General features: G+C 36.3%; 1 pseudogene; it reads left to right on the top strand.

Moving 5' to 3' along the window:
- Window positions 1–643: 643 nt before the first annotated feature.
- On the top strand, window positions 644–38,336 carry LOC127078878 (uncharacterized; annotated as a pseudogene).
- Window positions 38,337–72,089: the final 33,753 nt, after the last annotated feature.

Here is a 72,089-nt window from a genome sequence, read left to right on the forward strand (position 1 = left end):
GTACTTTCGGAAAACAAAAAATTACCGAATAAAATCATAATATAACACCGAACTTTAATTATTTTTTCATACTCGGTAGATTCTTCGGTCAATGTTATACTCGCATAATATTGTTTGAGATATCTTAAGTTAATACCTTGACCCCTAGCTTGACCAGAAGTCTCTCCCGTAACTTGGTCGTCACACAAAGAGGCATCCAACAATTCGTTGAAAATAGAGTTATCCTGGTTAACTCTACCATTTACGGCCTTGCCATCGATACATAGACCCAACAACATGTAGGCGTCCTCAAGTGTGACGGTACACTCACCGAAAGGAAGGTGAAATGTGTGGGCCTTGGGTCTCCATCTCTCCAACAAAACAAGAATAAATTTGTCGTCAATCGAGTATGAGACTATGTTGAGGAGATTACTAAAACCGCATCCTCGAATATATGGTTCTATCAAAGGAACGTGGGGTACATGTACACGACATCAAAGTCGTTTTGGGTCCTAATAAAACATAAGTTAGAAATAAAGTAAGAAAAAGTAATAAACAATAAAAACATAATTAAAAAATATGTAAGAAGAAGTAATAACATACAGATGTCGTGATATTGTCGATTGTTCCTCGGTGTTCATCACTCATAGTCAATAGAGACATAATGTTGCAGAGGTTGAGTAATGCAGAGGTTGGGTGTCGTAAAGGTGAAGTGTTGCAGAGGTTGATTGTTACTGTTGTAAATGTTGAGTGTTGTAAGTTGCTTCTCTATTTATAGATTAGTGTTGCACCATGTGAAGCATGGGATAGGGAGCATGCATGTGATATAGGTGTAGGCACCTAAGGCTAGGGCTCATGCCTTGTTTTATGACATGCATGGTCACATGCGTCAAGGCTAGTGGCACATGCATGCCTTTTTATGCATGCAAGGAAGAGGCGCCTAAGGCTTGGGCGCAGGCCTTGCTTTATGCCCCATTGGAAAGGGAGTCTGCCTTGGATTATTAGGGCATAGATTCCTTGTATGTAGGCGCATGCTTGTAGTGTTGGGAAAAAAATTCTTGTAGGCGCATGCTTTGTATTATATTTTCTTTGCATGGATTTTTTGCATTACAGTGTCTTGTCTTTGCAGATTAATTGTGTGATCAGTACATACATTGTGTCCCCTATTTAACTGCATGTGAATAACATATCAATGCATTCACCATCAGTAGCCATAAAGATCAATAGAAACACTAAACTTACATTTAAAATAATGTATTCCTCACCATATTACATGATCAGTGCTCATACCGAAGGTGAAATATTTGAGCATCAATTATTCGGTTTTTGTTTTCACAACACAAAAGTAACTCGGTTTACAATAAATCGACAATCAAATTTTTCACATTTAAAACAAAGAATAGAAAAGAAATTGCAGTGTAGTCAGGTGGACCAAATCATCTATAAAAATTTGGTGTGGTTTACAGACAACCAGGTAAAGTTTTATCAATTGAAAATTTGAGATGATGACGATGTTCATCATATGTTTGTCAGTCATGAACAATCTGGGTACAACGATATAAAGTTATATATATTACCACAACAACAACAAGTGTCTCAGTTCATTGATCAATCACAAGTGTTTTGTGAAACTGATGACAACGAACAAGCTAAAGTCAATGTTGTTGATGATGAAGAAGAAGAATCAGAGTTATTGGTGGATTCAATGGTGAATGCCGAAGAATAAGAGGAGCCATTACCAGCTAATCATGTATATTGTCCACCTCAACACATGATAAGCTTGAATTTGGGTGTCGATGAACCTTCAGCAGATATATTTTACAATCCTAATGTGCAAATTCAAGGATCATTGAAAGAAAGAGATACATTTCGAACAAAAGAAGATTGTGTAAAAGTCATTAAAAAGTATCACATGGATCTATCAGCCGATTACAGAGTTGATCGAACTAATGCAATGAGGTACAAGATTTATTGTCGAAATGAGCCCTTCCTTTTCCGGTTGTCAGCTTCTTACCGGAAGAGGAGTGATTCTTAGGAGATTTGATCCATGGGTCCATTTCACACATGCATGCTCACGAACCTAATGCAAGACCATTGGAAACTTAGCTCTCAGTTAATATGCGGTGAAATTTTGTCTGTCATTAGCGAAAATCCATCGTAAAAGGTGAGTACAATAATCTCGTATATTGTAAAACAATACAACTATACTTCATCATACAGGAAGGCTTGGATAGCTAGGACAAATGTGATTGAAAAGTGTATGGCAATTGGGAGGAGTCTTACAAACAACTTTCAAAATACTTGGTGGCTCTTAAATAGTATGCTCCAGGGACTATTGTCAAGTTGGAAACGTTGTCGGCGTATACCCAAGACGGGACTTGTGCTATTGGAAATGGAATATTCCACCGTCTCTTCTGGGCGTATCAACCATGCATCAAAGGGTTTGCTTTCTGTAAACCTATTATACAAATTGATGATACATGGTTGTATGGGAAATATAAAGGAACATTACTGATGGCAGTGGCACAAGATGACAACAACAACATTTTTCCAATGGTCTTTGCCCTAGTTGAAGGGGAGACTGCTGAGGGATGGAGTTTTTTCTTAAAAAATATCTGATTGCACATTGCTCCTCAACCTAACTTATGTTTGATCTCTGACCGACACCCTTCAATAGCGAGTGCATAAAAAAACATTGATAATGGCTGGCAGGATCCTCCGTCGACGCATGTCTACTGCATTAGACATATCGCTCAAAATTTTATGCAGGAGATCAAAGACAACACGTTGCGGAAGAAGGTTGTCAACGCATGATACTCATTAACAGAACCTTCTTTCAAACACTACCGCGAAGACATCATATTGTCAAATGCAGATACAGTATGGTGGATCAACAATATTCCATTGGAGAAATGGACTAGGGCATACGACAACGGTCAACGTTGGGTCCACATGACAACAAATCTTATGGAATCAATGAACTCTGTCTTCAAAGGCATTTGAAACCTGCATATAACCGCTTTAGTGCAAGCAACATATTTCAGGCTAGGGACGTTGTTTGAGACCAGACGTTCCAAATGGAGTTCAGTGTCGCAATCTGGGCAGTTGTTTAGTGATGCATCAATGAAATTTATTATACATGAAGATGCCAAAGCTAACACACACATGGTCATGATGTTTGATCGTACTAAAGGTTGGTACAGTGTTGCTGAGTCCATGGATCACAATGAAGGCATGCCGATGGGACAACACAGAGTGGAACTAGATAGAGGTTGATGCAACTGCGGAAAGTTCCAAGCCTTTTGTATGCCCTGCTCCCATGTCATTGCGGGATGTTCAAAGGTTCGAAGGGATCCATCATACTTACTATCTGACGTTTACAAAGTCATAAGTTTATCCAATGTTTAAAAATTAGTTTTTCAGTTGTTGCAAAAGAGGATTACTGGCCTGAATATCAAGGGGACATTCTCTGGCACAATGAAATTATGCGAAGAAAGAAAAAGGGGCGCCTAAACAGCACCCATATTCGGACCGAAATGGATACGACTAATAAAATGGCTCGATTATGTAGTTCATGTCGTCAGCCCATTCACAATAGTACTAACTGTTCTAGTGTTGGAACAAGCACAACAAGATAATTTTACATGTACCTCTTTTGCTTTAAATTAAAAACAATATTTATTTCATATGATAACTTTGTGAGGAAATATCATCACAAATAAATACAACACATTCAACACACAAGCAACACATAAACAACAACACAACAGACTACAACAAATAAAATACCATTACTATAACTAAGCGATTACAACCATCAAAACAATTTTGAACATATTATACACCATCCTATGAACGTCTCTGCCAGTCTTAATATCCACCCATTTACGTACTTCTCCATTTTGGTTGAACGTGGACTTAAGGCATTGAATTCTTCTAATCCTTTCACATTCTGCAACTTCTCTATCTAACCAACGGTTCAACATCCGATTAAGACTTTCAAACGAATTTATATTCCAAAGTCAAATCTTTAACGGATGTGCGACTGCTAAAAATATTAAATCGATATTTCTCTTGTGAATGTATTCAGATTAAAGAAAACAAAATTGAAGGAGATTGAAGAAATTGAAGAAAAATAGAAGGATGGTAAGAAATTGTGTGAAATAATATGGGAGATGTGCAGTGTGGTATTTATAGAAGAACGAAAGTATGCATGCGCCAATGCACTGGGCTTCACACACATAACACACAACACATGCATGCGCCAATGCATGTGGCGCATACACACATGCACGCATGCATGCGTCAATACATGTGGCGCCTACATGCATTGGTTATGATGCATGCGCCAAGGCTCTGGGTGCTTCATTTGATGTTTAGTTGGATGCGGCAGTTCAACTGGCACATAACTAGAAAAAAGTGATTATTTTAATTTTTTTTTTTGAAAAACAGGTTATTTAAGGATTTAAATTTAAAATACTGATTATTTTGAAAAAAAATCTCTTTTCTCCCTTAATCTAAGTATTTATTTTACAACCCTCTTTCCATCCATTAGTATTTAATTAAATTATTTAAATATATTTTAAGCTCTATTTTTTGAAATTTTTATTCTTTCACTTTAAAATTGAAAATTTGAACTTAGTCTTAACCTTGTTTTAACTTTTTAAAAAAATCTTTTTTTTGAAAATGATTCGTAACGTTTTTCAAAATATTACAAGTTTTTTAAATTTATTTTTTATAAATTAAAAGATTAATTTTGACATTCTATCACATAAACATATATTATTGAAGATCAAAATATAATTAAAATCACAATTTTTTTAAAAAAGTTGTATCTAAAAAAGAATTTTTTATGAAAAGATATTTGACATAGTTTCAAAATTAAATAATTTATTTTAAATTTTGATAATTAAAAAAAGTTTCAATAAATAATTAAAATAACATTCTCAAACTAAATTTTCATTTAAACTTTAATAAAAAAATAAAAAATATTTAAAAAAAGAATTTAATTGATATATACCGAAAGTGTAAAGATTTTTTACACTATCAGTTAATCACAACCATTGATTTATTTAAAATATTTGATTTTTATTTTAATCACTTGAAAAATAATACAAACGGATGATTGTCAGGCATTCACAGTGTAAAATACTTAAATTCTCGATGATGTGTTGTTGTAATAAAATACTTAAATTTAAGTATAATTTTTCACGTATTTAAGTAACCAACTGTATCTCCAAAGACTTTAATATCTCCAAAGACATTGATATGCAAAGACTTAAATTTAAGTATAATTTTTCACGTATTTAACTTGTGTTTATTTCGAGGTTTAAAAATATATTATTAAGAATATAGTCATGGAGATAGAATATTCTAATGTTTGATTCTATTTTTATAAAATAATTTAAAGATATCTTTTATTTAAAAAAATCTTATTTGCATATAACTTTTTTATTTTTATTTCAATGTTTAAAGAATGAAAATATAACATTTTCATAAAAATAAATTTAATTAATTATAACTTTTCACCTCCACTTATATTTATTATTATTTTTATTACTTTTATAATTTTAAATTAAACAAATTTTATAATTATTCTTAAGAATCTAAATTTTTAGTGAACACTTAAGTTGAAATGATGTTTTCGAAAATAATAATCTTAAAAATATGATTCAATTAATATAATTTTAATCATTAAACAAACACATTTTAAGTGGATAAATCTAGTTAGCAATGTTCTTGTTACAAACATTAAAATGTTGATTTCCTTATTATTAGTTTGGGAGAGTCTTAAACGATTCGTTATAGTGTCTGTAATGGGTATAAGATCCATGGCCGCCATTGTTGGTGGTTCAAGGATTCTGGTAGGTTCTTTCCTATGTCTGTTATCCATGGTGTTGGTGCCCCTTTTTTTGTTGGCCTCAAGAGCTTTTAATATTGTCAGCCCCCTTTTCCTACTAAATAGTCACGGTAAATAGGTTTTATGGCTATAATAAATGTAACCGCTTATTTAACTATTTGTAGAAGACTTAATAAGTACCTGTAATAGTTTATGGCTATTAGTGATATGTAACCGATTTATTATTCATTATGTAACGGTTTCTGACTCTTAGTCTGCCTCTTAACTATTAAGGAACCCGACCGTCCGACATCAGGGATCGACCTATGTGTGTCGGTCTAAGGCTTATACATGATCATCTCGACCAACATTAAAAATAGATATCTTGGTTAAGTTAGAAAATTTGATTTCATACCTCGGTCGGCCAAATAATTTTCGGGGTGTATATAAGCCCCCGGGACATGAATTCTGAAAGGGTGAAATGTCCGGACAAAAGAAGCCTGTAACATTATTCTTTATTGAAGATGAGGTACAACTCAGCCTACTATTACTTGTAGGCACTTTGTTAGGGACCAATTAGTACTACTTTTTATACCATTTTATTGGTCCCTTTTACCAAGTTTTGATGTAATTACACACTTTTATCCTCACTATTTTGTATAAATGCAATTAGGTTTAATTTATTTTTGTTTTGAATAGTTATTTCACATTTTTTGTTAGTTGTGTAGAATTGTGGATAAGAAAGACCTTGGATTGCAACACTACATTTTGGAGGAAGCTTGCCAAACAAGGAAGCTGGAGAAGCAACAGTTCGCGCCGCGAACTTCCTTCGCGCCGCGAAGGCTGCGAATCCAGCAAGCTGACTGAGGGTCAAAAGTGCTGTTGTGCAGGAAAAGTTAATTGCCCTTTTGATGTCTGCCTGGGAATTGCTTTTCTGCTTTAGATGACAATGTCCAATTAGGGAAATTTCAACCTTTTTTGTTAGAGACAAAATACATTAACCTAGGGCATTGAAACATATTATTCATTATCATTAAAACATTGTTCTTGAGAGCTTTTGTAAGAGAGAAAAACAGAGTTTTTCTTCTTGAATATTCTGCTTTGTAACAATGGTGATGAGGAACTAAACTCCCTTTTGTCAAGATTGGAGGTAGTAGCTATTCTCATATGTTTATGTATTCACTTTGATTTATATATATGATAAAGATTGTTGATGTATTGAATACTGTTTTTGCTCTAAGTTGAAAACCAGATTTGAGTAGTTGTCGAGAGAGATTACTTGAGTTTAGACATAAAACAGACTTTCAAGTAGTGAATAAGTTGTAGAGATAGATTTATTCATTACTCTTCTTTGGTATTAAACATTAAAGATTGCTATATTGATAGTTAGGTGGAGAGATCGTCTAAGGATCAATATAGTGATTATCACGATATCATTTAGACATAAATGACTTTGAGAGGATACTTGAACATCATCAATAATCTTGAATCTATATATTTATTATAAGGAATCATAAACATTTGAAATAGTGAACTCCAATCTTGCCAAGCTTTTATTTTTGACTAAAACCATTTCATAGTTTTTGTTAACATTTACTCACAAGATATTTTTCCAAACAAAACAACCCTGTTACTTTCTAAACTTATAACATTCGGATTATAGAACGGCGGTAATATCAACCAATCTCTGTGGATACGATATAAAAATATTTGCCGAAGATATACTTTTCAACAAATTGGCGCCGTTGCCGGGGATTGGTGTCGATATTACAAGCATTGCAATAATTCTTTGTTTTAAGTTGTGTTACTTTTATTGTTATCCCTCTTTTGTTTCACTTGGTTTGTTAGTTTTGTAGATTCTAGTGCATGCGAGGAAAAGCAACCGAGGAGCAACTTCAATTCGATCCTGAAATTGAAAGAACACTTCGGAAGCTCAATAGCAAAACACGAAGAAGAAGGAAACTAGCCGAAGAGAGGAACCGGAGAGAAGAAGCATCTACTTCCGCACTTGTTCCAATCGAAGAAGTGGTTGTAGAGGCTTGTGACGGAAACATGGCGGATGACAATCGTACCGAAATGTCCGCTAATAGTCCAAGAAGAAATGCTCAATTTGCCCGTGGAGGAAGAAATACGGAGATGAAGACCGGAATCCTCCAACTTCTCTATGCAAATCCATTCACCGGAATGGACCATGAAGATCCGTATACCCATCTCATCAAATTCTATGAGATTGCGGGTTCTACGGGGATAGACGAGGCGGGTGAAGAAGCATTATTCAAGAGGATGTTCCCACACTCCTTAGTGGGAAAGGCAAAAGAGTGGTACCTTGATCAAGCAGCAAGAGTGATGACGGATTGGAATTTGTTAGAAGAAAAGTTCTTAGAAAGATATTTCCCTCAATCCCGATTCATGGAAGCCAAAACGGCTATTGCGGTATTCACTCAAGGAAGCAACGAGTCTTTAAATGAGGCTTGGGAAAGATTCAAGTCAATGTTGAGAAAATGCAAGGGTCATGGTTTTGATGAGCTCACTCAAATCCATATTTTTCTAAATGGGGTCCAATCAACTCACAGAACACTTTTGGATGCTACCGCGGGTGGCTCTCTTATGTCAAAGAATGTGGAAGAAGCTAAAGTCATTATTGACCGGATGGCACTCAATGATCGTCAAAGTCAACATGACCGTAGTCCTTCACAACGTAAACCGGGAGTTCTTGAGTTAAATACCAATGACGCCATTCTTGCTCAAAATAAGCTACTCTCTCAACAAGTGGAGTTGCTTACTCAACAAATGGCCAAGCTTCCACAACAAATGAAGGAAATTCAAGGTTCTCAAGTTCGACATCAAGTAGCATGTTGCGAATTATGTCAAGGAGATCATCCTACTGGTTTCTGCCCTCCACTAGAAGAAGTGAGTTATGTGAACAATCAAAATCAAGGCTATCAAAGTAAAACACTCAAGGTTATCAACCATCAAGGTTCAACAACCAGAATTTTCAGCAGCAAAGTCCTTATCAACACCCAAATTCTCAAGGACAACAATCGCAAGGAGGAAATTTAACGCTAGAAGACACTCTCCAACAATTCATGCAAACCTCCATGGCAAATCAGAAGAGCACCGAGGCAGCAATCAAGAATTTGGAGAATCAAGTAGGTCAGCTTGCAAAACAATTGTCGGAACAAACTGCAGGATCCTCTTTCTCCGCTAACACTCAACCCAATCCAAAGGAGCATTGTAAAGCAATTTTTACTAGAAGCGGTAGAGAGTTGACAAGTAAAGAAAGTGAGGAGATTACAATTGAGAATGATATGGATGTTATGCTGGAAAATGAGTATGTGGCTTGTGGAAGGAAGAAAGTGGCAGAAACTGCTCAGTTGGCGCCGCGATTGTAACACCCCGATAATAATAAAATAATTATTTAAATTGAGTTAATAATATATTTATTAATTTAATTAAATAATTGGAATTATTATTATTATTATTTTTGGGAATTATTGAATTATTATTATTGGGATAATAATATAAATTGGAAAATATATAAGTGTGAAATAAGGAAAAAGAGTCTCATTTGGAAAAGAAAGTTTTCACGTGAAACAGAGAAGCGACTGAGAAAGTGGAGAAAGGGCAAAGAGGCAGAGCAAGAGGAAGAAGATTGGAGAGGAGAAAAGCTTGGAGCTTAAAGATTCGCCGGATTAACTCAGGTAAGGGGGGTTTATCGTCGTTTAATGGGTATTATGTGTTAGCATGTAATGGGTAGTGATAAACCATGGAATTGACCCTAATTGGGATTATGAATGCTGGAAAATTATGTTGGATAAACTGTGATTAGGCTGTAATTGAATCTGTGTTTGGATTAGTTGTGATTTTCCGAAAACGTAGCTTTTTACGGAATTGAAATCGGAGGTCCGGAAGTCCTCCAACGGCGGAAAATGCGGAGAATTTTGCATTCTGCTTTGTGTTAGCGCAGGAACAGCTTTCTGTCTTGCGTTAACCGGTTAACCCAGGGTGTTAACCGGTTAACACTGTTGTGATTTATGAAAAATTGCTGTTTTGTCTGCGTTAACCGGTTAACCCAGGGTGTTAACCGGTTAACACTGTTATGATTGCTGAGATATTGCTGTTTGTGCTGCGTTAACGGTTAACCCAGGGCGTTAACCGGTTAACACTGTTGCGTTTTGCCAGAAAGTGTGTTTGTGCTGCGTTAACCGGTTAACCCAGGGCGTTAACCGGTTAACACTGTTGCAGAGTGGAAAATTGGTGTTTTAAATGTTGTGTGCCTATTTGAGGGTTGGCCTATGTTGGCATATGATGTAATAGGGATAAATTCCCGCTGTTTTGAGCAGTGTAGGTATTAGTAGAGTGTGCTAATACTGTGATTGATTAATTGACATGATATGATGTTTTGATGAATGTGTTGATGATGTATGATGGTATGCATAATGCTATGAGTGTATATCTTATGCATGTGTTGGTGAATGGACTGTTTTATGGCTTAGAGTGTGAGCATAAGTCCATTGTGGATCATTGTTGATGATTTTGCATTGCTAGGTGATTTAGCATGCATATTGTAGTCCTTGGTGGTAGTTAATTCCCGTGGTGAGGAGTTAGTGAGTTGGTGGTAGCTAATTCCCGTGGTGAGGAATTAGTGAGTCGGTGGTGGCTAATTCCCGTGGTGAGGAATTAGTGAGTGAGTCACTAGGTCTCAATTGAGTGGGACTAGTGGACTTGGTAGCCGTATCTGGGTTTGATCGGTGAGGTGAACTATATGTTCACGAATAGTCGGTACCGCATGTGTGGAGTCTCATTGCATAATGTATGTTTGGCGTATAATATGAATGGAGGTATTCCAGTATTATACGTGTGTTGTGTGTTGTGTGTCTGTTGAGTATGATTGGGTTGATATTGCCGTTGCTGAATGTGTAATCTGATTTGGGTGATGAAATGTGCTAAATTACTTAACATGACATGATAATTTATAATGCTTATTATATCGATTGAGGAACTCACCCTTACAACTATTTTTCAGGTAACGAGCAATGAGTTGAGTAGAAGCTAATGCTTGGAGTCTAGTGTAGTCTCCTTAGTGGGTCATGCTCTGATAGATGTAACATCGGGATGGGATGTTTTTACTTTGTTGAATAATTTACATGTAATATGTTACATGTTTGAATGATCGATTTGATCTCTATCCGCTGCGTATTATGCAATACTCTATGTTTTGAGTTAAATAATGAGCATGACTAAATATTTATTGTGAAATATTGTGTGACACCCTTGATTGCATATTACTCTGATTGATGTGTTGTTATATTTTAATTAAATATTTGGGGTATTTTAGAAGGGTGTTACATTAGTGGTATCAGAGCATAGTCGGTCGAGTCGAGTCGTAGTTATTCTGTTTCCCCTGTACGGGATAGGTGTTGTGTAACCCTATCAGTACTTATTGTTTTAGCTTGTTGGGTTTTCAGAATAGAGATGGCTGGAAGAGGTAGAGACGATGCTGCGATTGCTGAGGCTCTGGGTATGCTAGCTGGAGTGCTTGGAGGGAATCCAAATGTTGTGGGAATGGGAGCTGCTCGTCAACTGAGTGAGTTCCAGAAGAACAATCCTCTAATGTTCAAGGGAGCATACGATCCAGATGGCGCTCAGAAGTGGTTGAAGGAGATCGAGAGAATCTTCCGAGTGACTGAGTGTGCCGATAACCAGAAGGCCAGGTTCGGTACGCATATGCTGTCAGAGGAAGCAGACGATTGGTGGGTTGCTACCCGCACTGAGTTGGAAACTGCTGGGAATGCTGAGATCACGTGGGCGGTGTTCAGAGAGAGATTCCTGAGAAAGTACTTTCCAGAGGATGTCAGAGGAAAAAAAGAGATAGAGTTCTTGGAATTGAAGCAGGGCAATCGGTCTGTTACTGAGTATGCTGCTAAGTTCACAGAGTTGTCGAAGTATTACACTCCCTATGATGAGGCTAATGGGGAATTTTCAAAATGTGTGAAGTTTGAGAACGGGTTGCGTCCCGAGATCAAGCAGGCTATTGGGTATCAGCGGATTAGAGTGTTTTCTGATTTGGTTGACTGTTGCAGGATTTTTGAACAGGATTCCAAGGCTAGAGCAGAGAGCTATCAGCAAAGGGTTGATAGAAAAGGGAAGAATCAGGATGATCGTGGGAAACCGTATGCAGCTGGCAAAGGTTTCCAGAGACAGAGTGGGATGAAGAGGTCTAGTGGGGGATGTTGATTCCTTAGGATTGGCATTAATTTTAGAAAACAAATAATGTAATCATCTCTGTTGTTTTAATATGTTGGGTTGAAGAAATTCAACATCTGGACCAACATGTCATGTACGATGTCAAGACATCAGGTCTGTGACATCGCACATGTGTAGGAAACTGAATTAATTAATTCAGTATATGTCATGGGATCAGCAAGGATATCTGGTGAATATCCTAACTCCCATGTGGAGGTCTTGAAGACTAAATCAGAATATATATAGGCTCTAAACATGGAGATATATATGGAGAGAGTTTAGGAACTTGAAGACCTTGTTTGTAGCAGAATTTTTCTGCTGAAGTTGCAAACTGCAAAGAACAAGTCTGCTGCAACTTTCTGAAGGCCCAAATCCAGTTGGGTGATTAGGTTATAAATAGCTGATTGTAATCTAGTTTTTGCAAGCCTCTTAGAATGAATTTTTAGGGGTGTGTGTAAGGTAAACCTCCCAATCTGTGGGAAGGTTACCATGTGTTTCTCAGTGGTAAACCTGAGAGTATTTGTCACTCAAAGCCTGTAGGCAAGAGTGATTATGTTCTTGAATGAAGCTGTGAAGCAAGTTCAAGGTGTTTGCACATTACATTGTATTTGTAGTGATAGGAATGGAAACTGGAGGTTTCTATCTAGGAGTTCCTAGGTATAGATTGCATTGGTAGGGATTAAGTGAGGAGTTGTAAACGGGGGAGTTTAACTCTGAATTGATACTACTAATAGTGGATCTTCTTCCTGGCTTGGTAGCCCCAGATGTAGGTCATGTTGGACTGAACTGGGTTAACAATTTCCTGTGTTTGTTTACCTCTGCATGTTATAATCATGTCTGCCATAATTCAGGTTGTGTTACAGTCTGCCAATCAAGTTAATAACAAACCTGATACATAGCCTTCTGTCGGAATGTCAATCAGAATGTTTTGACATTCATCAACAACAGCACATACTGTTTAATAAGCTGATGAATTCAGTTCAGTATGTAGTGAAGTCTGGTTTTCAAAAGCATATCAGACAAGGCCAAAAGAGCTGTGGGAAACTGTCAAACTGGATGTCTTGACAGTTCTTCCAGTAAGCTGATACTGAAGTAGAGACTGGTTGGTCTTTTACAGTACAGCAAATTTAGCAGTCTGTGTTCAGGAACTAAACAGACTGAGCATATGGTTCTGGGCTTGGATGTCAGACGGAATGTTGTGACATTCATTCCTGACAGCATATGCTATATTGTTGGATGGTTAGTTTATCTGTTTCAGGATTTTTCTCAGGCTATTCTTCAGGAATCCACCAGCTGTTCTAAAATCTAGGAAACTAACAACTAAGCTACAATTAATGAACCTAACAAATAATCTATTTGTTAGCTCCTTAATAAGTGGAGATTAGTTTAACTTGTTACAACCTTTAATCTAGGAAATACAAGTACATGACCAACAAACTAGAACAATGTAACAGATGATGTTCAAAACAGGATTGAGACATCATGATGGCAACTGTGCAGGAAAACAACAGTGGTGAATGTTATGGTGCCCATAACAAATTGTTCCTCCTCTATAGGATGACATAGAAGGAGAGGTTGTGACACTGTGAAAAGGTGCACAATAGTACAGAGTGTAATAACTGTCTTGCTGTAATAAGTACAATGTTAGATCAGATGTCATGACTTGAAGTAGAACATCTGAATACTGACTACACCAGAATTTCAGGGGAGACTCCAGTGCCCCTGCTAAGTGTTACGGATGTGGTCAGGCTGGACATCGTGTCCATGAGTGTACCAGTGCTGTGAGGAAGTGTTTCAAGTGTGGAAAAGGTGGTCATTTGGCTGCAGAGTGCCGGTCGAAGACTGTGACTTGTTTCAACTGTGGAGAGTTGGGTCATATCAGTCCACAGTGTCCTAAGCCAAAGAAGGAGAATCAGTCGGGAGGCAAGGTTTTTGCTTTATCGGGTTCTGAGACTTTTGCAGATGATCGTTTGATCCGAGGTACGTGTTATATTAATGGCTTTCCTCTTGTAGCTATTATTGACACAGGTGCTACTCATTCCTTTATATCTTTGGATTGTGCTGTGAAACTTAAGTTAGAGATATCTGAGATGCATGGTAGTATGGTGATTGATACTCCTGCGAAGGGTTCAGTGACTACCACTTCAGTTTGTTTAAATTGTCCTTTGAGTATTTTTGGTAGAGACTTTGGGATAGACCTTGTGTGTCTTCCATTAGTGCAGATTGATGTTATCTTGGGTATGAACTGGTTGGTGTTTAACCGAGTTTCTATCAATTGTTTTGATAAGACTGTGATCCTTCCTGAGATTGAAGAAGGAAAGAGTTTGTTTCTATCAGCGAGGCAAGTGAATGAGGCAGTAACAGATGGGGCAGAGTTGTTTATGCTGTTAGCGACTTTGGAGGCTAAAGATAAACTGGTGATTGGCGATCTAGCCGTGGTGTGTGATTTTCCTGATGTGTTTCCAGAAGAAGTGAATGAATTACCGCCAGAGCGTGAAGTTGAGTTCTCGATTGATTTGGTACCTGGTACTAGACCAATATCGATGGCTCCGTACCGTATGTCTGCTGTTGAGTTAGCTGAATTGAAGAATCAGTTGGAAGATCTGTTGGATAAGAAATTTATTCGCCCGAGTGTGTCACCGTGGGGTGCACCAGTGTTATTGGTTAAGAAGAAAGAAGGTACTATGAGGTTGTGTGTGGACTACAGGCAACTGAATAAAGTGACGATCAAGAATCGGTATCCTTTGCCGAGGATTGATGATTTGATGGATCAGTTGGTTGGTGCGAGTGTGTTCAGCAAGATAGATTTGAGATCTGGGTATCATCAGATACGTGTGAAAACTGAGGATATTCAGAAGACTGCTTTCAGAACAAGGTAGGGACATTATGAGTATTCTGTAATGCCTTTTGGTGTGACTAATACGCCAGGAGTATTTATGGAGTATATGAATAGGATTTTCCATCCGTACCTAGATAAGTTTGTTGTAGTGTTTATTGATGATATTTTGGTGTATTCGAAATCTGAAGAAGAGCATGCTGAACATTTGAGAGTGGTTTTAGGAGTTCTACGAGAAAAGAAGTTATTTGCTAAACTCTCTAAGTGTGAATTTTGGTTAGGAGAGGTTAGTTTTCTTGGGCATGTGATTTCAAGAGGTGGTGTTGCTGTTGATCCTTCTAAGATAGAAGCAGTATCTAAGTGGGAAGCTCCTAAGTCTGTTGCGGAGATTCGAAGTTTCCTTGGTTTGGCTGGTTATTATAGGAAGTTCATTGAAGGATTTTCTAAGTTGGCGTTACCGTTGACAATGTTGACTAGAAAAGGGCAAGCGTTTGTTTGGGACTCAAAATGTGAAGAAGGTTTCCAAGAGTTAAAGAGAAGGTTAACTACTGCTCCTATTCTGATATTACCGAGTTCGTCGGAACCATTTGAGGTTTACTGTGATGCTTCATTGTTGGGTTTGGGTGGTGTGTTGATGCAGAATAAGCAGGTTATAGCTTATGCTTCGAGACAACTGAGGGTTCATGAGAGGAACTATCCGACGCACGATTTAGAGTTGGCAGCTGTGGTATTTGTTCTGAAGTTATGGAGACATTATTTGTACGGGTCAAGATTTGAAGTTTTCAGTGACCATAAAAGTTTAAAGTATTTGTTCAATCAGAAAGAGCTGAATATGAGACAGAGGAGATGGTTAGAATTTCTGAAGGATTATGATTTTGGTTTGAATTACCATCCGGGTAAAGCAAATGTAGTAGCTGATGCATTGAGTCGGAAATCGTTACACATGTCTATGTTAATGGTTAAGGAATTGGATTTGATTGAGCAGTTTAGAGACTTGAGTTTGGTGTGTGAGAGTACTCACAATAGTGTTAAATTGGGAATGTTGAAGTTAACGAGTGGTATTCTGGACGAGATTAGAGAGGGTCAGAAATCCGATGTGCTTTTGGTTGATAAGTTGACTTTAGTGAATCAAGGTCAAGGTGGTGAATTCAGAGTTGATGAGAATGGTATTTTGAAATTTGGTAATCGGGTGTGTATTCCGGATGTTACCGAACTTAAGAAGAGTATTCTGGAGGAAGGACATCGTAGTGGTCTGAGTATTCATCCTGGAGCTACGAAGATGTATCATGATTTGAAGAAGTTATTTTGGTGGCCGGGAATGAAAAGAGAAATTGCGAGTTTTGTTTATTCTTGTTTGACTTGTCAGAAGTCGAAGATTGAGCATCAGAAGCCGTCTGGGCTAATGCAACCGTTGGATATTCCAGAGTGGAAGTGGGATAGTATCAGTATGGATTTTGTTTCTGGTTTACCGAGGACAAGTAAGAATTTTGAAGCTATTTGGGTGATTGTGGATAGATTGACGAAGTCGGCTCATTTCACTCCGATCAGAATGGATTATCCGTTAGAGAGATTGGCTGAGTTGTATATTGAGAAGATTGTAAGTTTGCATGGTATTCCGTCTAGTATTGTTTCGGACAAGATCCTAGATTTACATCGAAGTTCTGGGAAGGCTTGCTGAGGGCTTTTGGAACCAAGCTGAGATTGAGTTCTGCATATCATCCGCAGACTGATGGTCAAACTGAGAGGATGATTCAGTCATTAGAGGATCTTTTGAGGGCTTGTGTTTTGGAAAAAGGAGGTGCTTGGGATTGTTATTTACCTTTGATTGAGTTACCTACAACAATAGTTTTCATTCGAGCATTGGTATGGCACCGTTTGAAGCTTTGTATGGTAGGAGATGTCAGACACCTTTATGTTGGTATGAGTCCGGTGAGAGTGCTGTGGTTGGACCGGAGATTGTTCAACAAACTACGGAAAAGATTAAGATGATTCAGGAGAAGATGAGAATTGCTCAGAGTCGTCAGAAGAGTTATCACGACAAGAGGAAGAAGTCACTTGAGTTTCAAGAGGGAGATCATGTGTTTCTTCGTGTTACTCCGATAACTGGTGTTGGTCGAGCTTTAAAGTCGAAGAAGTTGACACCTCGATTTATTGGTCCTTATCAGATTTTGGAGAGGATAGGGGAGGTAGCCTATCGTATCGCTTTACCGCCGTCGCTTGCGAATTTGCATGAGGTTTTTCATGTGTCTCAGTTGAGGAGGTACATTCATGATCCGTCGCATGTAGTCCAAGTAGATGATGTACAGGTGAGAGATAACCTGACTGTTGAAACATCACCTATGAGGATCGAGGATCGAGAGTTGAAGCAGTTGCGGGGTAAAGAGATTGCCTTGGTGAAGGTAGCTTGGGGAGGACCAGCAGGTGGCAATGTGACATGGGAACTGGAGAGTCAGATGAAAGAGTCTTATCCGGAGTTATTCGCTTGAGGTATGTTTTCGAGGACGAAAACTCTTTTAGTGGGGGAGAGTTGTAACACCCCGATAATAATAAAATAATTATTTAAATTGAGTTAATAATATATTTATTAATTTAATTAAATAATTGGAATTATTATTATTATTATTTTTGGGAATTATTGAATTATTATTATTGGGATAATAATATAAATTGGAAAATATATAAGTGTGAAATAAGGAAAAAGAGTCTCATTTGGAAAAGAAAGTTTTCACGTGAAACAGAGAAGCGACTGAGAAAGTGGAGAAAGGGCAAAGAGGCAGAGCAAGAGGAAGAAGATTGGAGAGGAGAAAAGCTTGGAGCTTAAAGATTCGCCAGATTAACTCAGGTAAGGGGGTTTATCGTCGTTTAATGGGTATTATGTGTTAGCATGTAATGGGTAGTGATAAACCATGGAATTGACCCTAATTGGGATTATGAATGCTGGAAAATTATGTTGGATAAACTGTGATTAGGCTGTAATTGAATCTGTGTTTGGATTAGTTGTGATTTTCCGAAAACGTAGCTTTTTACGGAATTGAAATCGGAGGTCCGGAAGTCCTCCAACGGCGGAAAATGCGGAGAATTCTGCATTCTGCTTTGTGTTAGCGCAGGAACAACTTTCTGTCTTGCGTTAACCGGTTAACCCAGGGTGTTAACCGGTTAACACTGTTGTGATTTGTGAAAAATTGCTGTTTTGTCTGCGTTAACCGGTTAACCCAGGGTGTTAACCGGTTAACACTGTTATGATTGCTGAGATATTGCTGTTTGTGCTGCGTTAACCGGTTAACCCAGGGCGTTAACCGATTAACACTGTTGCGTTTTGCCAGAAAGTGTGTTTGTGCTGCGTTAACCGGTTAACCCAGGGCGTTAACCGGTTAACACTGTTGCAGAGTGGAAAATTGGTGTTTTAAATGTTGTGTGCCTATTTGAGGGTTGGCCTATGTTGGCATATGATGTAATAGGGATAAATTCCCGCTGTTTTGAGCAGTGTAGGTATTAGTAGAGTGTGCTAATACTGTGATTGATTAATTGACATGATATGATGTTTTGATGAATGTGTTGATGATGTATGATGGTATGCATAATGCTATGAGTGTATATCTTATGCATGTGTTGGTGAATGGACTGTTTTATGGCTTAGAGTGTGAGCATAAGTCCATTGTGGATCATTGTTGATGATTTTGCATTGCTAGGTGATTTAGCATGCATATTGTAGTCCTTGGTGGTAGCTAATTCCCGTGGTGAGGAGTTAGTGAGTTGGTGGTAGCTAATTCCCGTGGTGAGGAATTAGTGAGTCGGTGGTAGCTAATTCCCGTGGTGAGGAATTAGTGAGTGAGTCACTAGGTCTCAATTGAGTGGGACTAGTGGACTTGGTAGCCGTATCTGGGTTTGATCGGTGAGGTGAACTATATGTTCACGAATAGTCGGTACCGCATGTGTGGAGTCTCATTGCATAATGTATGTTTGGCGTATAATATGAATGGAGGTATTCCAGTATTATACGTGTGTTGTGTGTTGTGTGTCTGTTGAGTATGATTGGGTTGATATTGCCGTTGCTGAATGTGTAATCTGATTTGGGTGATGAAATGTGCTAAATTACTTAACATGACATGATAATTTATAATGCTTATTATATCGATTGAGGAACTCACCCTTACAACTATTTTTCAGGTAACGAGCAATGAGTTGAGTAGAAGCTAATGCTTGGAGTCTAGTGTAGTCTCCTTAGTGGGTCATGCTCTGATAGATGTAACATCGGGATGGGATGTTTTTACTTTGTTGAATAATTTACATGTAATATGTTACATGTTTGAATGATCGATTTGATCTCTATCCGCTGCGTATTGTGCAATACTCTATGTTTTGAGTTAAATAATGAGCATGACTAAATATTTATTGTGAAATATTGTGTGACACCCTTGATTGCATATTACTCTGATTGATGTGTTGTTATATTTTAATTAAATATTTGGGGTATTTTAGAAGGGTGTTACAGCGATCTCCCTTTGCGCCGCGAAAACAGCAGAACCAGCAATTGATGGAAGAGCAGCAGTGTGAAGCGGAAATGAATAAGGAAATCGAACCAAGGAAGAAGAAGAAAGGAGAGAAAGAAGTGAAGGTCAGTCCAGTTCAACATTTACCATATCCGCACGCACCATCAAAGAAGGATAATGCTAGGCATTATGCACGGTTCATGGACATCTTCAAGCAACTCCAAATCAACATTCCATTTGCTGATGCATTAGAACAAATGCCGCGGTATGCTAAATTCATGAAGGACATTCTTACCAAGAAAAGGCGACACGTGGAAGATGAGACCATATTGCTTGATGCACGGTGTAGCGCCATCATCCAAAAGACTCTCCCAAGGAAGGAGTCTGATCCGGGCCGGGTTGTTCTACCGGTAACCATTGGAAGCACATACGTTGGAAATGGTTTGATTGACTTGGGCTCTAGTATAAATTTAATCCCCCTCTCCATTGTAAAAAGATTGGGGAATGTTGAGATTAAATCGACGAGAATGACTCTACAACTAGCCGACAAGTCTACCACCTCACCATACGGAATCGCTCAAGACATACTTGTGAAAGTGGACAAATTTTTGTTTCCGGTGGATTTTGTAATAGTAGAGATGGATGAGGACCGTGATGTGCCCCTAATTCTTGGAAGACCTTTTATGAAAACAACCCGGATGATGATTGACGTAGATGATGGACTGATGAAGGTGAGAGTGCAAGACGAAGAGGTGACCTTTAATCTTTTTGAAGCTATGAAGCATCCAAATGACAAGCATGATTCTCTCCGAAATGATGCAATTGAAGAGAAATTCCATGATGGAAAGGGTCGTAACAAGGAGTTTCATGTCGGACAAATGGTATTGCTTTTCAAATCAAGGTTGAAGTTATTCCCTGGTAAGTTGAAGTCAAAATGGTCAGGACCGTTCGTTGTCAAAGAGGTGCACAATTATGGAGTCATTGTGATCGAGGATCTAAAGTCACAAGAAAGCTGGACTGTTAATGGTAAAAGACTCAAAGTCTACCATAGTGGCGACGTAAATCGTGATGTGGGTGTCGTGTCTCTATTTAAACCGGGTTAATCAGTGGACCGTCGAGCTCTAAACGACGTTAAACAAAGCGCTTGTTGGGAGGCAACCCAACGTTGTAAGTCTACATTTTCATTTTTTTCCTGCTGTGTGAGTTTCTGCTGTGTTAAATTTTGAAAAAAATTGGGTTCTGTTTTTTACCGTTCGCCTCGCGAACACAGTTCGCCCCGCGAACTGAATTCACAGCTTCAGTTCGCGCCGCGAACAAAGTTCGCCCCGCGAACAGTGAATGGCAGAACTAATTTTTTTTTGAAATTTCCTTCAGTTCGCCCCGCGAACTGAAAAAAAAAAAAACTTTTGTTTTATATCATTTTCGTTTCATTCCTATTTTCACAAACTTAAGAGATTCTTTCAACAATCTCGTTGCTCCACTTCCAAACCTCTAAATTTCAAAACTTCTCCTCTCCATTCCCTTCCTAGGAGGATTTTGTTAATTATGATAAGTGGCCTGAGGGCAGGCCAAAATTTTGGGGGGTGCAGGAGGTGGTGTAACCCATGGCGATGAGTTGAAGGAAGATTGAGGAGTTTGTTGAACTTTAGAGTTTGTCTTGATAATTGCATGAATACTTTTTGAGATTTAAGTGTGTTTTAATCAAATTTTGGTTTACCAACATTTTTGTTTAATTGTTCTTATTCTTAAGTCAAGCTTTAAGCAACTGAGAAATGATCGCAAAGAAAGGAGCATAGGACACTTCAAGTGGTGATGATAAGAATTAGTGTCAGCATTTCAAGGTACACTTTATCGCTTTCTAGACTTAACATGAGTAGTTTGATGGTGTGTGCAAATTCCATTTCATAAATTCATTGAAGTATATGTCAGCTTTGAATCAAAATAGGACTTAACCAATTGTGAGGAAACTTTCCATTGTACACTAAAAAGCGGGAAACCGAGCATTATTTTAACTCATTCTTATCATGCTAAATCATGCATCAATCTATTTTTGTGTGAAATTTTGAAAATGATAGAGGCATTGTTTGTGAGAAAAACCACTTGACCAAAAAGTTTGAATCAACTAACCTTGTGAGGAATAATCCTTAGTTAAACCCCTTTGAGCTTATTTTAGGATTCATTTGATTGATCATTGTAAAATCAATTGAAAATTGTGGAATAAATGAATCCTAATTTCTTTCGTGTCAATTGAAACCTTAAATCGAGTTGTTGAAAATTCTGCCTTTTGCTTATGTTTAAGTAGGGAGCATTATTGAACAAATTTGGTTTTGGAATCTAAAGTTGGGGAGAGTAAAGTGAAAAGTTGATTAGAAACTTGGAAAAGTGAATTGTTATGAAAGGGTGAAAATTTGAAAAGAAACAAGAAAAAGAAAATACCCTTGAAGCCATAGAGCAAAGAAAAAAGTAAAGAAAAAAAAAATCAAAGAAAATGCTCATGGTTGTGTGGATGTAATAAGAAAAAGAAAAAAAAAATAGGGATCAAAGAAAGGGAAATTGTGTAGAGTTGAATGTTTGGGAATGCTCCCTAGGATAGGCAACTTTGTTGAATTCTCTTAATCATATCCTTTCTTGTAACCTAAGCCACATTACAACCTTTGAAAGACCTCTTGATTCTCATCTTTCACATGATTTGGTATTTGTTGTGATAACCGCATGATTTGAGTTGTTGTTGATTTAATTGCTTGGATGAGTGAAAGAACCCTTCATGTTATTCATCATTATTATGATGTGTGTGTAAGTTTGATTCAATTTTGACATATTTGGCTTTGAATTCCTTGGAATGATTTTTGCACCTTACCATCTCCCTTATTCATGTTTTGTCTAGAATTGAGATAGGTGAATTGAGAAGAGGCCAAACACTTTTGAACCATTTGAATGTCCTTGATAAATTCTTGTTTAAATCTTTTGTATCATGACTTTGGTTGTAAGGGTGGAAACTTTTGTTTAGGGACAAACAAAATGCTAAGTTGGGGAGAGTTGTTAGGGACCAATTAGTACTACTTTTTATACCATTTTATTGGTCCCTTTTACCAAGTTTTGATATAATTACACACTTTTATCCTCACTATTTTGTATAAATGCAATTAGGTTTAATTTATTTTTGTTTTGAATAGTTATTTCACATTTTTTGTTAGTTGTGTAGAATTGTGGATAAGAAAGACCTTGGATTGCAACACTACATTTTGGAGGAAGCTTGCCAAACAAGGAAGCTGGAGAAGCAACAGTTCGCGCCGCGAACTTCCTTCGCGCCGCGAAGGCTGCGAATCCAGCAAGCTGACTGAGGGTCAAAAGTGTTGTTGTGCAGGAAAAGTTAATTGCCATTTTGATGTCTGCCTGGGAATTGCTTTTCTGCTTTAGATGACAATGTCCAATTAGGGAAATGTCAACCTTTTTTGTTAGAGACAAAATACATTAACCTAGGGCATTGAAACATATTATTCATTATCATTAAAACATTGTTCTTGAGAGCTTTTGTAAGAGAGAAAAACAGAGTTTTTCTTCTTGAATATTCTGCTTTGTAACAATGGTGATGAGGAACTAAACTCCCTTTTGTCAAGATTGGAGGTAGTAGCTATTCTCATATGTTTATGTATTCACTTTGATTTATATATATGATAAAGATTGTTGATGTATTGAATACTGTTTTTGCTCTAAGTTGAAAACCAGATTTGAGTAGTTGTCGAGAGAGATTACTTGAGTTTAGACATAAAACAGACTTTCAAGTAGTGAATAAGTTGTAGAGATAGATTTATTCATTACTCTTCTTTGATATTAAACATTAAAGATTGCTATATTGATAGTTAGGTGGAGAGATCGTCTAAGGATCAATATAGTGATTATCACGATATCATTTAGACATAAATGACTTTGAGAGGATACTTGAACATCATCAATAATCTTGAATCTATATATTTATTATAAGGAATCATAAACATTTGAAATAGTGAACTCCAATCTTGCCAAGCTTTTATTTTTGACTAAAACCATTTCATAGTTTTTGTTAACATTTACTCACAAGATATTTTTCCAAACAAAACAACCCTGTCACTTTCTAAACTTATAACATTCGGATTATAGAACGGCGGTAATATCAACCAATCTCTGTGGATACGATATAAAAATATTTGCCGAAGATATACTTTTCAACACACTTTCTAAACTGGCACAATGACGTGAACGGGTGTGACACATCTTTTATAACATGGGGCATATATTTTTGCTATATTTTCTCTCACCCACAATATGTTTGGATCATATTGAGGTCCTTGGATTTATAACAATGGTGTATTTTGTCTTGCTGAGGAGAAAGGTAAGCCCCAAGGATATCTCGGGAAGATCTACGACTTTAATGATGTCGAAAAACACTACGTCTTTAATAAAGAAGTCAGAGATTCCTAGTAGATTCTTGACCTAGTGTCGTCGTAGAACTCGATAAGTTCTAAACATGAGAAGTCGGAGAGCCCAGTGGATTCTCGACCTATTGAAACTCTGTTTTAAACACAACAATGTTCGTCTTACTCTTAAATTTATAGTGCCCCATGTAAACTTTGAGATTGTGGTAATCAAGGCTCTATTACCGGCTTCCTTCACAGTATTCTGATTTAAATTAGATCTGGTTGGCCCCAGATCATTGAATTCGGGTTCACACACCCTAGCCGAGATATATGTAGAATAATAATAATTCTTAACGGATCAGGTATTTGCTTTAATTGTACTGCGATGACTCCGATTAGACACATGTATCATAACGTGTCCTTGAAGGTCCTAAGTACATTATTTTGACCTGATCATAATTATGTTGATTTGGTATTTTTAAAAGGATATGAGTTTTACTAACCTATCCGACGTTTAGAGTCCCATGGGGGTTGACGTTAAATGGAGGTCAGAGACTTTTATTTTGCATGACCAGGCCACATCCGATTATGCTAGAGGCTTCATGTAACGTGGACTTCAGTTAGACCAGAGGTTTTATTAAATGTTACCCGACCGCAGTCGATTAGGCCATAGACTTCAAGTTGCTTTGACTTCAATTAGGCTAAAGGTTTTATTAAACGTTACCCGACCGTAGCCGATTATGCCAGAGACTTCAAGTTGCTCGGACTTCTGTTAGGCCAAAGGTTTTATTAAACGTTACCCGACCGCGGCCGATTATACCAAAGACTTCAAGTTGCTTAGACTTCAATTAAGACAGATGTTTTATTAAACGTTATCTGACCGCATCCGATTTTGCCCCTTGTGGAGGTGTTCGTCGTTCTCGGTCTCTTCTTTTATTGGAGGGTAAGTCTCGTCCGACCTTTGTCCATGGTATACAAATTAAGAGAACTCAATCGATTAGTAATAATGTCAAGATGTTGTCTTGCTTTATGCTATAGATCTTTTCTCGTATTAGATGAATCGATTTTGTCCTATCAAATTGACTTGTTTTCTTCAACCTATGACTAGTTTAATTCGTGCGCCATATTATTTTCTTCTTCCGACAATCTTCCTCTTTTTTTTCATTTATCGAGCTATCCATGACCACATATTTTTTTGTTTTACCTTATGAAAACACTTTTATCTTTACCTATTGTATTTGTATCATAGACTGTGATCACTTTCAACCGTGAATTCCATTCAAGGATTATTATTGTGAAGCTTTAATAAGCTCTTTCATTCGACCATGGCGGATTTCATCGTAAAGAATTTCTTTTTCATTTTTTGTATGATAAAGAAAGAGTGAGATTACGCCTTGTTCTTGATATCATACACCCTTCACCTGTTTGATCTCCACGGCCATCAAAATAATATTATGCAGATCATCATGTTGTGAATGTCTTACAAAAATGTTAGAAAGTTCCAAGTAAGACTTCTAGTCCTTTTTGATAAATAACCCATGATAACCCATATATTAAAAGAAAACGTAAAGTCACTACTCCCTGTTTTGTTTATCTACCACGGCACAATATGTATATGTTTAAATAGTTCCCTTCATAAGAAAACAATGACCTACAAGTCAATACTATGTTAATATTATACACACAGTATGTAATCAATGATGCTATTATCAATTTTTACTAACCACCCAATAAATATCAAAATGTATTCAGTTATTATCTATATAAGGTGCAAAACAACTTAATCTCCGAGGTATACATGTAGCGCTCTTTCCTAGTGGTGATATATACTTTCGACAGTTGCTTATAGTAGCACAACAATTGTATTCTTGTAGGTGTGAAGTTCCAGTCCTTGTGCTCATAACCGGACATGACGATGCTTAATTTGTACAAATCATCAGAGAAAACAGCACGTGATGCATGTCATTGAGTTCCATCTTAATAAAAATTAGAATTCACACGTTGAAACATCTACTTTTAATAAAAGTTAATTATCACCATAATTACTTAATTACCCTAATTACAATCCACAATACAGCTAATTTCATGTTCCTATAAGTAATTTCGTACTAAACTCTATTTGATACTCTAACTAACTCTACCATTTTACAATTTAATAAATTTGTCTCGACAACATAAAAATTGATTCAACTATATATTATATAAAATATAATTAAAAAATTGATTCAAATATATCAAAATGTGATAAAATAAATTACCTATTTATTGTTGTTGCAATCTTATCATTCCAAAATGAAATCAATATCCTGAAATCATATAAAAGTTAATTACCACCATAATTACTTAATTACCCTAATTACAATCCATAATACAACTAATTTCATGTTCTTATAAGTAATTTCGTACTAAACTCTATTTAATACTCTAACTAACTCTACCATTTTACAATTTAATAAATTTGCCTCGACAACATAAAAATTGATTCAACTATATATTATATAAAATATAATTAAAAAATTGATTCAAATATATCAAAATGTGATAAAATAAATTACCTATTTATTGTTGTTGCAATCTTATCGTTCCAAAATGAAATCAATATCCTGAAATCAAATTAGTTATTATTGTAGTTTTTTTGCCAAATATTATCGTTGCTTGATTTTCTTTAAATGACAAAATAAATTTTTTTAATAATAAATATTACCGTTATTTTATTGTTGTTGCAATCTTATCATTCCAAAATGAAATCAATATTCTGAAATCAAATTAATTATTATTGTAGTTTTTTTGCCAAATATTATCGTTATTTGATTTTCTTTAAATGACAAAATGAATTTTTTTAATAATAAATATACTGATTTTTTAAGTGGTCTCTCTGAGATGTCAAACCGAGAATATGAAAAGAGGGAGAAGTAATATGAAACGGTTTGATGAAAATTAGGGTTTTATTTAATTGAATAAATTGATATTATTATTATTATTATTAATATTGTTATTTATTAATATTTATTATCATCATTATTAATCCCATTTACCCACTTAATAACTCAAAATATTCCAAAACCACTATTCCAAAACCACTGACAATATTATACCATTTTAAATGTAATGGATACAGATATGCAACTTCCAATACACGTGTTTCAACCCTAAAAAATCAGTATATCCACACCTTTCACTTCAATATTTTTTGCTTATATTTGAAGCAAACTTTCCCAAAAGTAACCATAATTAATGCTCTACTTTAATATCACATCAAACCTATATCTATCATACTTTTCAATAAAGATAGAAACCAAATTTGAATAATATATTTTTTTTTATTCTGTTTGGAAACCAAATTTGAATAATAAAGATAGAAACCAAATTTGAATAATAAAGATAGAAACCAAATTTGAATAATATAATAATAGAAACCAAATTTGAATAATAAAGATAGAAACCAAATTTGAATAATACAATATTCTGTTTGGATTCATATATATATTTTTTTAAAAAAATCATTATGTAATTGCAATTTTTATAAATTCATTATGTACATTCACAATATTTTTTCTTAATACTGTTTTTTTCTTACATTGACAATATTTTTTCTTACCTATTTATACTACTAAAAAATATTACCGTTATTTTATTATTGTTGCAATCTTATCATTCCAAAACGAAATCAATATCCTGAAATCAAATTAATTATTATTGTAGTTTTTTTGCCAAATATTATCGTTGCTTGATTTTCTTTAAATGACAAAATTAATTTTTTTAATAATAAATATTACCGTTATTTTATTGTTGTTGCAATCTTATCATTCCAAAATGAAATCAATATCCTGAAATCAAATTAATTATTATTGTATTTTTTTTGCCAAATATTATCGTTGTTTGATTTTCTTTAAATGACAAATTGAATTTTTTAATGATAAATGTGAACCACTTAAATTGTAGGAGCGTGTGTTTCTTTATATACTTTTTTTTTTCCAGGTTATTAGGTTTGTAATTTTATAGTCATCTAAATTTGCAGTTACATTAATTTTTGAATTTTTTTTCAGTGAAAATGAGTAGAAAGGTTGATTCTGTGAAATACATCAATGACTCAAAAGAAACTTGGCGTCTTGCTGTTCGAATAATGGATGTTTGGAGTGTTGTGAATAATAAGGGTATTGAACATTTGGAGATGATTGTTATGGATTCCTTGGTAAATTGCTTTTCTTTTTTTAAGTATACATTTTTGTATGATAGTTAATAATTACAACAAAATTCTTTTTTGTATAACATATAAAAAGAAGATTATTTTTATTTTGTTAGGGTGATCGGATTCAGGTCCTTATTCGTCATGACCATTTACTGAAATGGAAAGAGGTCATTAAGGAAAATATGACCTGCATTATAAACAATGGCAGTGTCTATAACAATGATTTTCAGTGGAAGGTATGTGATCATTCAAAAAAAATTGTGTTTCTTGGTGGTACCACAATGAAGGCAACCGAACTTCAAAATATCACTACGCCAAAAACTGGAATAGACAGCGCCCCTTAGAGGGCGCTTTATTACAAAAACGCACTCTAAAGTGAAGAGAAAAAATAAGGAGCGAACAACTGGAATAGACAGCGCACTTTAGAGGGCGCTTTTGTCATAAAGCGCCCTCTAAGGTGAAGCGAAAAAATAAGGAGGAGATAGAGGGACAACAATACAGGGCGCTTTTTAGAAAGCGCCCTCTAAGGTTACCCTTAGAGGGCGCTTTTAAAAAAGCGCTCTATAAGTCCATGTGCATTTCCAGTTTATAAAGCGCTTTTGGAAAGCCTTAGAGAGCGCTATTAGAAGCGCCCTCTTAGGCCCCCTTTAGAGGGCGCTTTTGTAACAAAGCGCCCTCTAAAGTGAAGCCAAAAAAAAAATGGAGGGACAACAATAGAGGGCGCTTTTGTGAAAGCGCCCTCTAAGGTTACCCTTAGAGGGCGCTTTTGAAAAAGCGCTCTCTAAGTCCATGTACATTTCCAGTTTATAAAGCGCTTCTGGAAAGCCTTAGAGAGCGCTTTCATAAGCGCCCTCTTAGGCCCCCTTTAGAGGGCGCTTTTTTTCCACAAGCGCCCTCTAATGTCCCCTTTAGTAAACATTAAAATTATAACATACTGCGCGTTTTGTTATTTCACTATCTGTTATTAGCGTTCTTTTTCACGTTAGGGTTCTGAGGCGTTTTCCTTCCACCTCTGTTAGATCTACATGCGCGTTTCCTCCTTCTACCAATCAAAGGTACACGCTTTTCCCAATTACTGTTTTATGTTATTGCTTTGTTTTAGCTTTGCCCAATTTCTGTTTTACCTTATTACTGCGCGTTTCCTCCTTCTACGTTTGTTTCGACCATGATAGCGGATGCACTAGGAAATTGACGGTTGGTTTTTAGTGACCATGATTGCGGATGCAATGGGTTATACGACCTATGAACATTTGATTTTGTGTCAACACCAGTATCATTAGAAACCTAGGTCCGAATGTGTTTGAACTCTTCTGAAATTGTTTTTTATTTATTCTAATTAGTAATGGATAATACATGGATGTCTTCCAATCGATTGTCGAGAGAGTACGAGAATGGGGTATCAGAATTCGTTAAGTTTGCCGTTGCGCACGCCGAAGACCCCAGTAGAATGATATGTCCTTGCTTGGGTTGTTGTTATGGGAAACGGGTTGACGCAGTTCAGTTGACATCGCATCTAATGAGGCATGGAATTGATCGAAGTTATACATGTTGGAATTTGCATGGTGAGAAAAGTAACGAGAATGTTGAACCGGGGGATAGTACGACCTATGCCTCAAACTATAGTGGCGCAGATACATACGATTGTGATCGAGTTGAAGAGATTGCAGAAGCACTTGAAGGAGATCTTAAGGATTGTCCCGAAATGTTTGAGAGGTTGGTAAGTGATGCAGAGAAACCTTTGTATGATGGTTGCACTAAATTCACAAGATTGTCTGCGGTATTAAAGTTGTACAACTTAAAGGCGGGCAATGGGTGGTCGGATAAAAGTTTCACAGAGTTATTAGCCCTTTTGAAAGATATGCTTCCTGAGGATAATGTTCTTCCCAATCGAACATATGAGACCAAAAAGACGTTGTGCTCTATTGGCATGAGCTATGATAAGATACATGCATGTCCAAACGATTGCGTTTTGTTTCGAAATGAGTATGCATCGTTAAATGAGTGTCCTAAATGCGGTGTCTCGCGATATAAGAACAAGTTGTCTCCAGCAAAGGTCTTGTGGTATTTTCCTGTTATTCCGAGATTTAGACGCATGTTTCGTAGTGAAACCGATTCAAGACACTTGACCTGGCATGCAGATGAAAGAATTATAGATGGAAAGTATCGACATCCGGCAGATTCACCACAGTGGTTGAAAATTGATAATGATTATCCTGAATTTGGAGAAGAATCAAGAAACCTTCGCTTGGCATTATCTACTGATGGAATGAACCCACACGGTATCCAGAGTATCTCACACAGTACATGGCCTGTGATTATTATGATTTATAACCTACCTCCATGGCTATGTATGAAGCGTAAGTACATGATGTTGTCTATGTTGATTTCTGGACCTAAACAACCAGGGAATGACATAGACGTGTACTTGAAGCCCTTAATCGAAGATTTAAAGATTTTGTGGGAGACCGGTGTGGAGGTTTATGATGGATATAGGAAAGAAAGTTTCAACTTGAGGGCGATGTTGTTTGGCACAATTAATGATTTTCCAGCATACGGAAATCTATCAGGGTATAGCATAAAAGGTCAATGTGCGTGTCCTGTTTGTGAAGATAAAACAGATTGGAAGCGCTTGGAGTTTGGTCAGAAGAATGTCTTTCTCGGTCATCGGAGATTCTTAAATTCAAATCATCACTACCGTGGATGGAGAAAGGCTTTCAATGGAGAGACAGAACAAGGCAGAGCTCCACCTATATTGACGGGTGATCAAATTTTTGAAAAGGTGAAAGATTTGGATACTCAGTTTGGCAAGCCTTTTGCCCACACACTTGTCAAAAGTGGGTGGAAGAAGAGGTCAGTTTTTTTTGAATTGTCGTATTGGAAGTCCTTGTATGTGAGACATTTTCTTGATGTTATGCATATTGAAAAAAATGTATTTGAAAGTGTTATTGGCACGTTACTCAATATACAAGGAAAGTCTAAGGATGACCTTAAGGCAAGAAAGGACTTGATAGCGATGGGAATAAGAACTGAATTAGGACCCTTGAAGAAAGGAAAACGAACATATCTACCGCCTGCTGCTTATACTCTATCTAGAAAGGAGAAAAAAACATTGTGTAAGTTTCTACGTGAAGTTAAAGTTCCAGAAGGGTACTCTTCAGATATTAGAAGACTTGTGTCTATGAAAGACCTCAAGTTAAAGAGTTTAAAGACCCATGATTGCCATGTTATAATGGAACATTTTCTCCCAATAGGTATACGTTCTATTCTTCCAGAAAAAGTAAGAAGCTCTATAACTAAGTTGTGTTCTTTCTTCAAGTCAATTTGCAGTAAGGTGATCAATCCTGCGATCTTACCAATGTTGCAAAAAGAAATCGTTATTACTTTGTGTGAGCTTGAAATGTTTTTTCCTCCATCATTTTTTGACATAATGGTACATCTAGTTGTTCATCTTGTGAAAGAGACACAATTGTGTGGACCAGCTTATATGAGATGGATGTACCCTGTTGAACGTTATATGAAAATATTAAAAGGGTACGTGAAGAACCGAAGTCGACCAGAAGGTTGTATGGTTGAAAGATACATTGTTGAAGAAGCGATTGAGTTTTGTACTGAATATTTGTCTAATGTTCAGTCAATCGGACTCCCCAAGTCTCAGCTTGTCGAAAAGAAAGAAGGAAAAAATCTAATTGGAAATAAAATCGTGGCAGTATCAAGGGTCGAACGGGATCAAGTGCATTTGTATGTTCTGCACAATGAGAATGAGGTTGAGCCGTATGTTGAAATTCACAAGGATGTTCTCCGAGGTTTAAATCCCAATAGAAATGAAAATTGGATAGTACGAGAGCACAATCGATGTTTTATACCTTGGTTTAAGGATCATATTTATTCAAAGTATTATTCAGATCCCGCTTCAATAACAGAAAGGTTGAGATGCTTAGCATATGGTCCAAGTTTCCATGTTTTTTCTTATAGCGCATACGCGATTAATGGATACACATTTTATACCAAAGAACAAGATGATAAAAGTACTATGCAGAATAGTGGTGTCACCGTGGTAGCTGAAGCAATGCACATATCAAGTGTGAAGGACTTAAACCCCAAATTTGCAAATATGTCGTATTTTGGTGTTATCGAGCGCATTTGGGTGTTTGATTATGAGAAGTTTCAGATTCCTATATTTGGTTGCAAGTGGGTTGAAAATAATAACGGCATTCGAATGGATAAGTCAGGATTTTTGCAAGTGGATCTTAATAGGGTGGGATACAAAGATGAGTCTTTTATTCTAGCCTCTCAAGCTAGACAAGTGTTCTATGTCAATGATCCGAAAAGTACAAAATGGTCTATAGTTCTTTTTTCCAACAAAGTAATTGATGAAAACACTGGAGATCAAGGTGATATTGATGTTGAGATTGAATCGTTTACCAGAAATGATCAAGATGAGAATATTATATCAAATGATTCATATATTAGAAATGATCATAATGAGGGTATTTGGATCAATCCAACCGTCCGTGTTGTTAAGAGACATGTAGAACATATTCCAACCAAGAAAAGAAAGAGAACTTAGTGAAAAAGGTACAGGTCAAATGATTTAATTGTTTTCTTTATTACAGGTAAAATGACTTTTATGATTTTAATTGTTTTTACATTTGTCATCTGATTTTAATTGTTTTCTTTTTTACAGGTAAAATGATGATGCTGGATATTTGTTTAGATGGAGATGCTCTATTGTCGTCAAGCCTCATTCGCGTAGATGATGATGCTGGATATTTGAAAGTATCCCTCTACGACAATGGAACATGTCCATCTAAACATATATCAATTCTATCTTCAAAAGATAAGGGTTCAATGTTGGCAAGTTACATTGGTTTCCTTGTTCGACAACATATTCCGATTACATGTGATAATTGGAGAAGTCCGGACTTGAAGGTTGGCAAAGAAAAAATATGGTCGGAGATACAGGTACTTACCATATATTGTTATATGTTTTTTGTTGCATCAACTTTGCAGCCCTGTATTGTAGGCAGAATTTAGGACTTCTCAAAGTTGATTTCTTGTTACTTTGTCGTTCATAAAATACACCACTAAATTCTCTGCGTTTAATTTTTAATTTTTTTTCATCAGGCTTGTGTCTCAATAGAGGATGGGTATCTACCTAAAGTTACTTTTGTAGTGGTCCAAAAGAGACATCACACCCGTCTCTTTCCTGTCAACCCCAAAGAGACCGATAGAAGTGGAAATATTATGCCAGGTTTTTTCAATATATTTCTCAACGCAGCTGGTATATATTATCATTTGAATTTATCACTTTTTGCTGATTTTGTTGTTCTAAATTGTCAAAGGAACCGTGGTAGACACCAGCATTTGTCACCCTAGGAAATTTGATTTTTACCTTAACAGCCATGCAGGAATTCAGGTAATATTAGCTATGTCATTTAACTTTATGCCATTGTTTACTATTTGTTGCTCAATCGCGTTTTGACAGTTCTGTGTTATTTGCATTTGGACGTGTTCTTTTTGCAGGGGACTACTTATGCTGCCATCTGTTGTTTTGGTTGAGCCTTATTTTGTATGGATGTGCGATAGAACTACTAGACAGCTTTTGGATATACAGAACATGTTTGCCACCATGGGTGGATGGGCGTTTTTGTTTAGTATTGGTTAGAACTACTAGACAGCTTTTGGATACAGTGGTCACTGGGTGTTGGTTGCTATGTTTTATTCTCTTAATTGTAGTACTTTGAGAATATGTTGTTGTATATTGTTGATCAAAGAATCATATATTAATGTTGTATATATGGAGGATTAATGTTGTATATAAATGGATTCATGTTGTATATATCAATGGATTAATGGTGTATAACATTGGATTAAAGGATGAAATCAATATGAATTTTACACTTTTGCAGCATGCGAACAGGTTACCAATTAAATATCCACTGTTTTTCAAACAATTTTTTTAAAATAACTAACACTTTAGAGGGCGCTTTGTCCAGAAAGCGCCCTCTAAACACTTTACATTGACAACTTTAGAGGGCGCTTTTTCCTGAAAGCGCCCTCTAAACACTTTACATTGACAACTTTAGAGGACGCTTTTTCCTGAAAGCGCCCTCTAAACACTTTACAATGACAACTTTAGAGGGCGCTTCTTCCTGAAAGCGCCCTCTAAACACTTTACATTGACAACTTTAGAGGGCGCTTTTTCCAGAAAGCGCCCTCTAAACACTTTACACTGACAACTTTAGAGGGCGCTTTTTCCAGAAAGCGCCCTCTAAGGTGTCCCTTTATGGACCACTCCAGAGGGCGCTTTTTTCTTAAAGCGCACTATAATGTGGCCACTTTAGACAGCGCTTTCTCCAGGAGAACAAAGCGCTGTCTTTACCTATGCCAGCGCCAGATTAGAGGGCGCTTAAAAGCGCTGTTATAGGCCAAAATAAGCGCCCTCTTTTCCCTTATTTGGCGTAGTGTATTCCACCTAAAGGATATTTCTTTAAAGATTTTGGTGAGATACTTCAAGGCAAATGCAAAACCGATAGACTGGAAGGTAATTTAAATTCTATTATAACTTATATAACTTATATATTTGCAAACACATTCAATAATGAACCTTACTTTAATGTAGATATTATTGGTGCTGTTAGTGAGATAAACCATATCCAATCCAACACTCCGGGGAAGAAAGTTGTTGTTTCTGTTGTGCTGAAAGATTTGAAGTAATGCGCATTGTTTTCATAACTTATGTGTTTGATAAATTTATATATTTTGCATCACTGAATCCCATCATATAATATTGTTTATTTATATTGCAAAATAGGGGTAATTGCATAAATTGCAATTTATGGGAAATCTATGGATCAAAATTTTTGGCTTACTACAATGATCCTAAAAATAATGGAGCTATTGTAATTCTGCTCACTCATGCAATGGTAAAAGATGGCCAAGGTATTACACTATCAGACTTTATAAATACATAGCTGATTTGTATTTTTCATTATACGTTCAATAATATTTATATTAATTATACAATTTACAGTGTCAAATGCATGGAGTGGTTCCAAATTGTTGATAAATGAAGACATCCCTGAAATTCAAGATTTTATGTCTAAGTATGGATTTTATTTATTTATTTATATTCAGATTATTATACTTAATTTTTAATTTCAAAAACAATCTTATTTCTATAGGTTGCCTACTAATGAACAGAAGGAGAAGCCTACTCAATCTGCAAAATCTCTTTCTAATTGGTCTGGTGGTTCTCAGTATTCGCCAGTAGAAAGGTTTGTTCATAATGCGAAATGTATGTCCTTAAGTCAGTTCTGCAAAATCAAACATGTAAGTTGAATACTATAGAGCCGAATTTATCTTTACTATTACAATTATATTGTTTGCTTTTTGAAATTAATATCATTTTTGATTTGCTTTTAGGAAACTTTATGTGTTACTGTAGCAACCACATTGAAATTTGCTGTCTCAAAGTATGGATGGTTTTATTATGGCTGCACAAGGTGTTCTTCGAAGGCACCTAATCCTGAAAAAGCTTATGAATGTTCATGTGGGCAAAAAGTCGAACAGCCTATACCAAGGTACATATAATCTAGATGAATTGCAAATAAATTTGGTAATGGATTTGTTATTAATCATATTATTTTCTTCGTTTAAAATACTATAGGTACAAGATTGAGATATATGTTAGCAATGGTGAATCAAAATATCGATTTGTATTCTGGGATTCCGAATGTGCTGCTATACTTGGAATGACTGCTGAATTTATGCATAACTCTATGGTGGAGGTACATTGTTATATATAAGTTAAAATGTTAATAGTTTATCGAGTTGTAAAGTTCAGATTATCACTCATGGTTGATATTTTATTTTTCCATTAGAATGGAGAAGATGATCCAATGGTTTATCCTGATGAGCTTGAAATGCTGTTGAATAAGAAAATGGCTTTTAGAGTTAAGGTGCAACCAACGTTTTCCCAAGCGTCTGTTTGGAAGCTTTGTGATGATGAAGTCTTTGTTAAAGAGATTGAAAATGACTACATAGTAGAAGACGTATAATATTCACTTAATTCATGTATTATTTAAATATTTAACAAGTATAATAAATATTCGATGTTTCAATGTGCAGAATCAGTCTAAAACTGAATATGCAAAGTTGGTCCCTAACAAAGAAAATTTGGAAACTTCCGCAGTAAGTATCTTCATTTGTTAACATAATAATTTTCTATGATAAATATTGTATTATTATAATTCATTTTATATCTGACAATTAATTTTTTATATTGCAAGCAAACATTATCTGCATCTGGTGAAAATGATCCAGAATCAATCATTCTAATGACTCTGGCTAAGGATGTTGTAATTGCTGACAAGGGTGAAGAAGTTGATTTTGAAGCGTCTGGCGCTACGCAATTATCAGGCACCAAACCATCCAAGAAAGTAAAGATAGAACCATCTTCTTAATTAGAATTTTCGGAAATTTGATATTGAAATATATTTTATGAACTTTTTAGCACCAGAATGAGTTTAAGTATGAAGTTGTTAAGAACATGATATGTTTTGGTTGTAGGATGTGTTCTTACTTTTTTGAAGTGTTTATTTTGTGGGATTACAATTGACATTTATATTTCATGTATGGTTTAAAGGATTTAAAGGATGATAATGAGTATTTAATTCATGTGTGTGAAATTATTCAAAATCCTATGTTGTTATGTTGAACATTGTGTTTTGTGTGTTCTTTCAACTACAAAATTTATATGAGTATCATATCTTCAAATGTTAATAAGTATTTTAGATTGATAACAAAATACGTTGTCATCTTATGAAATATGTGTATACGACTAAATTATAAATAGATTATTGCATGTCATGTTTGGTTTCAGCATGCCTAATGGTGTTAGAAATTAAAAAAACAATTACATAAAAATTTATTATGAAATCCTTCAAAACTAATTATAGAAAACACATAGAAACACATTTTTTTACAATTTTTTTTCAAAGTCTAATACATATGTTAAAATTGCAGGTAGTTCAGAAATGTTGGAGCAATGTTTGAATCTTACATTCAACTGAATTAAGGATTTATAAAAAAGGTAGTGATCGTGCAAAGCTACTAAAAATGACAAAGTTGATAATTTGGGATGAAGCTCCAATGACACACAGATTTTGTTTTGAAGCGTTTGATAAAACCCTTAAAGACATAATGGGGCGTTCCAATTGTTCTGACAAATTATTCGGAGGGAAAGTAATTGTATTTGGTGGAGATTTTCGGCAAATATTACCAGTTGTACCAAGAGGCAACCGTTCAGATATAATACATTCTACACTAAATTCATCATACATCTGAGATCATTGTGTTGTGCTGAAGCTTACAAAGAACATGCGACTCCAACAAGCCGGCAATACTTCAAGTACATCTGAATTAGAATTGTTTTCTAATTGGATATTAAAAGTTGGCGATGAGAAATTGGAAGAACCTAACGATGGTTACACGGATATTCCTATTCCAAATGATTTCTTAATTTCTAACTATGATGATCCACTAGAAGCCATTATTAGTGAAACATATCCGAATTTTCTTAACAATTACAAGAATCCAGAATTTTTGCAATCAAGAGCTATATTGGCAGGAACAATTGAAACGGTTGACATCATAAATCAATACGTTTTGGGATTCATACCAGGTATGCGTTATCCATTGTAAACATATTTATAGATACATTCATATATTTGTATGTACTAACATAGATTTATAATAATAAAATTTCAAAAATTTTCCCAAAGGTGAAGAAAAGGAATATTTAAGTTCAGATTCTGTAGACACTTTTGACGGTGAAGGAAATGAAGTTTTTGATGTTTTGACCCCGGAATTTTTGAATACACTTACAACTTCCGGTCTACCTAACCACAAGATTAAATTGAAGATTGGGACCCCTATTATGTTGCTTCGAAACATTGATCAACCTGAAGGTCTCTGCAATGGAACAAGGCTTATAGTTACAAGATTGACAAACCACGTTATCGAGGCAAAGATTATATCTGGAAAGAATATTGGAGGGGTTATCTATATTCCAAGAATGGATATGACTCCAACACAATCTCCGTGGCCATTCAAAATGACTAGAAGGCAATTTCCCATAACTATATGTTATGCTATGACAATTAACAAATCTCAAGGTCAGTCATTGGATTATGTTGGATTGTATTTGCCTAGAAGTGTATTTAGTCATGGTCAACTATATGTTGCAATATCAAGGGTCAAAAGCAAAAAAGGGCTTAAGATATTAATCCATGACAAAGATAACCATCCATTGAATTCTACAACAAACGTCGTGTTCAAAGAAGTTTTTGAAAACTTATAGAACGTAAGTTTTTCATTAGTTATATTATATCAACAAATGTCGTTGTTTATTATTAGAATTTTATTGAATGAGTTGTATAAAATATACATTATGTTTTAACATTTGTTTATATGGATGTAATTGTTTTTTATAGAGTAATGAATCATCACTTCCTAAAAGGTTGCGGGCAGGTTTTGTATAAACCCAGTTTTTTAAGGACCAAAGAATTGTACGAAGTTAAATCATTTTTGTTGCTGGACTTATTTCTCACAATTTTAACTAAAATTGTGAATCTTTTGTTTCAATATCTTTTGTTGCATTAAACCTTACTGTATCAATTACAATTAATTTCAACATTTGGTAGTATTCATTATTATATTTTAAATCATTTATTATGAAGGTTAATATTTGCGCTTTTATACCTCAAATTAGTAACAGATTGGAAAATTTCATCCATTACTAAATAAATATATTTTTATTTCTTATGTCCAAAATCTTAATGATAAATGGAATGTTTATTCATAACATTAACAATGGAATGTTGATTATATATCAATATACCAATAAATTGTAAAAATATTTTTGTATTATATTTTTTGATTATTTCCTTAATATAGTATACAAAAAAATTAAGCAAATTATATTACTATAAATTAATAATGTTTTACTTTATTATGTCCCAAACTGGAAAAAATTATTTGTGGAAATTTTTTGAACCCATTTATTGATCATTTAACATCCATTACATTAAAAAAAACTCCTATGCAATAAATTTGTGTACGTTGATCCAACTATATATATATATATATATATATATATATATATATATATATATATATAATATATATATAATATATATATATATATTATATTATATTTTAATTTTTTTAAAATAAATTATTGCACTTGTGCGACCCGTGCGAACGCACGGGTCCTTTCAGGTATACTCTAATATTTGTTGAAAGCTCAAATCACTTTATTTATTACTTAAGAAAAAACTTGACATAAATAGTATTTACAGAAACGTTAGACTTACACCAAAAACGGAGCTATCTATAGGATTAAGGGGACATATACCCCATTAATATTCAACTAATACTTCTTTCATATTCTAATATATGATATAATAATAATATATACAAACAATGTTATCCTTTATATATAAATTTTTCAAAACTCAAATTCAATCAGATAATTATCTGTGTTTTATATATAATGCAAATTGCTAAGATAATATTAATTATATTTTATATGTAATATTTTTTATTATAAAATAGTTAAGTATATTTTTAATATCTATTAGATATAATTAATTATATTTTTAAGGTAAGTCAATTGATAATTATAAATTTTAATTGAAATTACTATATCATATCAATAATTTAATATATTATATTTTTTATTCATAATTTTTATATTATAACTTGTAATATTTATTTATCAATAAATATGATACAGTCTCTAAAATTTTATTATACTAATAAACGATAAATATTTATATCTTTGATCTGAATTTGAAATCTCATAATTATGTACATTTAATCATTATTATCATTTTGTTTTAAAAAATATAATAATAATAATATCTATTTTTTAAAGTAATATATATTTACATACAAAATTAATATATTATTATATTTTAAATATAATTTAATTAGTATGCATATTGTTGTCAATCTTAAAAAGATTACACTTATGTTGAATTATCTCACAAATATAAATATTTGATCAAATATAAGTAATATAAGAAAGTGACATAATAATAATAATAAATAATTTAATATATGTATAACTAATTTTTACGTTACGTTCTGAAAATATATTTAATAGGATTAGAATTTGGTCTAACTCATCCCTATAAAATTGATTTTTAAGATGAATAGTGTCACTCTATATAAATACTTTGTGGATTATATCTTTAACCAATGTGGGACTTGAGTTTTTCTCAATAATATATAAGATATATTGCCCCCACGTCTTAAATTTTTGGCTTCGTTCCTGCTTACACCTATTAGAAGTCTAACAACACAAAATCAAAGATATTATTAAGACCTGAATAATAGGTCTACTTATTAACTAAACAAAGAGAAAATAGAAATTATCAAAGGAAAATTGATTTTACGGAAGAATAGGTCCATAAAGAGTAAGTTCATCAATCCCTCCTTTAAGATGAATATTGTAAGTAAATAAGCTTACTTCTATTGCAGACATCAACCCCGACATCTCTCGTAGCTTGATAAATTGTTCTTTCTTCAATGGTTTTGCCATAATATCTGCAATCTGATTTTGGGTATTACAGTACTTCAGTTTCATAATTCCTTCATTCACCAAGTCTCTCAAAAAATGAAACTTCACATCTATGTGTTTACTCTTGCCGCAGAACACGAAATGCTTTGACAATTGTATTGTATAACTGTTGCCATAGTACATTAGGCCTCCTTCTCATCCTTTATGCCCAAGATTTTCGAGTAACCTCATAAGCCAAATGTATTAACATGCGCAAGAAGCTACGACAATGTACTTAACTTTAGTGGTAGATAATGTAACCACAAATTGCTTCTTTGATGACCAAGAAACTTCACCTCCTGCAAGAAGAAATACAAACCCATAAGTACTTTTCATATCATTAAGATCTCCTACAAAGTCGTTGTCCGTGTATGTTATTGTACCTCGAAAAAAGAGAACACGACTTAGAGAAGCGCAATTGCACGCTCGTAGGATGGACTAAACATAGTCACCATCGAACTTCTCACATCTGTTGTACTCAATGGGAACCGTTTGGTTAGTTGTGCGCATTAGGGTTAGTTTAGAAATGTTAGGCTTCTCGAGTTATTAGAAGGGAAAAGAAGAATAGGAACAAAAGAAAAGAGAAAATATTTTTGGGTTTTTTATTAATGTGCCTGATAAGATTTACAAATCCTGCTCCTACGTATCTTCGGGTGAAATAGAGAACTCAAGGCTTACGTAGTTCTGGGTAGAAAAAGTTAGTTTGTTGATCGATTTTAGCAAAAGCTACTTTGTGTCAATCGACGGAAATATTGTTCGCTACCCAGAACAAGTGGAGAAGGGAACTTTCACATCACGACCGAATGGATTTGTAAATCAATATTCGTGGGCAACGTCGCAAGCTTACTCACACGTCCAAGTGGACGAAACATTGTTTTTGCATCATCTCGAGACAATGTACCTTTCGTTTAAGGAAAGGGTTTAAGGATCAATTGCACAGCAGCGAGAAAAGAGTTTGATTAGTTTGACATGTTTTGGGTAATGGTGAGAACTAGGATGAACGAGATATCCATCTCGAATCTTAGTTTTAAAGCTCGTGGTATCCAACATATTATGTTTCCATCTTATTTTCAAAAAGGTTTGACATTTTTAGATGTTTTGAGATTTGATTGAGAATAGGTTTGAAGAAATCACATTGAAAATCTAGAATGATGGCGAGAGCTAGGATGGGCGAGATATCCATATCGAATCTTAGTCTTAATAACTCGTCGTATCCACCATGTTCCGTTAGCATATTTATTGAAAAGTGTTTGATAATCATTGAGTGTTTTTAATTTTCCTTGTGAAAATGGCTTGACGTTGGATCAAGCATTTGATTAACGATTGTAAAAGATTTGATAGAATGACTTGAAAGTTGAAACTGGTAAAAGTTGAGAAGTTGAGAAATTGAGAATGGTAGAAATTGATTTTAATGGAAGGTTTGAAATGGTTTGGTTTTAAAGAAAAGTAGTCGACGTTGGGTCGAGTATTTATTTTTGTTCTTTTTGAAATGGATTGATTTTATTCTTGTGTTAGAAACTACCTAAACAAAGCAATAAAAAATAAAGCGATAAAATTATTATATATCATGGGAATGGGGGTACATTTGTCGAATGGGAATGTGAGATGATGAAATTATTAAAGAAAAACCCAAACAAACAAACACAAGTAAGTGGCATGAATTGGAGAGTTTCATTGTAAGAAGGCCTGAGAGTAAGCCACGTGAATTGGAGATAACAATACAATGCCATAGGCACAACACACGTTTATCAGGTAAACCTCGCAATCAAAATTCAAAATAAGTGAAAAGTTGAGAAATGCATACAAAGTTCTAAGTAATATGCTCAAAGTCGGTGTGTGCGTACTAACAACAAATGAGACGTCGTATGCAAAGGTCATAACGCGACGAAATACAATTGATATATCGATAAAAATCTGGTGACATAACGACATGAAAATGTCAAATTCGCGGATAAAAATATGATTTTTAGCAATGAAAAAAAAAAAAAACTAACATAACAACCCCACACGCATATTATACTTTATTATTCATTAATATTGAAAAACATGGAAATTATTTACTAACAAGAAAGTCATCCACGCAAGAAACATGGAAACTATTTACAAAGATATCGTCCAAGACAAAATTCGGGTGTTTTCTAACAAGAAAAGCATCCACACAAAAGGCTTTTATGATTCTTTACAAAGAAATGAATCAAGACAAAAAAAGTCAGAGTTTTCTAACAAGAGTGACATCCAAGTTTCTGGAAATTCCTTATAATGAATAGTCATACGTGACTTTCTAGGAAACATCAGGACAAACCGGATATAAAACTTTATGTATGTGCCAACAAAGTTGGACTTTGATCGTAAGCATTGGTTACAACCAACTTCTGATGGATTGGTGCCAGTTACAATTGAACTTTTTCAAAATGGGGGCCAGTAATGGACTTTTGAAGGTGTGAATGACCATTGGAATTTTCAAACAATGCTGGTGACAACCAGACTTAAGGTACCAATTATAATTGGATTTTGAAATAGAGTGCCAGTTATAACTGGACTTTAAGAATAATGCCAATAACAAATGGACTTGCAAATAGTGCCAGTAACAACTAGACTTTAAAGCGTACCAATAACAGTTGTATTTTAAATCAATGTGTCAGTTACAACTGGACTTAGAAGGTACCACCGACAACTGGATCTTAAAATAGAGCCCCAGTTATAACTGGACTTAAAAGGATACCAGTGACGACTGGATTTTAAGGACACCAAAGACACTTTGATGTTAGAGAATAAGGGCCAATGATAATTGGACTCTGTAAGGGATGTCAGAAACAACTGGATTTGAAAATAGATGCTGGTGACAACCAGACTCTAAAGAGATACCCGTGACAACTGGATTTGAAATACATACACTGGTAATAACCAGACTTTGCAAGTGATGTTAGTGATAACTGGACTTGGGATACCAATAACGATTGGATTTTAAGACAGAGTGTCAATAAAAATTGGACTGTAAAAGCTTCCAATAACAATTGGACTTCGAGAGTAAAAATGGTAACAATCGGGCTTGGAAAGCAGTGCTAGTGACAACTGGACTTTGGATGCCAATGACAATTGAAATTTGAGAACATGGTACCAGTTACAACCGAGCTTTTAAAGATGCATGTTGGTAACAACCAGAATTTGGTTACTAATAACAATTGGAGTTTGATAAAAATCACCAGTGAGAACTGGACTTTAAATTGTGCAAATAATAATTGGACTTTGAATACCAATAACAATTGGATTACAAATAATGGGTGCCAATAATAATTGGACTTTGGGATGACACTAGTGACAGTTGGATTTTGAAGATGATGTTAGTGACAACTGAACTATAAGGGACGCTAATAATAATTGGGCTTTGAAACAATACCAATGATAATTGGAGTTCAAAGATACTAATAAAAATTGGATTTGAAAACAGAATACTAGCAATACCTAGCCTTTAAACAAGATGCCAGTGACAACTGGACTTCAGGGTGTACCAATAACAATTGGGTTCTAAGAAATACTAGTGATAATTGGACTTTGGATATACCAATAACAATTGAATTTGCAAAGAATGCCGGTGACAACTGGACTTTGAAAGGTGCCAGTAACAACTGGATTTAGGGGTCAAGGGATAATAATCAACAACGAGACCCGAGTCAATGCAAATTAGCATGAAGTACACTTCGGGCCATGCGTGATTTGATTTTGCTTCCATGAATGATATATGAATGATCATGATATGCAAATGCTAACAATATGCAGACTGGGAGTTTATAGAGGTTTTGAATCCTCAACACCGATAACTCAACCAAGTGATGATGATAGATGCATTCAAAGGAGGATCTATCAAGCTTGACAATTACAACTAGTTAAGGGGATCCTTTTGGAGGATTGATGAATTGTTCTCCATGGAGATTTTTGTCATGATTATCTATGATAAGTCTTATAACCTTGAGACTTTTGGGGAAATGGAATATTTCCTGTCAATATTCTCACATGTCAAAGCAAAATTGTGTGTTTTCAATATGTTGAAGATTCTTTTTAAGTTCAAAATTTTCATTATTAAAAAATAAATGAAATTTTGAATAACAAAGAAAATAAGAGAAAAAGAACAAGTGATAGCAATTAATCGATAAAACTTGTATTTATTAAGAATGGTAGCACACAAATCGTGTAGCTCCATGGAATGTTACAAATTTGAAAATGACAACGGGGAATGGTTTACACTGAATCGCAATAACCACTATTATCCCTAATAACCATGACTCCACAAAAACCTTACTTCTGAAGGGAGCGTTTGGATTGATTTTCCGCCTTTGGCTCTTATGTGTTGATCATCAGTCTTGTTTGATGCAGTCTTTTCCTTTTGTCCCTAATTTTTTCCTGGATCGTCCTTTCGAGTTTTCAGTCCACCAGGATACCCATTTTTGCCTAAGTCACCTTTTCAGGTTTTCGACTTGGCAGGTTTTTATTAGACATAGTACCTTTTAATTGCATCATATTTCACAGGGTGGGTGAGCTCTTCTCCATCCATAGTTGTAAGAAACAGAGCACCTCCAGAGAATTATTTCTTTGAAACATATAGACATTCGTATTTAGGAGTCCACTTCCCACGTGAATCCTCGTGTACATGAAATATCTTATTGAGCATGAGATCCCCTTCTTTAAACTCTTGAGGACAGGCTTGATCCTTTCGAAGTAACTTGAAAATAGGCTCATAAGTAGCAGTTATATGTGAGATAAACCTGGAGATATAATTCATATGTCCAAGGAAACCTCCGACTTCTCGCTTGGTACGTGGAGAAGGCATTTCTTGTATCGCTCTAACCTTGTCGGGTTGTACCTCGATTTCTCGTTGACTAACGATGAAACCAAGCAATTTCCCTGATTAAACACCAAATGTGCATTTAGCAGGTTTCAGTCATAGTCGAAACTTTTGAGGCACTCAAACAACTTCTGCAAGTGGTCCATATGATCTTCTTCATTTTGGGATTTAGTGATTGTGTCGTCGACATAAACCTTTATCTTCTTGTGTATCATATCATGGAAAAGAGTGACCATCTCTCTTTGGTAAGTTGCCCCAGTGTTTTTGAGATCGAAGGGCATTACCTTGTCGGAAAATGTTCCCTAAGGGGTAATGAATATGGTATTCTCCATATCATCTAGAGCCATCTTGATCTGGTTATAACATGAGAATCCGTCCATGAAAGAGAATACAATAAATTTTATAATGTTGTCTACTAGAGTATTAATGTATTGCAGAGAGAAATCGTCCTTTAGACTAGCTTTGGTCAAGTCCCTGTAATTGACACACATTCTTACCTTGCCATCCTTCTTACTAGTACAATTTTGGCTACCCATTAAGGGTACTTCGCCACTGCGATAAAACCGACTTCAAATCACTGTTTTAATTATTCACAAATCTTCAAAGCCATATCTGGTCTTGTTCTTTGGAGTTGTTGTTTTACTGGCGGGTAGTCTGGTTGAAGCGGAAGCCTGTGCACAATAATGTCGGTGTCTAGACCTAGCATATTCTGGTATGACCATGAAAACACGTCCAATATTCTTGTAGCAGCTTGACCAATCTCTCTTTAACTCTTGCTTCAAGTATGGTTCCGACCTTGACCTCTTTCTCTTTTCCTCTATGCAAAGGTTGATTCTCTCCATCGGTTCTTGATGTGGCTGAAGGGTTTTGGACTCGTGCTCGAGCAACCTTATCAATTCATCGGGGATATCACAATCTTCCTCACCCTCTTTTTCGCTTGGTAGATAGGGAACCTAAAGTTATGAGAGGGAGTAGAGATTGGATTCAATGGGTTTATTGGTTATTCTGCATGTTTAAATGATTGATTTTTTAGAAAAAGTAAAAATAAAAGATGCAAAAAGGAAAAAAGTTTTTGTTTTGAAAAAGATTTCCATTTTCTGAAAATAAAGCAACAAATGAACAATAAGAATTGAACAAAATGTCTTTTATTTATGAATAGTGATATTTGAAAATAAAAAGTAGCACTACAACATGATCCATTAGCGCTCAACAGAGCTAAGGATTTGAAAAAAAACAACAAAAATTACTTTGACAAAGAAAAAATCTCAGGGATATCGTTCACCTTCCAGTTGTCCTCAATTTCACTAACTTGATCTCCATGGATAAAGCATGAGCTAAGATAGACTTGATAGATGAAGGTGAGAAAAACAAGAAAGGGGAGTTTGAATTGTTTTTAAAATAAGTGCTTTTTCAAAATGAAAATCACACAAGGATTTTTATACTGGTTCGCTTATAACACAAAGCTACTCCAGTCCACCCGGCCAAGGTGATTTCGCCTTCAACAAGGACTTAATCCACTAATCTTGAAAGATTGATTACAAACAACGTCTAAGAGAAAGATCTCTTAGTCCTCTCAAGTATACAGACTGCATAGAGTCACTTGAGGAAATACAACAAAGATGAAAACTTATGTAATCTAGAGTGCTTCTAAGATAAGCAAATATTACAAACAGTAAGAACAAAGTGTTTTACGTTTCAAGCAAAAGCTTTGTGAAATATTGAGAGAGATGAAGATTGTTTTTGTATGCTTGCTTTCTCTAACCTCTCAAAGTTGATGTTTCAGTAAAATCTTGTGATGTTATACTTGTGTGTCTCAATGTTGATTTGCAGTCCTTTATATAGAAGAGAAGGATCCGTTGAAAAAATCATAGCAGATAATAACTCTTGAATAATAATTAGTGCCATAACTTATGTTGCTTGTTGCCAAAGCAACTTTCTCTTCTTGAATGATTACTTTCCAAAAATAGTTCCTATTCATTTAAATTTGGAGTTAACGTCTCTTTTTGTATTAGGAAGTCCATTTCCATAACTTTACTTGAAGTTAACGTTACTCTTCCTTATTTAGCAATTCCATAATCAGGGTCTTCGTGTTTCTGGAGATCTTGGAATCTTGCTATCTAACTTCTGATGTTGATCTCTTTTGAGTTCTGATGGTTTCTTCAGATAGCGCTAAGAACTTCTGGAGTTTGACATACCGTTGTTCAGAATCAGAACTTTTAGAGCGTACTTCTTGTTCAGATGCTTCTGATATTTTGCTGTTTTGCTCAGAGTTAGACTTTCTTGAACGTGTTTCTACTTCAGATGCTTCTTGTCTTCTGATAATTTGTATCTGATATGATTCTGTATCTGATGATTTCTTTCTTCTTTCCTTAGAACCCTGCACACTTAGAAACTTTTTATTAGAGTGCCATTTTTGGTTTCATCCTTTGTTATCATCAAAATCATGGAATCTGTTGTAGAACAATTTTTGTTCTTACAATCTCCCCCTTTTTGATGATGACAAAACAAACTTAATTAGCAGATGAAACATAAACAATATCAGATCAGATAGACAAGAGCTCCCCCTGAGATAGGCTAGGGAGTTCAGAAGTTCTTACCAGAGCTTCCAAGCAATGAGGTTTCTTGATATCTTCTGCAATTTCTTAAGTCTAGAGTCTAGAGTTAGATAAATTTATTTTTAAGAAAAATATGTTGCAGAGTGCTTAAGGTATTTAGACAGTATTCTCATCAGAGCTATTAATGACTTCTCCCCCTTTTTGTCAGAATCAAAAAGACATAGCAAAAAATGATAATAATTCAAGAAAAACATTGTATTCAGATAAAAAGCAACAGAGGCAAAAGGAACAAGTAATCATCAGAAATATAGAAAGCAAAGCAACAAAATCCTAAGTGCCTAAGGGTTGGGAGGCGGAGGCATTCTCTGAAGCAATAGAGCCAGCATGTTCTGAATGTTGTCGTTGACAGAGTCTTGTTTATCCATTCTGGCACGGAGTTCCTGCTGATCTTTCTTAAGTTCTTCCAACGTCTGGAGAACCATAGGAACAACAGATGAGGACTCCCCCTGAGTCAGAGCCTGCTGTGCTTCAGCAGCGGCCTTTGCTTCAGCTTCGGCAGCAGCTTGTGCCTCAGCTTCGGCAGCAGCAGCAGCAGCATCAGCCAGAGTTTTAGCTTCAGCTTCCTTTGCCCTTTCTTCCTCTAGCCTTCTAGCTTCTTCTTCAGCTTCCTTTGCCAATCTCTCTTCCTCTAGCCTTCTAGCTTCAACTTCTCTTGCAAGTCTTTCCTGGAGTCTTGCCTCAGCATCTCTGATAAAGTCGTTTCTGACTTGTTCAGAGATGTGCTTCAGTTTAAAAGCCTCAGAGGTCATCCAGCCAATGACTCTGTTCCAGTGTGTCCTTACAGAGTCAGGATCATCACTGACTTCAGAGTTAATGGTCAGAGACTTGACCTTTTGTACTGAAGCCCCTGCGAACAGCATTATGGCTTCCTCAAGGGTAGGTATAGAAAGGTCAGGTTCAGAGGTTTGAGGTGAAGAGGTTGGAGGGCTGAGATTTAATGTTAGAGGTTCAGGTTCTGCTTCAGTTTGAGGTTCAGATCTTTGGGGTGAAGCGTAGAGAGGGTTTAAGTCTAATGGTAGAGGTTCAGTTTCAGCTTCAAGTTCAGGTTCAGCGGAGGTGTTTGGAGGGGTGATATCAGAGGTGTGGAGGTCAGAGGGTTGAGTTTCAGAAGGTTGGTCTTCAGAGGTAATGTTGGTTGTTTGTTCTGGGGGAGGTGAAGTTGCTTCAGATTGTGTTGGTTGTTGTGAAGCAAGGTTTTGAGCCTGAATTTGGGCTAAGGTTGGAGAGTTAGGGTCAGAGTATTCTTGGTCAGAGGAGAGTTCAAGGTATGGGGGTGATTCTGGGGCTGAAGATGATGAAGAGGAAGTGGTTTGGTTCATTTCTTCAGAACGTGGTAAGGATGTTTGGGCAAGATTAATTTGAGGTGGAGGTAGTGAGGTTCTGGTTGTAGAAGGTGGGGTTTCAGAGGTTGTGTATATGGGTGGTGTTGGGAGAGGATTAGAAGAAGCCATAATTTGTTCAGAGGGAATAGAGGTAGTAGACGTACCAGTAGTTTCTTGCAGAGGCGCTGGAGATCTTACTTCAGAGGTTTCTCCTATCCTTGCTCTCTTTGCCTTTGAAGATTTATTCTTAGGGGGACCTCTTTTGAATCTGACAAAATCTTCTTCTGAATCCAGACAGTTCGTCCAATCTGAAGTCAGATATGTCGACGCCTTCATCCTTCAGACGTTGCATGTAGTGGAGGATTGCATCTACAGGTTCATTCTTGAAGAACCTTGCAAGACCATGGGGCAGCTTCCTCTGATCTTTCAAGGCATCCCAGGAGGTATCCATAGTGGGTCTGACTTGAATCTTCTTCAGAATTCCCATACTCTTGAGATTTCTGGCGTTCAGAGGCTTTCCAGTATCTATCGCCAGATCTTCCATCAGCCTGTTCTTCTCCAGATGATCTACCAACCCATTCTCAATGAAAACATCAGATATAAGCCTTCCCAGAGGAATGTAGGATCTGGGTTTCATGTTGTTTCTTGTCCCCCTTACAGAGTCTCTAAGATATCTGAAGAGAAGTGCAGGAAGGCAGAGCTTCACACCCTTGTGAATGCAATAAAGAATGCACTTCTGATCTGCATTGATGTAGTCAGAAAAGTTTGATGTTGGGCGATGATGAATGGTTCCCAGAATGATCTTGAGCCATACTCTGAGGTTCTGATGAAGCTCTTTGTTCTTTGAAGGATTTCCTTCAGTGTTATGTTTGAAGATGGTTGGATTGATCACTTCAGCAATGCGCCTTGACCTAGGGTTGATGTTGTAAATCCTTTTTCCTCCAGTTTTCTCCATGTTTAGTAAAGAAGCAATTGACTTTTCAGTAATCACTATCTTTACCCCCAAAACGAAGGAGACGATGAAATGGTCATCAGCATCAGCAAATCTCCAGAATTCTTTGATGAGATTTGGGTAAACAGGGCCATAAAGCCTTTGGAAGTAGTTTTCCCACCCTTGTATACGGAGTTCTTCAGTAAGATCTACTCCATTTCTCCTCATGTTGTCGAAGTCCACAAGTGTTTCACATAACATATCCAGTCCCTCAAAGGGAGTTGCTAGGTTGATATGAGGTTGACGATCAAGAACATGGGGTTCCTTGTACACTGGAGTAATGGAAACGCCTGTAACTGTTGGAGTTGGAATGCTTGAACTTTGAGCTGTGGCGTTGGATTCCATTTGTTGAGAAAAGTTGAAAACTTGTTGTTGTTGAGCATCCATAGTTGATGAAGAAGGAGATGAAGATGAGGTGTTTGCAGAAATGCTTCAGAGAGGGTTTGAGAGTGAGTGAGAGTGGTAAGTATGTGAAATGTGAGAAAAGTGTTTAAATACCCTAAATGAAAACACATGCAAAACGACACACTATTTAGCGTTAGCACAAAGCACAAGTTAGCACGCTTGGGGGAAAATGATTAAGGCTCATTAATGAATGTCTAATCCCAACAGTATGCACACTGCTCGAGGAGATCTCAAACGTTTCCCTTTGATTTTCTTCTGGACAGCTGTCTAGAAGTTCTAGGGTTAGACGCTAAGTGCTCCACGTGTTGATGTATCTGATCTTCAGGAATACCAAAGGATTGGTTCCTGGAGATTTCTAACTCAGATATCTTCTTAACTGGTAGAAGTATCAGAGTCAGAGGCAGAAACACATTTGTTTATGTCAGAGTCTCATTTTACATCTTCAGAGCCACACTTCATTCAGGGCAATTTTGAATGTTCAGATTTTCTAAGATAAAAAGAAATCTATCTTCAGCTAGAGGCTTAGTAAAGATATCTGCCCATTGATGATCTGTATCAATGAACTTCAATGTTACTATCCCTTTCTGAACATAGTCTCTGATAAAATGATGTTTTATTTCAATGTGTTTAGCTCTGGAATATAGAATGGGATTCTTACTTAGACAAATGACAGCAGTATTATCACAGAAGATAGGAATGTTACTCTCAAAGATTTGCAGATCTTCTAACTGATGCTTCATCCAGAGCATCTGAGTTGTGCACAGTGATGCTGAGATATATTCTGCTTCTGCAGTTGATAGAGCGATAGTTGACTGTCTTTTGCTAGCCCAGGATATTAGATTGTTTCCCAGAAGCTGGCAATTTCCAGATGTGCTTTTTCGTTCTAGTCTATCTCCTGCATAATCTGCATCACAGTAACCCGAAAGTCTATACTCTGATGTTTTCTTATACATCAGGCCCAGGTTAGGAGTTCCTTTCAGATACTTAAGAATTCTCTTAACTGCTGTTAAATGAGTTTCTCTAGGATCTGATTGGAATCTGGCACAGAGACAGACACTAAAGAGAATATCAGGACGAGTAGCAGTCAGATAGAGAAGAGAGCCTATCATACCTCGATAGAGCTTCTGACAAACCTTTGCGCTTACTTCTTCCTTTTCAAGAATGCATGTTGGATGCATTGAAGTTTTTGCAGAGTTGCAGTCAGCCATGTCAAATTTCTTCAGAACGTCTTTAATATATTTGCTTTGATGAACATATGTAACTTCTGAAGTTTGGTTAATTTGAATTCCCAGAAAGAACTTTAGTTCTTGCATTAAGCTCATTTCAAATTCTGCCTGCATTAACTTAGAGAATTCTTGACAAACAGAGGCGTTAACTGAACCAAAAATGATATCATCAACGTATATCTGGCATATCATGAGATCATTGTTAAGGTTCTTACAGAAAAGTGTGGAGTCAACTTTCCCTCTGATAAAGTTGTGTTCCAGAAGAAAATTGCTTAAACGTTCATACCAAGCTTTGGGAGCTTGTTTAAGTCCATATAAAGATTTTTTAAGTTTAAAAACATGTTCTGGAAAGTTTGGATTTTCAAAACCTGGAGGTTGGTTGACATACACTTCTTCTGATATATAACCATTAAGGAATGCACTCTTGACATCCATTTGATATAATTTAATAGAATGGTTAATAGCAAAAGATACAAGAAGACGAATAGATTCTAACCTTGCGACTGGAGCAAAGGTTTCATTATAATCAATACCTTCTTGTTGACTATAACCTTGAGCTACCAGTCGAGCTTTGTTTCTGACGACTTCTCCTTTCTCATTCAGCTTGTTTCTGAATACCCATCTGGTTCCAATAACGTGAGTGCCTCTGGGCTTTGGAACAAGATCCCAGACATCATTCTTTGTGAATTGATCTAATTCTTCTTGCATGGCTGAAACCCAGTCGTTATCTTGAAGTGCTTCATCACAGGACGTAGGCTCAATCAGAGACACTAGTCCCAGAGGAGTATCTTCAGAGGTCCTGAAGGTAGATCTGGTTCTAACAGGTTCGTCTTTGTTTCCCAGAATCAAATCTTCAGATACATTGATACGACTTTTAACTTTCTTTGGGATTTCTGGGGATTTAATTTCTTCAGAGTTCTGAGTGACAGTTGCTTCTGGAGTTTTATCAGATCTGACATGACTTGATTCTTCCACAATTTTGGTTTCCGTGTTGTATACTCTGTAGCCTTTAGAGCGTTCTGAGTATCCTAACATAATACCTTTCTGTGCTTTGGAATCGAACTTGTTCAGATGTTCTTTAGTATTTAAGATAAAGCAAGAACATCCAAAAGGATGAAAATATGAAATGTTTGGTTTTCTTCCTTTACACAGTTCATAGGGAGTCTTTTCCAGAATAGGTCTTATAGAGATTCTATTCTGAATGTAACATGCTGTATTTACAGCTTCTGCCCAAAAGTGCTTTGCCACATTAGATTCATTGATCATGGTTCTGGCCATCTCTTGGAGTGTCCTATTCTTCCTCTTTACAACTCCATTTTGTTGTGGAGTTCTAGGGCAGGAGAAATCATGGGATATTCCATGAGAGTCAAATAATTTTTCAAAATCTTTATTTTCAAATTCTCCACCATGATCACTTCTGACTCTAATAATTTTAGCATCAAATTCTTTTTGCACTTTGGAGCAGAAACTAGTGAATACAGAGTGAGACTCACTCTTGTGCTTTAGGAATTTCACCCATGTCCAACGACTGTAATCATCAACAATGACTAGTCCATACTTCTTTCCATTGACTGATGCTGTTTTCACAGGACCAAATAAGTCAATGTGGAGAAGTTCCAGAGGCTTAGAGGTAGAAACAACATTTTTCTTTTTAAAGGATGTTTTTGAAAATTTTCCTTTCTGACATGCTTCACACAGAGCATCTGAAGAAAACTTCAGTTTAGGTAGGCCTCTGACTAACTCGAGTTTATTTAGCTGAGAAAGTTTCCTCATGCTAATGTGGCCCAAGCGTCTATGCCACACCCATTGCTCTTTGTGAACAGACATCAGACATTTAACATTTTGTTCTTTTAAATCAGAAAGATTAATTTTATAAATGTTGTTTTTCCTCTTGCCTGTGAAAAGGACAGAGCCATCGTTCTGATTAATGGCTTTACATGTTTTTTGATTAAAGATTACATCATAACCGTTATCACTTAATTGACTTATGGATAACAAGTTATGCATTAATCCTTCTACGTAAAGAACATCAGATATAGAGGGAAGAGTACCATTACCAATAGTTCCGGAGCCTCTGATCCTTCCTTTCTGATCTCCTCCAAAGCCTACAAATCCAGCGTCTTTAAGTTCCAGACTTTGGAACATAGACTTTCTTCCCGTCATGTGTCGCGAGCATCCAGAGTCCAGGTACCATGACTGGTGTCTGAACTTTGCTGCATAGGATATCTGCAACATAGACAATCTTATCCTTCGGTACCCAGAATCTCTTGGGTCCTTTTTGATTAGTCTTCCCAGAGTTTCTTATAACTTTGGTTTTTCTAGCATTTTCAAATTTTTGTTCTTGTGTGTGTGTATAGTGATATGAAAATGGAGATTTAAGTTGGTCACTAGAAGAAGTTTTAACTTCCTTAGGATCATACCCAATTCCCTTTTTATTGTTCTGACTAACTCCATAAATCATGGATGCCATAATACTCCTACCTATTCCATTTTTCAGAAATTCTTGAAAGGCTTCTTCGTATTCAAAAATTATTTTATTTGAAGTTTGTGGTGCTTGAGACAACGCTTCTTCTAATTCTAAGCTTTTTCTTTTTGCTCCATCTCTTTCTAATGTTAAAGATCTGATTGTATCTTCTCGTGATAGAATTGTCATCTCAAGCTTGCCACATTCTTCAATTTTTGCTTTAAAACAGCCTTTTATGTTTTTAAGCTTTTGTTTTAATTTCTGATATGAGCTAAGAGTTTCTGACAAGCATGATTCTAGATCAGATCGAGAGAGTTCAGAAAATACCTCTTCAGATTCTTCATCTGAGCTGCTCCTGGATGTGGTAGCCATAAATGCCACGTTGGCCTTTTCATCAGAGTCAGATTCTGATGACTCAGATTCACTATCATCCCAGGTAGCCATTAATCCTTTCTTTGTCCTGAAGGTATTTTTCTTGAAACTTTCTTTTCTAGAATTGTCTTTCTTTAGCTTGGGGCATTCATTCCTGTAGTGACCTGTTTCTTTACATTCATAGCAAGTAATATCTTTGTTTGTTTTACCTTTTGAGGTTGATTCTGATCGATCCCCTCTGGGTCTTGATCTTCTGAAGTTGTTGTTCCTCTTTTTCCAGAGTTGTTTAACTCTTCTGGTTAGGAGGGACAATTCTTCTTCATCATCAGAATCTTCTAGTTCAGAGTCATCAGTATCTTCAGTTTCTGCCTGGAGAGCTTTGGTTCTGTCAGGTTTGCGTCTTTCATATCTGGACTTTAATGCTATGGACTTGTTCTTTTTCTGAGGCTCATCTTCCTCTAGTTCTATCTCATGACTTCTGAGGGAGCTAACAAGTTCTTCAAGACTGATATTGTTCAGATCCTTTGACAGCTTCAGAGCAGTAACCATGGGTCTCCATTTCTTTGGCAGACTTCTGACTATCTTTTTGACGTGGTCTGCAGTTGTGTATCCTTTGTCTAGAACTTTGAGACCTGCAATCAGAGTTTGGAATCTAGAGAACATTGCCTCTATGGCTTCATCATCTTCCATTTTGAAAGCTTCATATTTCTGGATAAGCGCCAGAGCCTTTGTCTCTTTGACCTGAGAGTTTCCTTCATGAGTCATCCTTAGAGAGTCAAGTATGTCTTTGGCTGTTTCTCTGTTGGTGATCTTTTCATACTCGTTGTAAGATATAGCATTGAGGAGTATAGTTCTGGCCTTGTGATGATTCTTGAAAACTCGCTTCTGATCATCTGACATCTTGCTTCTGGGAACTTCAGCTCCATCCTCTGTGACAGGAGGTTTGTATCCATCTGTGACAATGTCCCAGAGATCAGCATCATAGCCTAGAAAGAAACTTTCGATTCTATCTTTCCAGTAATCGAATTTCTCTCCATCAAAGACAGGAGGCTTAGCATTGTAACTATCCTTTTCATTTGTGTGGGCCATAGTTTTTCTCGTTCTGGATCTCTCTACACTGTTAAGTGTTTGATTAGAAAATCAATAACAGAGCCGGAGCTCTGATACCAATTGAAGGTGAGAAAAACAAGAAAGGGGGGTTTGAATTGTTTTTAAAATAAGTGCTTTTTCAAAATGAAAATCACACAAGGATTTTTATACTGGTTCGCTTATAACACAAAGCTACTCCAGTCCACCCGGCCAAGGTGATTTCGCCTTCAACAAGGACTTAATCCACTAATCTTGAAAGATTGATTACAAACAACGTCTAAGAGAAAGATCTCTTAGTCCTCTCAAGTATACAGACTGCACAGAGTCACTTGAGGAAATACATCAAAGATGAAAACTTATGTAATCTAGAGTGCTTCTAAGATAAGCAAATATTACAAACAGTAAGAACAAAGTGTTTTACGTTTCAAGCAAAAGCTTTGTGAAATATTGAGAGAGATGAAGATTGTTTTTGTATGCTTGCTTTCTCTAACCTCTCAAAGTTGATGTTTCAGTAAAATCTTGTGATGTTATACTTGTGTGTCTCAATGTTGATTTGCAGTCCTTTATATAGAAGAGAAGGATCCGTTGAAAAAATCATAGCAGATAATAACTCTTGAATAATAATTAGTGCCATAACTTATGTTGCTTGTTGCCAAAGCAACTTTCTCTTCTTGAATGATTACTTTCCAAAAATAGTTCCTATTCATTTAAATTTGGAGTTAACGTCTCTTTCTGTATTAGGAAGTCCATTTCCATAACTTTACTTGAAGTTAACGTTACTCTTCCTTATTTAGCAATTCCATAATCAGGGTCTTCGTGTTTGTGGAGATCTTGGAATCTTGCTATCTAACTTCTGATGTTGATCTCTTTTGAGTTCTGATGGTTTCTTCAGATAGCGCTAAGAACTTCTGGAGTTTGACATACCGTTGTTCAGAATCAGAACTTTTAGAGCGTACTTCTTGTTCAGATGCTTCTGATATTTTGCTGTTTTGCTCAGAGTTAGACTTTCTTGAACGTGTTTCTACTTCAGATGCTTCTTGTCTTCTGATAATTTGTATCTGATATGATTCTGTATCTGATGATTTCTTTCTTCTTTCCTTAGAACCCTGCACACTTAGAAACTTTTTGTTAGAGTGCCATTTTTGGTTTCATCCTTTGTTATCATCAATATCATGGAATCTGTTGTAGAACAATTTTTGTTCTTACAATAGATGCTTAGTGTGTTGTCCTTTGTAGGGACCAAGACTTCTCTCACAGTGGAAGGCACATACCCCAAGCCAAAATGATCTTTTTTCTCACAAACACCAATGATCTGATCCTAACCTTCAGGGATCCCATCTTCAATTGTTGACTTTACACTCTTCAAAGAGGCAAAAGGCGAACTAGCTCTCCCAACAGGGTCCTTCATTTCCATAAATGTGGCATTAGCTATTTCAAGAGTTTGGAAAGAAGTTTCCAAAGCATCCTCATCAGCCTCAATATATCGGAAGGATGAAAGGTGACTAATCACAAAGTTATTTTCTCCGTAAATGATTATGAGTTGATTATTAACAACAAACTTCATCTTCTGATGTAAGGTAGAGGTAACTTCCCCTGCAACATCTATTTAGAGACGTCCCAACAAACATCTATAAGTCGTATTAATGTTCATGACTTGGAAAGTAATCTAGAATACATGAGGGCCAATATGTATTGGTAGTTCCACCTCTCCAATCACGGTCCTTCGGGACCCATCAAAAGCTTTCACTATCAGTAGAATGGGCTTCATTGTTGGCCCTTGATAAGACAACTTGGCAAGTGTCCTCTTCGACATAGTTTTCCTCTACCATTTAGTATTTATATGGGATAAGTTCTCAAATTCATACTTTTTTCCCAACTAAATCTAAACCTCTCTCCTCTCACCTCAAACTATCTTTTATTCCCAAAAATGGTTTTATCCTCCCATTATTCAATTAAATTTTTATTTAAATTAAATAAATATTCCATTTAAATAATTATTTAATCAATATTATATAATTTCTATTATTTTATCTTATTATAAAATAATTAATATGACTAATTATCTATAATAGTTCAATAATATTATTATTTTATATGTGCTCAAATCTCAGACCTCTAGTAATTAGTAAATTACTAAAATACCCATATACTCCGAAAACATCAAAATCAAATATAATGAATAATCCACACCAACAATTTAATAACATACTCTATTTAAAAGTTGGGGTGTTACAACTCTCCCCCACTTAAAAGAATTTTCACCGTTGAAAATTACCCGGCGAAAACAAATCTGGATAGGATTCTCTCATCCGGCTCTCAAACTCCCAAGTCAAATTCCTTCCAGCAAGTCCTCCTCAGACCACCTTCATTAAGGAAATATATTTTCCTCTAAGTTGCTTCACTTCTCGACCCTCGATCCTTATGGCCAATGCTTCAACAGTCAGATTCTCTCTCACTTGCACATCGTCCATCTAGATTTTATGTGACAGATTGGGAATATACTTCTGAAGTTGAGACACGTGGAAAAGATCATGCATATTCTAAAGAGATGGTGGCATGGCCACCATATAAGTAACAACTCCAATCCTCTAGGAAATATGATAGGGGCCAATAAAATAAGGAGTAAGCTTCTTAAACTTCAAAGCTCTTCTAACATTAGTCACATGTGTGACTCTCAAAAACACATGATCACCCTCTCGAAATTCAAGAGCCTTCCTCCACTTATCCTAATATCTCTCATGTCTACTCTGAGATACCTTTATCTCCTCTTGGATCATTTTCACTTTCTATGTAGTTTGTTGGACAATCTCTAGTCCAAGAACAACACTCTCTCCGGACTCATACCAACACAGAGGAGTTATACACCTCCTCATATACAACACCTTAAACGACGTCATCCTAATGCTCGAATGATAGATGTTATTGTAAGTAACCTCTATTAATGGCATAAAACTGTCACAAGCACCCCTTTGCTCAAATATGCAAGCCCTTAGAAGACCCTTCAAAGACTGGATAGTCCCCTTAGTCCGGACATCAGTCTGTGGATGATAAGCAAAACTTAAATGCAACTTAGTACCCAAAGCTTCCTGTAAGCTCTCCTAAAACCTGGAAGTCAACCTAAGATTTCTATCTGACACAATACTTGATGGAATACCATGAAGCTTCGTAATTACAACAATGTAAATCTCAACTAGCTTTTGTAATGAAAAACTGATTTTGGAGCCTCCTAGTGTAACACTGCATCTACCTTAGAAGGGTCTACTTCTATACCACCACTAGAAATCACATGATCGATATAACTCACTTCTCGCAACTAGAATTCACATTTTTATAACTTGGCATACAACTTCTTCTCTTTCAACACATGTATTACAATACGAAGATGTCCATCATGGTCTTCATCTGATTTATAGTACACTAGAATATCAATGAAAACCACTACGAGCTGATCCAAATAGGGATGAAAGATCATATTCATGTACTCCATAAATACACTTGGAGAATTTGACACACCAAACGGTATCACTGAGTACTCATAGTGATTGTATCGTATCCTAAGTGCAGTCTTTGGGATGTCTTCATCCTTCACTCATATATGATGATGACATGATTTCAAGTTTATCTTACTGAAACACACTCACCCACTAACTGAGACATAAGGTCTACGATCTTGGGAAGAGGATACATATTCTTGAAGGTGACCTCATTCAGCCGATGATAATCAACACATAATCTCATACTACTGTATTTATTTTTATTAACAACGCTTGAGCTCCCCAATTGGATACACTTGGTTTTACAAACTTATTATCAAGCAGATCTTCTAACTTAATCTTCAGCCCAACCAACTCTGAAGCAGACATATGACATTTTTCCATCGACACAGGTCTAGTATCAGATATTAAATTTATGGCGATCTCAACTTCTCACTCCAGCGGTAAGTCAAAATGTCTTAAGGAAATATTATGACTTCTCGGCAAGTGCACTGATAATGTTATAGTAATAAAATATCGAATCCATGTGGACTGCTATTTAACAAGACAAAAGGTGTGAAATACGTAGAAAATAGTAAATTAGAGGGTGAGGGGTCAAGTTCAAGTGCGAAAATAAAACAAAGTGTTCAGACATAATTATGAAAGCGGTCAGGTTTTGTATATAATCTCTTATTTCTCTATTATTGATGTTTGATATCTTACATGAATAATCTCATCACTATAATCCCACAATAAATTAACAAAACCGTTATAACCAATGTGTTACAATATAGCTCACTAATCACTACTCGGAGCTTTCTATCCCTAGTCCACTAGCATAAGCAGGATTAAGCGATGGAATATAGCCTTAATTCACTAGCCATTAGTTGGGATTTTCTATCCTTAGTCAACCAGCGTAAGCATGACAATTGTCTTAGGTCCAACACATGGACTAATGGTCCGTATTCCCTATGTGGTTAAAATTATATTAAAAGAGTATCTCATATAAAAAGAATTACGAACAAGAAACAATTGAATAGAATTATAGATCAAAGAATTCATGCAAAGTGAAGTCAAACATATTGCCTAACAATATTGAAAAGGTTTATCAAAACACAACTTAACCTAGACGATTTTAGCTACTCATAATTAAAAATACAATACCAAATACAATTAAGAATAATTCAATATAAGATTCCTTGAAGGATTGGCCTCCAATGGCTTCAAATGCTCTCAAAATCACCTTTGATGCTGTAAAAATCGCACTTCAGGTGCTAACTTTCGTATCTCTTGAAAAAGTGTAGAAAATCCCCTTAAATAGATTTCATAATAGACCAGAACGCGTCAGAAAAACCCATAAAAATGAGTCATCACACACATGATGACTTGCATCGCGCAATACATCATTTATGTCCCTATCACGCGTACGATGTTGCTCGGTGATGTGCGTGATTATTCAAGTGGATATACACTTTTGCTCCCTTTTTTAACCTGATTTTTTAGTAATTCCAATTTCTTCACACTTAGGTATTTTCCTCATTCTTTGGCCTTTCTTCTTCCTTTTTTCTCCTCTTTAACTTGTTTTGATCTGTTTCTTCGCCCGAATTCATGCAATGATAGGCTGTCATCACAATCCCAAAGTTGAATCATTGTTTGTCCTCAAGTAACTTGTCTGCAATAACACATTTCAACAGAAAACAAGTCGCATAAAATAATTGAATATCACCATATATTTTTTCTTTACCTGACCATTTTTCTAGCTTCCAACTTCTATCCGGAAAATTTGCAAAACATCCTCAAAATTTGACGAGTACTCAACATGTCTCACATCTCACCTTGACTCACTCAATAGATAAGGTAATCTCCCAATCAATATGTAAAATAATGTATGCTTAGCTTGATCATGTTCTAATATAATTCATCATAGAAATAAAAACACATGCATTTGAGGACTTTTTAGGTTGTTTCTTGGTTTATGTTCAGGTAGGATATTATTGGGAAAGTAGGTTTAAACCTTTGGAGTTAGGTGTCTAGTTCTCCTTCTATCATCATACCCTTTTTTCCTTCTTGATGGTACTAGAGAATTTTCTATTGTGGTTGATAACAGTCCGTCATTGCATATATTTAGTCGAAGAAGCGAAGTAAAACAATTGAAAGTTGAGATAAAATGAAGAAGAATGACCAAAGAATGAGAAAAAATAGCTAAGTTTGAAAATTGTGAACTTAGTGAAAATATGAGTGAAAATGGAGCAAAAAAGGATGCAGCTTCGGAAATAATCACATCCATAATCGCACAACATTACGCGTGTGATAAGGTCATTAAAGTTGCATCGCATGATGCAAGGTATCATGCGTGTGATATGTACTTTTTCTAGGCTTTTCTGATGCGTTCTGGTCGATTTTGACGCTTTAAAAGGGGATTTTCTTTACTTTCTCAAGGGTTAAGTATTTGGGAGATCAAGGTACGATTTTTAGAGCACAAATGGTGATTTTTAGAGCATTTGAAGCCATTGGAGGCCATTACTTCAAGGTATTTCATATATTGTTTTCATCTATCAATTGTGGTATTGTTAATTGCATTATGAGTAGCTAAGTTCCTCTAGGTTAGGTTGGGTTATTATATGAACCTATTTGGCTATTGTATGAACCTTTTATGTGAGATACTATTTTCATATGTTATTTCTATATTGTTGGATTCTATGTTTACTTGGCTATTGTATGAACCTTTTGATATATAATGTCCTTCAATTGCTTATTGTTCTTAATGTTTTTTATGTGAGATACTCTTTTAATATGATATTAGACACATAAGGAACATTAACCATGAGTTTGTGTTGGACCTAGGGAAATTGTTGTACTTACGCTGGTTGAATAGGAATAGGAGACCTCGAGTAGTGGCATAGAGAATTAATGTTCTATATATCGCCTAACCCTGCTTACGCTGGCGAACTAGGGATAAAAAGCTCTAAGTAATGGTTAGTGATTTATTTCATGAGGGATTGACTATAACGATTTTGTTAATGATAAGACCATTCATACAAGGTGTCAAACATCAATAATAGAGGAATAAGGGATTCTAGAACACAACCTGACCACTTTCGTATTATTTTTTAAATATTTATTTACTTTTTGCACTGAAAATTGACCCCCCCATTTTTTTACTAGTTTTATATACATTGCACATATTTTGTCTTGCTTTAAGGCAGTCCCACTGGATTCAGTCTTTTTATTAATTCAACAGATCGATACACTTGCCAAGAAGTCATCAAGTTTTTGGCGTCGTTGCGGGGGACTGTTGATTTTTCAATAAGGCGACGTTTGTGCAATTTTTATTTTATTTTTAGTCTTTTTTATTTTTGTTTTATTTTCTTGTTTATCATAGTCTTACTGAGGTATTTTCTGTTTGTGTATGTGTAGTTTATGATCATCATTAATACCATTGGATCCTGAAATTGAAAGGACCGCACGTGCTCTCAGAAAAGAAGTTAGAGAAGAAAATATGGACGGAGGAATACCAGAAGAATAGCAACTATGAAGTTCTTCTGACTCTGAAGTAGAAGTCATAATGGAAGCTGCATGACCCCTAAGAATTGGGAATTACTGTAAATGAACCGATGAATGACAGGTTTCAAGAGGGTTTATACCGGCAGACCCTGATAACTTTGATATTAAAAATTATGTACTTTCAAGTTTAAGAGAATTTTTTTCGAAGTGAACGCGATTAGAGATCCATGGGTGCATCTTGCACACTTCTATGAAACAATTTGAATGTGCAAACCAACTGATGTCACTGAAGACCAGGTTAAATTGAGGTTGTTTGGGTTCGCACTGATTGGAAGGGTGAAAGATTGGTTATTTTTCCTTCCAAATGGAACGACCCGAACTTGGCAATATCTATAGGATAAATTCCTAGAAATATTTTTCACTACGACTTAGTTTACTAAGCACCGAGCAGAAATTGTGAATTTTGAGCAGTAGGAAACTGGGTCACTTTATGACTCTTGGGAAATATTCAATTTTTTTATGCATATGCTTGAATCACAACATGAATAATATTTAGCAGATGCAAAACTTCATCAAAGGTCTCAATATTCCAACTCACATATTATTGGATGCTTCAGGGGAAAGTACTATCAGCCAAATGGCTGAACCACAAGTAAAAGATCTCATTGAGAAGATGTGTATGAACGAGTACCGCTCCAAAAGTGAAATATCAATAAAGATGGAAACCGTGGGAATGCCTAAAGGTATGTTAGCTATTGGTATCCATACTGCTCTTTTAACTCAAATTGAATTGTTAAATAAAAAGCTAGCTAAAAGCAGCTTAGTTAGAGCTAATGTGAGCCATGTACAAGCACTTAGGTGCAGTTTCTGTGAAGGAGAACATGTGAATGAAAGGTGTTTCTTGGAAGGGACATATGAGAAGGTTCAATATTCTAATTTTCAAAAGAACAACCCGTACTCCAACACATACAATCCAGGTTGGAAAGATCACCAAAAAGTTTGTTTGAATAATAATCAGAATTCAAATGCTAACCATGGGATGCAATAAAGCCAACAAGCTCCGTTTCAAAGGAAGTCATCACAATTGGAAGAAACATTGCAAGATTTCATTAAGATTAATCAAAGAAGCTTTGATCAAGTAAATAAGAACCACAAAATCATGATAGGAACCATGATGTATGAATCAAGAATTTGGAGACACAAATTAGTCAATTATCCAGACAAATAGTTTCTTTGCCAAGCTCAAGTGAATGATTCATTGGTAACACCGTTGATAATTCTTAGAATGAAACATGTAAGATTGTGGAAATAGATTTTGGGGTAGTTACTAAAAAGGGTGAAGCTAAAAGAGGTCAAGAGGATGAAATTAAGAAAAGGAAGGTGGGATTGAAAAAGAGGACAATGAAAATCAAGGTGACAAAAAGGAACGAGGAGTCACCATTGATCAACTTATAGATAAAAATTCTCCTTGTAAGAGAACAAAGAAGCAAACCCTGAATGAACCAAGGCCACCTTTACCAGATTACATAAAACCACCATATCCCATCATTAAGAAGAAATTGGTATATGAGGATGAGGCTAGAATGTTTGAAAATTTTTAAAGAATTGTTGACACAACTTCAGGTAAGTATCTCTTTTCATGAAATTTTAGAATTAATTCCCAAGTTTGCTAAGTTTATGTAGGCATTGTTGAAAGGTAGAAAAAATAAGTTAACTCAAGAATATGTTAACATGACAGAGAAAGAGAAGATGGAAGAACCGTCGGAAGTGCCGTCAAAGATGAAGGATCTAGGAGAGTTCAACATCACGTGCACTAATGGTGGGTTGAAAATACCATATGCTTTATGTGACTTAGTGATCAGTGCATTTTGATGTATCTTCTTCTACTATTGTACTTAGGAAAGTCTATAGTTTATTATATTATTTTTACTATTTTAGTGTGTTTTAATTTTTATGTTTATTTTTGGCTTTATTTTATTTTCGTACTTTATTTTCAGCATAAATAGTTATTTGCTACCTTATCACTATGTAGATGTTAGATACCCAAAAGTGCTTATTTGAGCTATCAAATATGGGCATCTTTCACTCCATTTCCTTGCTAAAGTGTGCGAAACCACCTTTGTTTTAGATGAATTGCAATACAATGATAAACGATCTTGGTACCTTTGATTTGTGTGTTATTGTGCAGGAATTAGGCATGAAATAATAGAAAATGAAGCCACAAGAAAGTTGGCAAAGGGACCAAAAAAGGGATGCATTCATCAGCTTGCTCGCTAGGCGAGGGCTGTGGCGAAGAGCTCGCTAGGCGAGCACCCAACGAAGAGCTCTAGTATTTTACAGTAGCAAATATCAACACACTCGCTAGGCGAGCAGCCAGCGAAGGGTGTAGCGAATACGTCCAGACTTGGTCAAAAGCGCAGCCAGCACTCACTCGCTAGGCGAGCCATTAGTGAGCTCCCAGCGAGCAATTCCAGTAGCAAAACCTCATAAGCTCGCTGGAGCGAAGGGTGAAGCGTGGGCTTCGCCTAGCGAAGGTTTTGTTCGCCTAGCATACATACCAATCAGACAAAGGATATTTCTTTGGGCGCAGGTGCCTCATTTTGGGGCTCGCTAGGCGAGCCATTCTGCTCGCCTAGCGAGCATGACAGCTCAGTAGCAGCACTATAAGTAGCAAGGGCTACTTTTTGGGAGCCATACTTTTACACCTCCATACTTTTGTACTTCTTAGATATTTTTCCAGCATTGCTCTAGAGATACTTTGTGACCTAGAAATCATTTCTCTTCATCTCTTAACAATCTTTCACAAAAAGAAGGTGGATTCCCATCCAATCTCGATTATTCGACTCGGATGTTGATCAACCTTCTTCCGAAACTTGTTGACCAAGCTACCATGAAAATGAGTAGCTAAGTTCTTCATTTTGTCAAGGTTAGATGTAGATGATCATTAGCTTTGTGTGTATATGAGATGATCTTCATTTGTAAACTCTTTAATGATGAATATATGGTGTAAACTTTGTTTTATTGAAAACTCTTTGTGTTGGTTTATGATCGAGAGATGTTTACCCACTCTTTACCTAGGTTTTCATCCAATCTTGTTTGTTAGCTAGAGATAGTAATGAATGATTTTGTTCACCATAAGGTTGAACCAAAAAGTTATCATTTTGATAGATTGTGTTAGAGATAAACAATGGATCAAAATGGGAAAACTCACAATGTGTGTTAGAGATAAACACATTGGGAGGACTTTGTGAAATAGTTTATCATCTAAAGGAGTTTATAAGTTTTGTTGATCGAACATATACATGCAAAGTGATCGTCGAACCCTAACTTTGGCAATATTTCTCAAATATTAAAACCAAATCTTTTACCTCATTTTATTACACTTTTATGCAAGATACCGTGACTAAACCCAAAAACCCCTTGTTACTACGAGTTAAGAATTGAAACAACTGTCGAAAGGCGGCGATATCTCACAATCCCTGTGGAGACGATAACAAAAACCCGACACTAAAAACACAACCAACAAAACGTTGCTTAATTTTTAGCTTTCGAATTTTTGACTTGTGCTCGTAATTTGTTTGGTTTAGTGTGCAACTTTTGTTTTATGCGAGGGCAGATTCCTATGGACGAACTTCTTTTTGATCCCGAGATCGAAAGAACCGCAAGGAGGCTGAATAGCAAAACGAGACGAAGGAGGCAACAATCTAGACAACGACAAGAACAAGGAGAAAGTTCTTCTACCACACATCCACCACCGTTCATACCTATCATGGAACCACCACCACCGCCCATTTCCATTCCATGTGTAAACAGTCCAAGGAATACTGCTCAGTTTGCCAACCACACGGGAAGGCAAGCCGAGATGAAAACGGGAACTCTTAATTTACTATATGGAAGTCCATTCACCGGAATGGACCATGAAGATCCCTTTGATTTTCTCACCAAATTTTACGAGATAGCATTGGCGGCCGGAGTTGATCAAGCTCAAGAGCTACCGTTGTTCAAAAGATTATTTCCCCACCCTTTTCTCGGCAAAGCAAAAGATTGGTACTTAGATCAAACACCTGCCGTCATGACAGATTGAAATGTGTTGGAAGAGAAGTTCATCGAAAGATTTTTCTCCCACAACCGGTTCATGGAATCCAAGACGGCCATCTCAGTGTTTTCACAAGAGACCAACGAATCATTAAATGAGGCGTGGGAAAGATTCAAATCCATGCTTTAGAAATGTAAAGGGCATGGTTTTGATGAATTGACTCAAATCCATATTTTTAAAAATGGACTTCAACCAAACTGCAAGACTTTGTTGGATGCTACCTCGGGTGGTTCTTTATTGTCTAAAAACGCCGAAGAAGCTATAGATATCATAAATCAAATGGCTCTAAATGATCTTCAAAGTCAAAGTAGAGGCAACTCTTTGAAGAAGCCGGGAGTGCTTGAACTTGGGACGAACGATGCCATTCTTGCCCAAAACAAACTCATTTCACAACAAGTGGAACTCTTAACGCAACAAATAAAAGAGTTGAGAGAACCTTCAAAAGCTAAACAAATAGCTTGTTGTGAGCTTTGCAAAGGTGAGCATGACACCAGATTTTGTCCACCTCCCTGGTTCGAAGAAGTAAACTACATGACGAACCAACGAGACTACCAACCGAGACAACAACAACAACAACCTTATCAACCACATCCTCAAAATCAACAACAACACTTCCAATGGAATCAAGGGTTCCAACCTAGGAGTAACTATTACCATAACCAAGGTTATGGGGGTGGTTCTTCTAGCCGTCAAAACCCTCCCCAAAATCCTTATCAACCTCAACAACCGTCGGTCGTAACTTCAAAGTTAGAAGAGACATTGACACAATTTATGCAAATGTCAATGGCTAATCAAAAGAGCAACGATGCGGCAATCAAAAATCTCGAGACTCAAGTTGGGCAACTTGCTAAGCAACTAGCGGAACAACAACCCGGTCCTTCTTTTTTGGCGAACACGCAAACAAATCCTAAGGAGCATTGTAAAGCAATCACGACAAGAAGTGGGAGGGAGTTGATTAGTGAGAATAAAAAAAGAGATGAGAGTGAACAAAGAGAGGAAAAGAAGAAAAATGAGGAGGAAATATTGGAGGATAATATTGATGGTGAAGTGGGGGAGTGGAGTGAGGAAAAAAGTGAAAAGAACAAAAAGAATGGTGAAGTTGAAAAGAAAGAAAGTGTGGAAATTGAGAAAAATAAGAGTGATGAAGTAATGGTGGAGGAAGTGAAAAAGAAAAGAGCGAGAAGTTCGAGAGTTGCTAAAGGAAAGGAGGTAGTGAGCACTACTCCAATCCAAAACCTTCCTTATCCACATGCTCCATCTAAAAGGGAGAATGAATGGCATTACGCCCGGTTCATGGATATTTTTAAACAACTGCAAATCAACATTCCGTTTGCCGAAGCATTGGAGCAAATGCCCAAGTATGCCAAATTCATGAAGGACATACTTACAAAAAAGCGGAGGTATACGGAACCGGAGACCATTATCCTAGATGCGAGCTGTAGTGCAATCATTCAAAGGACACTTCCGAAAAAAGAGGTTGATCCGGGACGAGTTACTTTGCTGGTTAAAATTGGTGATATCTATGTCGGAAAAGGACTAATTGATTTGGGGTCAAGCATTAATCTTATACCATTGTCTATTGTAAAGAGGCTTGGCAACATTGAAATTAAGTCCATCCGGATGACGTTGCAATTGGCCGATAAGTCGACTACCCATCCTCATGGAGTAGCCCAAGATGTTTTGGTTAAAGTCGACAAATTCTTTTTCCCGGTCGATTTTAGTGTTATTGATATGGAAGAGGATGATGGTGCTCCGCTCATTCTGGGTCGACCGTTCATGAAAACCGCGCGCATGATTATAGACGTTGATGATGGTTTGATGAAGGTGAGAGTCCAAAATGAAGAAGTTACTTTCGATCTATTCGAAGCAATGAAGCATTCAAAAGATAGAAGTGATAGCTTTCGCATCGATGTGATCGAAGAGGCAATTTTGGAGGTTTCTAAGCATATTCATGAGATATCTCCTATGGAGTTAGCTCTGGATTACTCATTTGAAGTTTTCACAGTTGAAGAAGAGCAGGCTCTTGATGAATGCTTAAGGGAACTTGATGGTTTAAACGAACTACAACCGTGGGAAGTTGACAAGGAAGACTTAAAGAAGGAGGTTAATGACGAAAAAGCGCCTATTGAATTGAAAATGTTACCTTCTACTTTGAAGTATGTATTCCTAGATGAGACCGAAGCAAAGCCGGTCATCATAAGCAACCTTTTGTCAAATGATGAAGAAGCCCGTTTGATCAATGTGCTAAAAAAAATCAAGAAGCCATGGGTTGGACTCTTTCCGATCTCAAAGGAATTAGTCCTTCCTATTGCATGCACAAGATCTTAATGGAAGAGGATTTTAAGCCGGTAGCTCAACCACAACGCCGCTTAAATCCTACTATGAAGGAGGTTGTTAGAAAGGAAGTTGTCAAGTTGTTGGATGCGGGAATGATTTACCCGATTTCGGATAGTCCATGGGTTAGTCCTGTGCATGTGGTTCCGAAGAAAGGTGGAATTACCGTGATCCGAAATGACAAGGATGAGTTGATCCCTACTAAAGTTGCAACGGGGTGGCGAATGTGTATTGATTATAGGCGGTTGAATACCGCAACTCGAAAAGATCATTTTCCACTCCCGTTCATGGATCAAATGCTCGAAAGACTCTCGGGGCAACAATACTATTGTTTCTTGGATGGCTATTCCAGGTATAACCAAATTGCGGTTGACCCGGCCGATCATGAAAAGATGGCTTTCACATGTCCGTTTGGAGTTTTCGCATACCGAAAAATGCCCTTTGGGTTGTGCAATGCACCGACGACTTTCCAAAGATGTGTGCAAGCCATTTTTGCCGACCTTATTGAGAAAACAATGGAAGTCTTCATGGATGACTTCTCGGTATTTGGTGGTTCCTTTAGTTTATGCTTGGCAAACTTGAAAACGGTGCTTGAAAGATGTGTGAAGACCAATCTTGTGCTTAATTGGGAGAAGTGCCACTTCATGGTGACCGAGGGGATAGTGCTTGGCCATAAAGTCTCTTCAAGAGGGCTTGAAGTTGATCGTGCTAAGGTTGAAGTGATTGAAAAGTTACCTCCTCCGGTGAATGTGAAGGGAATCCGAAGCTTTTTAGGGCACGCCGGGTTCTATCGGCACTTTATCAAAGACTTCTCAAAGGTAGCTAAGCCTTTGAGTAATTTGCTAGCTAAGGACCAGGTATTTCTCTTAACCGATGAATGTTTGCAAGCTTTTGAGACTTTGAAAGAAAAATTGGTTACCGCTCCAATTATAGTCGCTCCAAATTGGAATTTAAATTTTGAGCTAATGTGTGATGCGAGCGACTATGCAATCGGAGCGGTATTAGGCCAAAGAAAAGAGAAAAATTTTCATGCGATACATTACGCAAGTAAAGTTCTTAATGAGGCTCAAATTAACTATGCCACCATTGAAAAAGAATTACTTGCAATAGTGTATGCGCTTGAAAAGTTTAGGTCTTATCTTATAGGGTCTAAAGTCGTAGTGTATACCGACCACTCGGCGATTAAATATTTGCTCACCAAACTGGATTCAAAGCAAAGGCTCATCCGTTGGATCCTCTTGTTGCAAGAATTTGATGTTGAAATCAAAGACAAGAAAGGATCGGAAAATTTGGTGGCGGATCATTTATCTCGCTTAGTTAATGTGGAGGTTACCGCTTCAGAAAAGGAAATCCGGGAAGAGTTTCCTGATGAAAAACTTTTCAAAATTCAAGTTAGGCCGTGGTTTGCAGACTTTGCGAACCACAAGGCTAGTGGTTTTGTGCCTCCCGACTTAACTTCGAACCAAAAAAGGAAGTTTCTTTCGGATGCCAAGTATTACGTATGGGATGACCCGTACTTGTTTAAGTTGGGTAGTGATAACCTTTTAAGGAGATGCGTTACTGGCGATGAAGCACAGAGCATCCTTTGGCATTGTCACAACTCGCCTTACGGTGGACACTATAATGGGGTGAGAACGGCCACTAAAATCCTTCAGTCAGGATTTTATTGGCCCACTATTTTCAAAGACGCACATACCCATGCGCAAAGTTGTGATAGTTGCCAGAGAAGCGGTGGGATTGGTAAGAGAGACGAGATGCCTCTCCAAAACATCCAAGAAGTCGAAGTATTTGATTGTTGGGGCATCGATTTTGTAGGACCATTCCCACCCTCTTATGGTAACGAGTATATGCTTGTCGCAGTTGATTACGTTTCTAAGTGGGTTGAGGCGATTGCCTCACCTCGGGCGGATTCGAAAACGATAATAATTTTTTTGAAGAAAAACATATTTTCCCGTTTCGGAACCCCCCGAGTGTTGATAAGTGACGGAGGGTCACACTTTTGTAATGCACCGTTGGAAAGCATTTTAAAACATTACGGTGTATCACACAGAGTGACAACTCCGTATCACCCACAGGCGAATGGTCAAGCCGAGGTCTCTAATCGTGAGATTAAAAGAATTCTCGAAAAAACTGTGTCAAATTCGAAAAAAGAGTGGTCACAAAAATTGGATGAAGCGTTATGGGCATACCGTACCGCCTTTAAAGCTCCAATTGGGCTCACTCCTTTTCAATTGGTGTTTGGTAAAACTTTCCATTTGCCGGTCGAATTGGAGCACAAAGCCTTGTGGGCACTGAAATTTTTAAATTTTGAAAAGGATTTGGCCGGTGAGAAAAGGAAGGTGCAACTGCTCGAGTTGGAAGAGATGCGCAATGCCGCATATCACTCAAGTTGGTTGTACAAAGAAAAGGTAAAAAAATATCATGACAAAAAGCTTCGAAAGAAGGAATTTGTGCCCGGACAGTTGGTCCTATTGTTCAATTCCAGGTTGAAGTTATTCCCCGAAAAGTTGAAATCAAAATGGTCCGGGCCATTTCGGGTCGAAGAAGTTAAGGAGTACGGAGCTATTGTCATTGAGGACATGGAAAAGAAGGAGAGTTGGACCGTTAATGGCCAAGGTTTGAAGGTTTATCTCGGCAGTCATGTGGATCGCGAGAGCTGTGCTATATCTTTGGATGCTCCTCTGTGAGCATCGCACCGTCGAGCTTATCCGACGTTAAACAAGCGCTTGTTGGGAGGCACCCCAACATTGTAAGTAT

Source organism: Lathyrus oleraceus, chromosome 5 (genome assembly GCF_024323335.1).
Source record: "Lathyrus oleraceus cultivar Zhongwan6 chromosome 5, CAAS_Psat_ZW6_1.0, whole genome shotgun sequence".
NCBI classification, from domain to species: Eukaryota; Viridiplantae; Streptophyta; class Magnoliopsida; order Fabales; family Fabaceae; genus Lathyrus; species Lathyrus oleraceus.